We start from the raw sequence: 72,089 nt of genomic DNA on the forward strand, positions 1-72,089 counted from the left end.
GTTGAAATGATTGTGTGTAACGGATTATAATGATGACGTGAAATGCTGATATCCTCAAATTAGCACAGGAGGGGGAGTTTCATTTAGAATTATGCACTGGGCACACAACTGTGGCAACAGTTTGGAGTGATACCTTTTTTTCTTTAAAAAAACTGCAAACCTGAGTGTTTCACTAAAAATAGCTGTTATGTGGCCAAGGCAATATGAGTTTTTGTTTTTTTCTCACAAGGAGGCAGTTATGTCAACACCGCAGGGTATGTTACATGATGCTATATATTGCTTTGCTATGGTGTCACTCATCTGAGCGTAGGTAGCTCAGAGAGGCTTTGACACCGTAAGTCTTCAATACAGGAAAGTTTTCTCTGGGCACAGGGGAGAACGTTGCGTTCCTTCCAGAAGAGTGAAGGCTTTGAAAAGATGGATAACCGATTGCTCTGCGAAGCTTAGGACTGGGAGAGCAGATGTTGAGGGTCAGCTGAGGTGCAGCGAGAGAGCTGCGGAGTGAGAGACCAGGGTCAAAACAGCAAGATGAGCTGTAGCTTAGGACTGAGATCTTTTGCAAGAGTATTTCCAGAGCACAGGAGGGGGGCTCTCCTGAGACCTGCAGCTCAAGGCATTGGTAGAAATTGGTTTGAGTCCAAAAGGAGGAAATAGGTCAAAACTGGGGTGCCTGGACAGAGCTGTGTCAAGACCCAAGACGGCAATAGTGAAAAATAGGGCTGTGCATCAGAACTGAGATATATCAACAGAGCTGCATGGAGGTCAGCTCTGAAATAGCACGGGCTGCTGCAGGACCGGCACGTGCTGAGCGAACAGCCATTAGACAGCCTGGGATTGGAATAGCAAGGGTACTGTGGGTCATGAGTGAGCTTCATTAGCAGAGCTGAATGAGGCCCTGAGGCTGGAAGGAACAAGAGGGAGTGTTGTAGGTCAGGACTGAGCTGTACTGGAAGGGGCATGATGGAGAAAGCCTTCTCATCACTTTCCTTCAGGGCCTATCTCTAGCCAGTGCAGTGGAAAAATCTCACTTCACTGATCAAAAGTAGAATAAAAGGGAAGAATTGTAAAGGAAAAAAAATAAAAGGAAACTGGACATGCATCTTGCAAAGCAAACAAGGCAACTCTATAAGCACAGAGCAGAGGAACTCATGACACAAAGTCTTGTGGAACTTGGGGAAAGTCCTTTAATGTAATGAGAATGTATGGCAATGAGCCTGGGCAATGGCCCAGCCATAGCATAACAATACCTCTGCTTTCCTTATCCCTTGAAATGTTAGCAGTAGAAATCAGGTAGGCAGTTCCTGAAATCATTTGCTTACAAGCGCTGATACCCATCTGGGACCAGGACAGAAATCAGATTAAGCTTGTTTGTATGTTAAATGTTTGGGAAAAAATGGCTTGTTCTAATAAGGTATAAGCAGCAAAGCGTGGTTCCCCAAGCAAGCGACTCCTTGTGCAGGTCTGCAATGAAAGCATGAGTAAATTCTGATCACAGAAGACTCCTTTCCTTAGCCGTGTGACATTTCCATTCCTTTGACTTACCCTCCACCTACCAGCCAACAAAAGAGAAAGGATTAAAAAAAAAAAAACATGCCTAGCAAAATGCCAGGGTTTTAAATTAAATTTAAAACAGTTTAATTGCCTAATTGCTCAGCTATTTTGTGCAGTTTATTAACAGAAGCAATTCTTCGGCAGTCATGCCAGCATAGCAGAAAATTGGCATTTGAGCCAGCGGGAATTAAAGAAGCAGAGTGCGGAACTAAAACAAAAAGAATGCCTCGAACCTAGTGGAACAGACATTTGAGGCTTTCATCTCATTTTTATCTCTTTCCCTAATCTGCTGTAGAAAGATCAAGGCTTGGTTTTGCCTTTTAATGTGGGAATGACAGTTGCTCATCACCGGTATCTTCTCTGCATTCGGAAAAGTACTGGGCTTCCTAAGCAATGAATGTGTACGAGGGAGCAGTGCATTTGCAAAGAAATAAAATGCATTTCTTGCCAATAACATTGGCGTCTTTTAAAAGAGTTAATTTGATGGCATTTTTCATAATAAACCTCGCCATTAAATGTGTGTGTGTGTATTCAAACAAAACTAGCAAATCATCCATATAAATAAATGCGTGCACTGACTGAATAGAAGAGATTAATATTCAGTTATAATATACCACACTCATCATAGGCTTCTTTTCCTACTAGAGAGAGAAAGAGAAGAGAAAAAAAAAAGGGAGGGGGGATTGCAGTTATAATGTAAAATAAATAATACAGTATTTATTGCCTGTAAAGGGAAACAAAACAAAAACAGGTCAGTTAGGGATGCTACTGCAATAATCTTATGGGCCACATCCAATCCTTGTCCTCAGTTCATTCTATAATGTAAAATTGCTGGTAGTCATTGCTATCTGTTCCCTTTCATTCCTTCACTGTGCAATCACTGTGAGCATCCTACAGTGGAGCAGTCTATCAGTGAGGTAAGAAGAAAACACCCTATGCACTATTTGGACATCGGGAAATATTCAATACCTTTGAGTTACTAGGACAGAATCATTTGTCTTCTGTGGGAAGCTATCTCCAGGGCCAATCTACAGTCTGATAGCCCAGCATGCAAAAAAAAAAAAAAAAGGGACACTGGGTGCCTTTTGGCTAATCAATGAGAGTTTTGCCCCATTTCACTGTGCAGTTGTAGTAGGGCCGTGTGTGCATACATGCAACAGCTGTCCAGGTAAACCAGGTTACTTATTGGCATAGTTAGTAATGGTTTGTTTCGGGGAACTGGCTTATTGGTGTATATGCATTAGAATAGTTTTGGATGGGCAGAAGGAGTTAACTGATTTCTAAGGATTTGGGTCACACAGTCGCACAGACTTTGAAGCAGACAGGCTGTCTAACACAACAAGGCCAACAAGGACACATAGTCTGAGAAACTGGGGACATGTACTGTACTGCTCCATAACATGAGATAAGGTGGCACCAGCTAACAAAGCCCCAGAGTGGGGGAGGAGGGGGCTGAATCCTGGTTTTGTGTGCGTACCTCATTATTTACACATGCAGGGACAGTCAGTGTAAGGGAATGACAATTGTAATGGTGTAAGCTTCATGATGCAATTGTAATAATTGTAATAATTGTAAGCTTCATGATGCACTTTCAAAACATCAATTTGAGTTTAATAGAAATATTCTTAGAAGTAACAGCCCCCTCCAGCAGGAAAACACAGCAGCAGAACAGATAATTTGGGAGGAGGTGTTTTGCCCAGGATGCTCTAGCTCAGGAAGTCCTTGTGAAATGAAGTCACAACATCCATCCCATTTCATCTGTGACTCAGAAAAGTCATCACAGTGGTCACTCAATGGCATTTTTACTGTTGGTCTCAGAGAGAAGCTAATAGTGAATGGGCCCAGGGAAATGAACCTCAGGCTGTCTGGACTGAAATACTTTAAGTAGGGGCCAGTGAGAGGGAAGCTGTTGCTGTCATAGCCCACTTAGCAGCAGCAGGTCAGTAAGGGCACTTCCCTTTAGGGTGATCAGTCCACCATCTAGGCTAACATGAAGACAAACACACACACAGCTGGTAAATGAGCAGTGTGATGCTGCACCTGAGGAAATACGAAAGCAACTCTTGCTAAAGTTAGCAAACTGTGTTCATCATTCCCTGAGCCTGACATAAAACTATCACTGCAGTATGCTAAATAGCACTTCTGCGGTCCTTACTGGAGTGGATATGTACCTGGGTTGCCTACACTGGATATGACCTGGGTAGTATACTACCTGCTGTGAGGTCTTAAGCAAGTCCACCCTCACCTCTATGACTCATGTTTCCCATCTGTGAAACGGGAGGATATTTAGCAACACACTTTGGGCTCTGTGGATAGAAGCCATTGTATAGCTAGATATTATTCATTAGTAAAGCAGGCCACAGCATCTTGGCTTTCCATCAAGAAAACCCCTGCAACCCCCTGAAACATGCACACCGAAATTTGTTGTTGTTCAAAATACGTTCGGCCTTTTTCATGTATCGTACAAAGAATTGGGTTTTTCTGTGAAATGCAGACCCTTGCTGAGCAAGGTTTTATGTAGTCAGTAGCCCTGTTTACAACTGAGAAAAACAATGTTGATGGAACATTATAGCCAGCTCTCTTCATTAGTTACTGTTTGAAGCAGTCAGGAAAATGTGCCTCACCAGATTAAATGCTCTAACCCAGCTCTATCCTTATATGATCTAGCAATGCTGACACTTCCGGTTCTTGTCTATAAATGTGCTGCTAAGTAATATAGATAGAAATCAGGTTTTCATATCCTCAGGCCTGGGACTGGGAACCCTCTTCCAGGTACCGTGTCCATGGTAGCTTTCAAAGGAATTGGCAGGGATTCCAAGCAGAAGACAAAGCGCTCATTTCTGTCACCCATCCATTCCTTTTGTATGTGCAAGTGTAGGAGACAAATTTGTTTCTTCCAGGAAAGAATCCAGGTAGTTTCTCCTGGCTTTCTTGCCTCTGGCCTAGAAAAATTGGAAAGCAAGCCATTTGATTGCATATCTGTATCTTCCGACACGCAGCGATGACTGTACATCTGTCTTCTGTAAACCTTTCTGTTAATCTTGCTACACAGAGCCAGTCAATCTTAAAACTTGTCTTCAGTGCTAAAAAAGGTATGGTTTTACCTCCGGGTAATGTGCATGAGCTGTCCTTAGGTAAAACACACAGAAAACCACACAGTTTTCATTTTACTGTGAGGTTAACTTGGCAAGGTCAACCCCAGGCGGTGTTGTAGAGCCGGCCTCACTTGATTTACTTTTCATTGAAACAAGGGGCTTTGTCTTCACTGTGTTTTTACCTCGGGATAGCACATACGCATTAATCACTGCAAGGTAAAAGAGAGCTTATTTAACGATACCTTTGCCATAGCTCCACCGCTCCCAGTGCTATGGGCAAAGACAACCTCCTCTTGCTTTACAATTATCGAGGAATATCCTGATATGTCTACCTAAACCCTTCTGATTACTATTGCTGCTTGAATTCTGAATACAGGAAGATCTTGTTGTGGAGTCTCAAGATTCACAGAAGTGGATACAAGGGAAAATTGATCACCGATGCTCAATGCACTATGGCGTTGTTGCCCTTGGCTCAGTTACATATGAAAGAGTGCTTTGGCACACCGGAGAAGAAAAGAATTTACATTACAATGGGATGTGACCTACTACAATTTTCATTTTTCTTGTGTGGCTCAGGTATCAATCTGGGGATTCATAACTTGGCGCCAGCAGGCACTTTAGCAACTGATGCCCCGAGGGGAGCAAACACAGCCTCGTCAGCACCATGAAGAGCTCCTAGCTATTACATCTAGATCTTGGCTGTCACTGATCTTATGACTGGGAGCCTAAAAGAGCCTATGGGAATTGGGCACCTGGCTGTCACTGAATGTCCATAGGGTCTGGGCACCTACTGCCCTTAGACTTCTTGAAGATCCCTCCATGCAGTTCTTGAAGGTGACAACACAAAGGGACCTGGATTGGACCCAGGTGCTGTACCTCTTTTTTGACCATTCAAAAGATTTCTAGCTTGGCTGAGTCTACACTATTCCCTTTCTGTTTGTTACTTGTGCTACCACATACTTGAATGATCGTCCTTCTCTTCTAACAGGGACCATCCATATCACTCCTGACCAGCCTGCTGCATGGTCTTAGACTGTATTTCTCAGACATTATCTTTCTCAGCAAACAAAACAACCTCTTTCCCTTCTCCCCACACTTTCAAAAAGTGACAAATTCCTTTCATGAAGGTAATGTGTGTCCTGTTTCCCTGGACAGCATGAACTAAACAGGGATAGTATGTTGTCCCTAAACACCCACTTATTTTACCTTTTCCTTTCAAAGCTAAATGTGTCCATCATTCATGCACCCTGCACACAGATGTGTGAATGACTAACGACTCGGTACACTTGCACTTCCAAAAGAAAAATTAAAATAGTATTCTCGATTAAACCTCAAACTACAAATATACGAACAATATTACCAAACTGAAAAGTCTGAATTGATGTGAAGTATCACATTTCATTTCTGAGCCTAATAATTCTTGTTAAATTAAAAGTCAAATCTATTTTGAAAAAAAATCACTTTGGATTAAGAAAACTTGAAAGGTTTTATTTTTAAAAATATCCAGAGCCAATAATTTGAATAAAAATGGAAATGTTTCGTATATAAAAGGTCAAAAATGACCTTTTTTGAGGGGGGGCGTTAAATATATTTTGTTAGGGGTTCTTTTGACAGAAACAAGTTGCTGAAATCTAAAAGAATTTGCCATTTTTGTGGGGGAACAAGTTTTGGGGAAAATATTTCATGCAGGTCAAATTCTGGCTGGAGGGAAAAATGGGTCATAGAGCCACATGCAAAGGAGAAGTTGCACTAACATGCAGTCAGTCGGTAGCTAAGCCAAGTCACAAGGTTGCGAACTTGCCAACAATGGCAGAGTAACAGCAGGAGGAGAAGCACTCACGAGGAGCAAGGTTATTGTGTTTTTTCATGTTGGGCACAGATCAGGGAGAAAGCTTTGCACCTGTGTATTGTGCTGGAGGAAAATTCCTAGTTGTGCACAGTGCAGTGGCAGGGGCACATCAATAAAATAGACGATCTGCACCCTATGTGGAATCCGGTCTAAACTAGTATGATGATATCCTTGCCTGCTAAAGCTCGTGTGATCTGGGGCCCGTGAAATGCCGGAGCCAAGTTTAAGTAGCTGATTCTCCTTGCCTCGGTAGTGCTGTCACGGTCTTTTAGGAAGTCCTACCTTCTGGCTTTTTGTTCCATTGTTGTCTTTGAGCAGACTCAGAGATGGCCTGTCTTGCATGACTATGATGGTTCTTTTTGCACAGATGGTCACAGCAGAGGCTTTGTAAAGGTAGAGGAGATTGGTAAAGATTTATCCCACACCAAGGGCAAGTGAGATGGTATTTTTTACAAGCTTAAACTCTGCAGATACAAAAAGGAAGCACAGAGTAGTCTTATTGCAGGCCCTGCTGGAGCTCTTCAGCCCTAAGTGTGTATGAATTCAGATATGACAGGGAAGTGACATCAGTTTCTGGATTAGAACAGGGGTGGGCAGTTTGCTTTCAAATATGCTTTGAAATTAATCTAGAGTTAAGGGTCTGGTTCAGATTTGATTGTATCAAACTCTTGCCAGCAGACTTGTTGATGCTCCTATCATTTTAGACCACACCCAAACTGCATCTGGAAAGCTAAGCCACTCTTTATTTGAGTTTCATGTTAAAAGCAAAAACTGAAAGGGAGAAATTCAGATCCAGAGGTTCAGATCCATCCTCTCTTCCAGGTTTGTAGCTCAGATTAGAGGTTGCGCTCTCTGATTTTCATTGTACCCATGGGGTGTACAACTGAGAAACTGATTTAATGACTGCAAACTTTAATGGGCATTTAAATTAATTAAGAAAACAGGTCTGAATACATACAGCATTCTCCCCCCCTCCCCCCAACTGAAACTTAAAATTCTAGTCATATCCCAAGAGGAAGTTTCAATATTGAACCAATTTCCTCGATTTTAACATTTATTTCCCTAGTGTTTTTTTTAAATAAAAATCAAAGATAGTTAATATGACAGCCTAGTGATTAAACGTATTTAGTTCCTATTGAAAAGGAAATGGGTTATGACTTTGCATGTAGGCAATGTATCATTTCTTCTAAAAAAAGTAAATGGTAATTTCTTTCAACAGAAATGTTTTCTTTGGCTAATCCCCTTTCTCCAAGCCATTCTGCCCAAATTGTTTTTCCAAAAGGGCTAGGGTAAGATACAGATCTGATAGGAAGCTGTATTTTGCACCAAGTAATTGCATTAATTGGTACAGTCAATGATCAATGTTAATTAAAAAAAAAAAACTACAAAGGCATAGCATTTCAAAGCTATCTAGGAAAACATTTGAATACTGAAGCTGATTTTAGGCATATAGTTAACCCTTCACATCCATACCTTAAACAAACCACAGCTTTTCTTCTCACCGCTTATATACCCAAAGAGCAGCTTTTTTTTATTTCAGCTGGTATTGCCACAGAGCAGAAAGAGAAAATGGAAAGGTAAAAAGGGCTGGAGTTCATTAACTTCTTTCTTTCCTCTCCTTTCACTGCTGACCTTAAAGAGAATGCATCATGTCAGGGTGTGGACAAATAACTAAATCACTTTAAAACTGCAATGCTTCACGTTGATCCACTATAACCGTTTTGATTTTTCTATGTAGACTCTAAACTTCTGTAACTTCAAAGCTGTTTCATTCAGGTCTACAGTTACAGAGTTTTATCTCCAACATAACTAGTTTGATAGTGGGTAGATTAACCAGGCATATTGGTTTATCTGATGTATGTTTCCAAGTAGCAAATTCTACCCTCTCCTGCCCCTGTGTTAAACAGTCTAGTGTTATGACTGTCCATAGCCTGAGAGATGCTTGCTCATTGTACCTTAGCAGACATCAGCGCTTGCAGACAGACTCACATTGTTTCTTGAATCCCAAAAGGTAGATTGTATGCATTTCACTGTGAATCTCAAATATTAGTTACCCAGGGCCAGAATGGGATAGCCTTCCTATATGTCAGATAGCCTCTTAATCCACGAATGGTCTCACTGAAGTCAAATGCCTATTATGTATTTATTCAGTTTCCCTTGAAAGTCTTTCCTAAGACTGATGTCTCACTGTGACAGGGATTCTGTAAACAGCAGAAGAGACACAATGCCTGCCTTAAAGAGCTTACAGCCTAAATGAACGAGGGATTATGGGGAAATGGACATGAGAAGGTGAAGTGACATGCCCAGGGTCACACAAAGTTACCAGCAGAGCCAGGAAGAGAACTGATGCCTAATCTAACCCATGTACTAGACTGTGTTGGGTTATTCATAGACTAGGGTGCTACTTACCATAGTAATTGTAAGTATGTCAGAGCACCTGTGCATATGTACCACAACAACATCTTAGAAATGCTAATACCTAGATCGATCATTATGCGAAGGAGCTTTGCTATCCAAGGGTGATAGTTATAAGGTTAATCTTGCCAAGCATCAGGATTCTGTTGAAAAATATGCATGTGCTCTTTGGAGTCCAGTATTCTGCTTCCACTTTTGTGCCCATTTACAGTGTATAAATCCATTGACTATAACACCACAGAATGAATGAAAAAACTGAGGCCAACTCAGTATCTCATAGACAGCCAGGAGGAGGCATTTAGATTCAGATCCTATTCTGCCCATTAGCATCTAAATGGCACTTAACTATCTAAATGTCTCACTGTGCTCCTACTTTGCCTTGTTCAACTCCCTGAGAAACCATCAGTGTATCTACTTTGGTAAGGTGCCTTCATTTTAGTCTTAAGACTGAGTCACAAAAAGTGCAGGAGGAAGAAGATGATGACTAATCTACCTTTTTGCATTAATAAGTGTTCAGGGGCTTGAGTGGGGAGGAGTGGGATCACACTTTGCTGCCCAAATACCACTCATGTGCCTCTGTGCACATACTCCCTATTACAGCTGGAGCTGCTGTGGTACAGTGCATGTCCCTGTAGACAAGCAAATTAACTGTCTGACCTGGTTCCAAATGCAAAAAGTGTTTGTGGCAAAGGCTCATCATGAAACACTGCCAAAATATCCTGCCAGACAGCAATAAACTCAATTTACATTATAACTTAACACTTCTGTACCCCCCACCTCTCTGCCAAGTATGACAGCCTAACACGCAGTAGCCTGCACTACAATAAAGTGAGAAAGCCAGCGTTTCTAGACAGAACATGCCAACGTGTCTGCCAGGGCTTATGGAAAATGCTGGAAAGTATCAGCTGTGCCAGCACCTCACTTCAGGCTAGCAGAAGGTTGCATTTATCTGGGGATGGTGGTGCCATTGTTGTTTCTTCCTTCCTCTGGTACAGGTAAGCTCAATTATGTGGTTGTGGGGGTCTACCCAAGCACAAGCTCTGCTGGTTCTTTGCTGATTTCAAGATCTTATGGCATCGTATACAAGGGGTATGGGGTAGCCTTGGCTGAAATTACTCTCCCTCATTCATAGCTGTACGATGCACTGGTCACACCTCTTCTCTTCCAGAGTTTCTGTGGTAGATGAAGTTATTGCTGGTGTAGGCATAAAGCGTGCAAACTGGAAAACTGCATTTACGTTATTATTTCATGGTAGCCGGATCGTGGAGACGGGATGAAGAACCTGTTCAGGAATAGTTCAGCCCAGTGAAAACACAGTACACGTGAGTATTCTGCAACAGAAACAAGCAGCCATTTGGAGCTGGTCTCCACAATCTAACTCTGTGGCGAAAGTCTCTTGGATAAGTGCTATTGACATTTTCTTAAAACAATTGATCAGCATCTTAATACCAACATTTTTCTTTCTGCCTTTATTCACAGAGCAGCAAGTGAGATGTCCCTAAACATAGTGACACAATGAAGCCTTTCTCACCTGGATCACAGATTTGGACTCAACCACTAGGGCAGTGAGCGCAAGCAGCCGCCATCTTCGGGGTCCTTTGTAGGATGGGCTAGTTGTTTCAGCTCAGATCCTAATAGTCCACAACTGAGACACTTTCATCAAGTGAAGCATTTATTGGGTCTCTAAATACACCATGAAGAAAGAGCTCCCTTCCTGGCCCTAGAATTAAGACCAAGTTTCAATAGGAGACCAGAATCCAGGTCAGTCATGCTGCTGCCTTCTACCTATGCCCAACCTGCTACGTGGCTCCATAAAGAGTTTCATTCTGTTGGTTTATTCATCTGGTCTCCTTCACTAGCATAAAACTCACTTCTTGCAAATAAATACATTGAAAATAAATCTACACAGCAAACAACATTTCTCTCCCCCATTCTGGTGGCAACAGCAACATAAATTATCAACAAGATTGAAATGAAAATTAAGAATGAAAATAATTAAACCCCTGTCCGACCAGCCATGCTGGGTCTGGGCTTCTGCTCTAGCATTATAACGTTAGAGTCAGCAGGAGCAAAGCTGTACAGAAGGAATCTCAGGGGCACTTTAAATACTCCTAATGCAGCTTATGTTTTGAGCTCCTTCCAAGTGCCAGCAAACAAGAACACAGCTCCATCCTGCCAATTCAGCACAGTCCACATTGAGCACTACACATTGGTACCCCATGCATCTTGTTGACCAAAAAACAGCAATAGAAATGAAATCACTAGAAAGACAGGAAATGCACTGACTCCAGCTGATGGAACATTTTCACTGTATTGTGCCTGAGCACTCAGGCTCTGGCTTTGAAAGGTTTCTTGGATGTGTACAGCTGGTACTTCATGACATTGCAGTGCACTTTGCTATACAAAAAAATTCTCATCTATTTCCTATGCATCTTTTTTCTTGATTATTTTTTGGTTATGAGTGAATTTATACTCATGGAAGCAAGCAAAGAAAAGCACAGATTTGAGCCAGGCATGATGTGGGAAGGTGCTTTTACAGGATTCCTGACAGAACGGTGCCAAGGCATTTTATTCCCAACCTGCAACACCTCTGTAACTCCAGCTCTGGTACCATGATCCAACTCTGACTGAGCTCCAGAGACCTGATTTCACTATCCTTTGTTATTCCAGTCTTGAATCCTCATGCAGCTTTACCAGTTGACTTCAGTCCTGACTCCTGCACCCAAGCCAGTTCTAGTCCTCCTCTCCCCACACAGTTCAATGTTCCTCACACTTGACTTGCCAATAGCCTTGCTATCCCAAGCCTATAGCTAGCCTTCACTGAAAAGAATCAGCTAGCTGGCTGCATTGTTTGGAGGGCCAAGGGCATCATGGACACAAACTTGACGAGATCACTGAACAGGATTTCACATGCCAGCCCAATCATAACAACACGTCCAGGTCTTGAGACTTGTGAGAGACACTTTCATGCTGTAGTTCTGAAAGATGCAGTGGGTGGAAATTTCACAAGACTTTGCTATTGACATAGTTTTGTTCCTACCAAGGTCTATGGGACTACTGAGTGCATGGGAGCCTAATTAAGCCCATTCTAAGTGCTTTGAAACATTTCATTCAATATTTCTGACCTGTGACTCTCAAAGGATTGCATATACGTTTGAAAAACATTTGTGTCTGTCAGGACAAATCCCTTAGCATATTCCCATGCAATGCTTTTTATTACTTTTGCATTTCTTTGTATTACTGACACATGATGCCTCAGAAATATAGTTTAAACATGATTCCTTTTGATGTATATTGAGATGTCATCAAGATGGTGGACCCATTCCTTAGCTAGACTAAAACTGGTGTAGCTCCTCCCCTGAAGTCAGTGAAGCTGTGTTGATTTATATCAGCTTCAGATATTGCCTGATGATTCAAATAGTTGTGTCTTACTGTAATGTAAAACCAGGCCAGTGTTCTTGACAGTCACATACACTTCATTATGCATGGGCACCATATGAATTCCACCTATCACAGCAATGGCTGCATTAGGAATCTGGAAAGGGAGATTGATTGGGGAAAAAGGCAGAAGGGCATGCACTGCAGTGTTAGTACTGGGTGCTTTTATTATTGTTATTTGTGTTATAGTGACTACGTCTACACGTGGTGGACTACACAGTTATTCCTGCTCAGTAACTGGCATTATTGTGCAGTACCATCACTGCACGGTTCTTGCCTGATGATACTATGTAGTAGCAATGAGTTACTGCACAGTAGCTTGTCACTACTGTGCAGTATTATGGCCACGTGGTTAGTGACTGGCAATGCTAGTGCATGTGAGGGGAAGCCAAAGGGGCATGAGGAAAGCCCAGAGGGGCAGGAGCAGTCAGTGCTTATCTCCAGTGCCAGGAAAAGCAGACCTGGTAAGAAGGATCAGCTGCCAAGGTTTTGTAGCACTGGTCCTTCAGGATTCTTGGGAAGAACACAGGTGCTGGTATTTCAGGCCTGGAAGAAGGGCCAAATGGGATAGAGAAACTGCAGAGGACAGTGACAGGAACCAGATGTAGCTGGAGCCAGAAATCTCCTGCAGAGGACAGTGGAGAGGGGCCATGGACTCCAGAGCAGAAGGGGTCAGAAGAGCCTGTCATGGAGGCACTGGGGTGCTCCGTGCCTGAGAAGGAGATAAGGTGAGCTGTCCGTCACCAGGGCAGCTCAAGTGCTGTTTGACAGAGCTGTCAATCAACAGGGCAGTGCAGCTGCGGGTTGCTTGGGCAACCAGCCGGTCAGGTGACCGGAAGGGGGCAGGGCCGGGCCCCTTATAACGGCTCAGGCCTGGGCCCAGTAGCAGTTCCCTTTTGGCAGCTGCAGGAGCAAGAGCTCTGCGGCTGAGCTGAGTGGCCTGAATTGGTAGTGGCAGCATTGTGGTGCTGACTGGCCGCGATGATGCCGGGGATGAGAGCACCTTGACGAGAGGTATGGTTGGAGGCCCTGGGGGTGGGGCTCAGTGTTTATGTTATGAGCAGGAGGCTCTGTGTTTATGCTGAAGCCAGGTGGCTTGCGTTTTGGTTACAGTTTCACTGGAGGACCGGGTGAGGCTGTAGGGGAGTGAGGAGGCCTCAGGGGGGCTCCCCAGCAGCTTGGGGGTTCCCAGTGCCCAGTAGGGGCACGGTGCCAGTGGGGCACTACAGTTTGCACCGGAGAGGCACGGTGTTGGTGCCAGAGAGAGGCGCGGTGTTTGCCCAGTGGGGCAAGGGACCCAGAGAAGGGTCAAGGGGGCCAGGCACAGCTGCGGCCACCTGAGCCTCAAGCGCGAGGAGCACGGTATAGGCCCAGTAGGAGGGCAACTGCCGCGGGGGGTGCGGCGCGGGCCCTAGAAAGGGCAAGGCCCCAGAGGGGGGCAGAGGGCACTTTGCAGGCCCAGAGGCAGGGCAACGGCCGCGGAGAGTGCAGCATGGGCCCTAGAGAGGGCAAGGCCCCAGAGGGGGCAGAGAGCGCATGCGAGGAGCACGGCGTGGTCCCTAGAGAGGGCAAGGCTCCAGAGGGGGTAGAGAGCGCGTGCAAGGAGTGCAGGCATGGGCCCAGAAGGGGGGGGCAACAGCCATGGATAGGGCGGCAGAGACCCGAGAGGGGTGAGAGGCACCGGAGGCATGGTAGAAGCCCTGAGAAGGGCGCAAAAGCCCAGAGGTGGGCGATTTAGGCCCCAGAGTGGGGCAGTGGGCGGAGAGCCAGGCCCAAGGGGTGCCAGTGACAGGGCAGTGGGCGGAGAGCCAGGCCCAAGGGGCGCCAGGCGGGTGATGAGCCCGGGGTGCTAGAGAGAGCACCAGAGGGCAAGGGACCGCAATGTCCCACGCATACCCCTTAAGGGAGGGGTACACAGAGGCACCCCATATGGAGTAGGGGCAGGACCATTACGTACCGTTCACCAGGGAGATAAAGGCAGCCTCCCATTTAAAACTCATTCAAGATAAAAGTCGTGGCAGGCGAGAATCTGAGGGTGCTGAGTACAGCCTTGAGTGATGGTAGGGGGTGCTAGGGAGTTCACGGCCACTCCTAGGCCCCACTCCCTCACAGAGCCCTAAGAGGGCTAGGACAGATGGCTGGGAGGCAGACTGCATCAGTGGAGTCAATGAGACTTAGGGAGAAAGTGAAAATGAGAAAGCAGCTTCTGCCTTAGGACCTTGAGTCTTAAAGGGGTCATACCCCTTTATTTCCAAGCTCAGGTTTTTTTCTTTTCTAATTAATTTTTTTAATCCTTTTTTCTCCTCTGGACTATGTTAAAGGGGGAATAGGAAAAGGGGTGATGCTCTGTTTATTCATGTGATCAAGAGAAGGAATTTTTATGAATTGAGTGATTAATGCTGGAAGAAAAAAATTATTTACGTTTAGCTCAGCACTGGACTGAATTCCCTAAGAATCCATTAGTAGGAGCTGACAGGCCTGTGTGAAAAGACGAACTGACTTTGTGTTCACTGTTTTCTGAGATCCAGGATGGATTGTTCGGCCCATAACTGTACAGGAAATTAATTTATATTCTCCTTTTTGTTATGACTTTGACTCGGCTGATTGAAAGCTAAGTGACTGTTATTATGGAAAGTCAGAAACAAGTTGTCTACAGCTCAGGCTTGCTGGGTTTTCAAATAGAAGGGTGGTCTGGCTAAGCTATAACACTAACAGACTACTAACAGCTTACTCACCTCAGTAAGTCTCAAGACACAGACAATCTCCATCTGATTGGGCATGGTAAGTGTGGGGTGTAAGGGGAGGAGGAGCCCCACAAAGAAGACCTACCAGGGTTAGCAGAGAGAGTTAATATCCAGTCTATGTTAACCTTCCAGGAACACCCAGGCATGGTGGATGAGAGGCAAGCAGCACTGGCTGGGTATTTGCAGAACTTCCTAGATCTCCTTATGGATCACTGAATAAAAGCCTCAGGCCACTGGGGATCATGGCCATAGAGAATCTCCACTCAACACTGTGCAGTAGCATCAAGCTATGGTGCAGTAGCTCATTGCTACTACACCATAGTGTCTCATGTAGACATGCCCAGTAGTGCCTAGGCACTCAGTCATGGACAAAAGAGACATTGTGCTAGGCACTGTACAAACAGAGAATAAAGAGACCACACCTGTCCTGAAGTGCTCACAATCTAAGCATTTAAGCTAGGGACAGAAATTACACATAAACTGATATAGTGATCGGAAAGTGGTTCAAATCTGTAACACAACAGAAGTTCAGTGCACATATAGCACTTTCAAAATGGCCAAAACCAGTTTAAGATAAATCTGGATGAATGTAGTATCAGACTTAACTGATTTAGGTTAAATCAGTTCATTGAACATCTGTTCTAGATTCCATAAATTCATAGATGTTAGGGTCGGAAGGGACCTCAATAGATCATCAAGTCCAATGCCCTGCATAGACAGGAAAGAGTGCTGGGTTCAGATGACTCCAGCCCGATGCCCATCCAGCCTCCTCCTGAAGACCCCCAGGGTAGGGGAAAGCACCACCTCCCTTGGGAGACCATTCCAGACCTTGGCCTCTCTAACTGTGAAGAAGCTCCTCCTAATGTCCAGACTAAATCTGCTCTCTGCTAGCTTATGGCCATTATTTCTTGTGACCCCCAGGGGCGCCTTGGTGAGAAGAGCCTCACCAATTCCCTTCTGTGCCCCCATGATGAATTTATAGGCAGCTACAAGGTCGCCTCTCATTCCGTTGAGATTTAAGTTAACTCACAGTCCCCCAACATCTCAGGATGCTTTGCACCTTCCCTACACTTCCCCCTTTTCACCCCCCTGCCCACAATTGCAGACTGGGTAGGGTAGCTTTGGCCCAAGCTGACTGGTCCAGCCCAGCAGGGAGGTGTGCTTTAGTGACCACCGGCTTCTGACCTGGGCCACTGCAGGCATGTGGCTGCATTGCCAGAATAAAAAGTGAATGTCTGGTCACTTGCTTATCGGTTCAATTTACAGAGTTTGGACTAGGCTGCAAAGATTGAATCAATTCAGCCTTGGGTTTTTTGACTGTCTGTACTTAGCCTCTCTGGCTTTCCTAAAAAAAGAGATGCGCTTCAGAACCAACTCTATTGCCAACCAGTGAAACAGGTCAGAAAGTCAGGTGTTCACAAACTACAGCAAAGAGTGACCTATCAAACAGCAGAGATAATAAATTGAAATTCAGCAAAGATATTTGCAACCTTTCTCCATGAACAAAGGTGATGGTATTAGAGGATGATAATGAACTTTTGTGCTTATTAGCTGGATAACACCACTATTAAATTTGTTCCAATAATTCAGGCAACCATAATAGGGTATACCAAAGAAAATGAACTGTTCAAAGACATTAAGGATCCTAAATTCTATTTGTTAAGCAGAGTTTGATGCCTGTGGCTTCTAATAATATATATGGGAGCTGGGAGAATAAAAGGCCTCTCTAACAAATATGGACTACACATTCTCCATATTATGATACACATATACATGCACTTTCCCTGTTTGATATTAGTAGTATTTGCTGCTTTCAGATGTTATCAGACTGATTGTGCTCTCAGTCAGATTCACACTTCATTTCCCATTGCCCTGTAGATATATTACAATCATATAATGTTTTAATAACTTCACAGGAAAATTAAAAATAAGGCTATGATGACAACTTATGGATATAAATTTCAACAGCCTAGTTTTTTATGACATTATTAAACACTTTGAAATGAACAAGAGGCAGGTTCAGAGCTTCTTTTAGCAAGGTATTGGAAATACACTGAAATCCACAACTCTAGAAGAATAAAGCTTTGTCGACTAATTTGACTTTCATTACACTCCACAATTCAACAGGCACGATACGTTTTTAAGGAGATCACCAGATCCTTGATGAATACCCATACTGAACATGGAAGGTGATTTCATTCCACCTCTTTCATTAACAACTACTTCAGGTAAATAGTCCCCTACCAGCAAGTGCTGGGGCGGGGGGGGACTGCACCTCACCACTTATGCAGGGATGCTAAAAGAAAATAAAACTGCTCCTTGTATTAGTTTTTTATTGCCATTACCCATTTTTAAAGAGTCTGAATTTTTAAGTGGAATCATCATGACTTCTGGGCAACTTCTCTGTAGTACCCTAGCATTCTTCAAGGCACTCCTCAATGGAATCACACCATTCCCTCAACTTTTGTGAATTGAGCAGCACCCAATTTCAAAAACTGATGTATGTATTACCCTGCCTAGCCTACCTCCTTGCAGAGAGGCTGGGCAGTGAGGGAGAAGGACCGGCCAGGCAGGGACAAGCCTGAGCCTGCTCTTATCTGCTCATCTTCTTACATCTCAGGGACTCTTCAAAGGATTTTGTGGCACCTGAGGGTGCCCCAGCGCCCTGGCTGAGAGTCACTGTTTTAGAGTGAATGCTGGCTCACATAGTCAAACAACTATTTCTCTGGCAATATCGGTTGGGAACAGATTCAGGACTGGAACTTTAAGATGAGTCCACAGGTGTGGACTGAGATGCTTTTCTAAGTTGAGTTTGGAGGGCACAGAACAGGAGTAGAAGAGAGTGCTGCAGAACAAGACTTAAAAAAGTGACAACATTATAGAGAGGGTCGTGCATTGGGATTAAGAAGGTGGCATGTAGGTGGTGAGAGAATTCATACCCGGCCCTTCCCATGGGAAGTGATTCTCCTACATTTACTCTGTGATGCAGGGAGGTATTTAAAAGGGCTGGTTCTTTCAGCCACTGACTTGTAATCTGTTGAGCTAACAGATTAAAAAAAAAAAAAAAAAAAAAACCCAGCAAGCATACAATACATTGGAACATCACCAGCCTGATGAAGATTTCCTTGTAGTTATGAGAAGGGAGAAATCCTCTGCTTTCCAATTCAACTCATTTGAACTTGTGCCAGGCACAACAAGGGAATTGTGAAGAAGATCTGGTGCATGTATAATCCATATGGTTACATGTGTACAACAGCTACTGTAAGAGGCACAACATGTGCTTCTCCAAGCAAAGCCTGCAACTAATACAGGTAAACATGCAAATATTAGAGGGGAAAAATCCACAGAGGGAACAGGAACAGGATATTACAAAAGAGTGAGAAATACAAAACGCAATGTGTGTGTGTGTGTGTGTGTGTGTGTGTGTGTGTGTGTGTGTATGTGTGTGTGCTCACGTGCATGTTATGTGTTTAGGGGCATTGTAAAAATTAAATGCATTCAAAATTTGAAGATTATATATGAATAAAACTAAGGCTAAAATTTGGTCAAAGGGTGACTTGTGAAATGTAGCTCATCATGAGTAGCCTACAGAGACAAAGTGCTGCAGAAACATTTCACAATGCGCTGCTCTTTGCATTGGGGAGGAGGCCAAGCAAAACCAAATCCATTCTTTCCCTCTCCTTAGTCTCTATCTGCCTTCTTTGGGAGGGCAATGAACAAGTATGAGGCTTGATCCTACACACTCTGTTGACATATCTGGGGACCAAATGCATTCCTCTCACTCCTCAATCTATTGAATCTAGTTTTGCAAGACAAAAATTGCCAAGCACCTAATTTTACCATTTTACACTCACACTCAGGGCTTGTCTACATTATAGAGTTCCTGCTACGACAGCTATATTGGCAAAATCCCTTAGTAGAGGTATGGTGTCTGCTAGAAGAAGGAATTTTTCTGCCAGGTTAGATCCATCTCTTCCTTGAAAGACACAAGCTGAACTAGCAGAAGAACAGCTGTGCCTGCACCAGCGTAGCTACATGGCTGGGGAGAGGTGGCAAACTTTTCACTGATACCGGCAGAAGTGTGCAATGTAGAGTAGACCAAGCTTTCATGGGACTTTGAATACTCCCAGGGAAATCAGTGGGACCACTTGAAACTGTGGGTACTTTTCCACCTGAATAAGCATGGCTATATCTGATCTTATCTAAATGCTCTCACTAAATTACAGCTCTCTTTTTAGGGAAAATGCAATGAATGTTTAGCAGGAAACTAAAGAACAGTTTTGGACAGAAAGTGAAGAAGATCGAATGATGGGATTGAAATTTCAAGTGAAGGTTATGTAGGGAGAATGCAATTCTGCAAGGAGACAGAATAATACTCTGTGCATGAACATGAAGTACTGTGGAGTCATTACAACTCATGAGTGGTGATGCCATTTGCTTTACATCCGGAAGGCATCACCTCCAATGCCTGTAAACAGCAGGTCAGAGCCTTGCATCAGTTCTAACTCAGGGGAAACTCTACTACTAATTGAACAGCCAGCACCATTCCCTGCAGTCTTGGCTTTCCATGGGGATCTCACATTCAGTTATTCACTCAGTCCAACTCGGCATGGAGGGTTAGATGTGAGGAGATCACAGCTTGAAGCTGCATGCCTAATGTTCTTTCCTCATGTGAATTTGTTTGAAGATATAAACAGGAGGGAGATTACAACTTTATAATGCGCTCAATATACTCATAAAATATTTACCATATTTAACAACATAAAGTGACTTTCTTCCCCAGTCTAACAAATAGTGCATAGATACTAGGCCTGTGCAAAGTGGCTAGTATTCGCTTCGGATTTGGCCAGTTCGGGGATCAGTGGTTCGATTTGGCGATTCAGATCAGTGTCCTGTTTCGATTAAGGAGACGATACTCAGAGCCCAAGGGGTGACGATTCCAACAAGCAGCAAAGGGGGCAAGAGTGCCCAAAAGCCTCCCTGGCTCACCAAGGACATTTGTGAATGCCTGATTGCCAAAAAGGAGGCATACACCCAGTGGAAGGGAGGGGGTATCACCAAAGAGGAGTATATCTCCACCACTCGGGTCTGTAGGGGGGCTGTTAGGAAAGCTAAGGCGAATATGGAACTAGGGCAAGCATCAAGGATCAAGGATAACAAATAGCCCTTTTTTAAATACATAGGGAGAATGAAGAAGGCCCTGGGTAATGTGGGGCCCCAGCAGGATATGTCTGGCAATCTGGTGGTTGCACCAGAAGAGAAAGCAGACCTCTTTAACAATTTCTTCGCCTCTATTTTCTTGTGCAAGGACCGGGACTCCCCTACCGGGATTCAACATGGACTGGGGAGAAACTCCGCCAAGCCTAGGGTCAGAGAGGACTGTGTTAGAGAACTTCTGGAGGGGCTGGGCATGTTCAGATCAGCAGGTCCAGATGCTCTCCACCCTAGGATGTTGAAGGATTTGGCAGGGGTTAATCACGGGGCCCCTGGCATGGCTTTATGAGCACTTGTGGTGCTCTGGCCAGGTGCTGGATGACTGGAAGAGGGCTAATTTGGTCCCATCTTTAAAAAAGGGAAGAGGGAGGACCCAGGCAACTATAGGCCCGTTAGTCTTACTTCAATCCTGGGGAAGCTCTTTGAGAAGATTATCAAGGAGCACATCTGTGATGGACCAGCAGTGGGGATGATGCTCAAGGGCAACCAGCATAGTTTCATTAGGGGCAGGTCATATCAAACCAACCTGATTGCCTTCTACGATCAGGTCGCAAAAATCACTGGATGCAGCTGTCACGGTGGATGTAGTCTCTCTGGCCCTTTAATGAAAAAAAAATCTGAAGAAACCCCAAGAATCACAGCTCCTGCCAGCAGGAGGTGATCCCCGTTGCCCTCGCTGCCTCATGCCAGTTGGGGGCTCTGTATGAGCCCCCGAAGCCCCAGGAGCAGTGAGTCCCGGGGTTTTCTCTGCTGTTTGTTTTTCTTAAAGAGCCAGAGCCCCAGGAGGCAAGGCAGCCATGGGGGGGGGGGGTGTGCAGAGGAGCGAGGGGGGGGGTCAAGAGGGCTCATGCAGAGCCTCTCATGCAGCCTGGGGTAGTGGGGGGCAGCAGAGATTGCCCCCTGCTTGGCAGCACCCAGTGTGCACCAGGGCTTTTTCTTAAAGTTCGGAGCTGGGTCCTCCCATGGTCCCCTCCACCTTATCCCAGTCCCAGCTTCCCCAGCCCTAGTACTTACCAGCTCAGAGTGGCTGTAGTTCCCTGCTGCAGCCACCGGGGATTGCCCAAATCATCAAAGCTCTCCAAATCTTTGCCGAAGATTCAGAGAGCTTTGAATCAATTCAGACCTTTAAATTGGTCCCCTGATTTGATTTGGATTTGGAGATTCGGCCACTGAACCAGGATGAATCTCCTCTGAATCGAATCACCACTTGAAGCTTCACACAGCCCTAATAGATACCACTACTGATAACTTAATTGGACTGTCTCCATTTCTATCCACTTGGGGTGCTTTTTAACACAAGCTGGCATTTGTCAGTGAAATGAACATCATCTTTCTCAAGCTGAAGATGTATTCCAGGTTGTAAGGCCATGTAAATCATCCTAAAGGCCATGGAAATGACACATTTACTCCTTAGCTGAAATCAATAGACATTCAGCATGGGAAAGGAGGAAAATGCATGCACATGCACACAGACGTACAATGCCCCGCAGTACTGGAATTATGTGGCCGGATATCACACAATTATCCATCATCTAGAAATGCAGTGGAAGCTCTTGTTAATCAATAGCTGATCCCTTTAAGCAAATAATTTCTATACTTAGATCCTGTGGAGTTGTACAGGCACATGGGAGACCCAGCTGGGATTGTGCTAACAGTTTTACAGTGTGCAACACTGACAACATGAGTTTAACTGATTGAGTCTATCAGGGCTTGAATTACACTTTGACTCTTCAGTGACAGTGGCAGCTGGAAGAAGCCACCCTTGCCTGGGCTGCTTAGAAAGGCATGGGGTATGCTGGGGGCTTACCTACCTGCAGGGGGGTTCTTGTCTCTTATGGCGAGGGAGCTCTCATCTCTTATGGGGGGGCCTAGCCCCCGAGTTCCTCCATTACTTGAACCCCAGAGTCTTTCATGGAGGAGGCTGAAACTGAACCCATAGTACAAATCTCATTCCTACCAGAAACTTAGTGTGCCAGCCACAAAGACACTTCCAGACAGGCTGCCTAACGCTATAGGCTAGTATTTGTCAGATTGCCCCAGTCCGTAATTTGCCATTTCTGTTTGGCTTAGTGGGAATTAATTGTTAGGATCCTTGGGCTTTCTGTTTTCTTTTTCATGTCAAACACCCAGCTAGCAGGAGCAGCAAATAATACCTTCCTAAGGGTAAATTGTGAGCTTGTTGTTCATTTAAGTCTCATTGAGTGAGAGTACTGCCTAGCTGTGTTCTGTGAATCAAAGGGAGAGTGTAAGCAATCACTAGCAGCAGCAGCAGCGTTTCCCAGAAAGCTTTGGGAAACCTGGCACAATTACCGATCAATACCCTCTCCAGTTAATTGATGGGCCATGGAGCCTCCCGCCCCCAAAAAAGGAGGAGGCCATCAATAAATAATCTCAGTTAGGAAACTGAGGTCTGAGAAGAGGTTCTCTAGGTTTAAGGAAGGATGCCCACGCTCTGGAAGAAAAATGAAGAGTAAAGGGATGAGAAGTGTTCCCAGATAGATGCGTCTTCGGGAGGATAATAGGCACAGAAGTAGCTGAGTAAGAGATGGATGAAGAGCCCTAGAGAGACTTTGAAATATTGGGTTTTAACAGGAAACAGATCGGTATATTATTTCATAGTAATAATTTGGCAGTTCTTAATCTTTTCCATATCTTGGCTCCTTTCCCCATTATTCAGGGGCCTTTCTGGAACTCTCCTCCCATCTCACTAGGATCCCCTTCCTCTTTAGCAGGGACGGGATGGATGGTGAGGCCCTCCCGTCAACCAGCTGTTCATGACCTGTCACAACTGTCCAGCTGAAGCCCCACACGTTAACAAGTCTGAACTCAGAAGGAGCTAAGACTCACCCTAGAGCAACCCCTAACCACTGGTTAAATTATTGTGCTGTGAAGTAGGAGATACATAGGTTGAAGCCCCCCCGGGCATGATGTATTTAGAACCCAGGTCTCCCCCTTTTTCCTAGGCAAGAAAGGTTACTGGGTTAAAACATGGGAGGACTCTACTTCTCCTGCAATATCTAACACCCGCTAGACAAGAGTATTTGTTCAGCTGCATTTTCAGAACTTATTCCCACCCAGAGAGGCACATGTGGAGCCTGGCCAGAGCACATCTCACAGCACACATTCAGGAGCTGTGTGTGCTCTTTTCGTCCCCTCTGTACACGGAATAGGATTTCAAACTCTGCTACAAGTGCAGAAAACAGCAGTTCTACAGCCGGGTAAGTACCATTTAGACATGTAAACTGAAATAGGATTCTGCCCTTGGTGATTAACAGAGAAGTGTTTGATATAACATGAGGGCTGTAGGTCACATGCTTGTTTCTCACTGTTACCAACACAGGACACAATGGTGGACAGAGGTTAGAAGGTAAGATGCCTAAGGGGCTTCTACCGAGGCTGCTTTGGGAGAATTAGGGGATGGGAGTGCCAGTGAAAGGCTAAGGATCATAGTACTTGCTCAGATTTCACAGAATGTCACCCTTTAGACAAAGACCATTTAAATCAGCACTTCTCCAAAACAGCAAAGTTGCCAACCACCCAGTGCGGCAAAAACCAAGCTATAAGAAGCCAGCCACAATGAGAAAAGAAGAGAATATGATCTTCTAAAAGCATAGGTAAATCATTTGTTAGAGAAGAAGTATTATTGTTCAGTTCAGGACCTCCAGAGGAATTCAGAGTCCCATTCCCCCCCTGCAGGGTAGATACACACGCACACACACACACACACACACATGCATGTGCACACACCCACACCCACACCAACCACAAACTTCCTTAAGGGGATGGACTATCCCTTAGCAGGTACTTGCATAGCACTAACCTAGGGCACACCCACACTGCAATTGGAGGTATATAGACACACCTGAACCAATGTCAATCTATCTAGCCTGGGTAACAACAGCTGGGAATCCCCAGGCTTCAGCTGTTGGGTAACTCTTCAGGGTTCCCAGTGGGCTTCAGCAAGGATATCAGGCCTTACTGCTATCAGTACTCAAGCTAGTTATATTAAATTCAGGTTGGTGGGTCTACACACACTGCAATTACACCCACAGACCTGCAGGATAGGCAAAGCCAGAGGAGACCCCAAATCTCAGCTGAGGTCTCTAACTGCTACTATTATATAAATAACCAGGGTTTCAATTATGGGGGAGCTTGGGAAGGCTGACCCCCCCATAAGAGGCAAGAGCCTCCCATAAGATGTGAAAATCATATGACAGGAGTCTCACTTTTGGAGTCTCTCTGCACGTGCAGCTCTGGATTTCTGCAATGGGTCCACCACCCGCCTATTCTCGTCTGCCATGTCTTGATCTTGTTCATAAGTGAAGAATGATGAAACCTGGCAGGAGGCTGCCCATTTCTGTGCGCCTTGATGGTCGGGGGCACTGTCTGTGGCTCCCTTCTTCCTCTGCACCACAGCCCAAGCCTCGCAGTTGTTGCCAGAATGATCCTCTCCCGGGACATAGCATCGGGTCCTGGCCCCTTCTTTCGCCTTTTGGGTCGTCAGCGCCCTTCTCACTCTTGGGCTTTTTACTGCCCCTCGTCTGGGCTTGTCGTGCGCTTCCTGTGCTCGTTGCCCCCTCTAGGGCCTATGCCGCACCTCTCGCGCCCGCTGCCCCCCCCCGTGGGGCCTTCACCATGCCTCTCGTGCCCGTTGTCCCCTCTGGGGCCTTTGCCGCGCCTCTTGGCGCAAACCGCTGTCCCCCACTGGCACCACTCGCTGTGCCCCACTGGGCACCGGGAACCCCCAAGCTACTGGGGAGCCCCCGTGAGGCCTCCTCACACCCCTACAGCCTCACCTGGTCCTCTGGTATAACAGCAACAAAAATCATGAGCCAAGTGGCTACAACATAACCAGAAGCCTACCGGCTTGTAACATAATCATAAGCCCCGAGCCCATAGACCCAGCTCCACTCTATGGAGGCTCCGCCTTACCTCCGTCCAAGTTCCCGTTTCCCCTGCATCATTGCGGCTGGTCAGAGCGGTCAGGCTGCACCCTTGACCCGGGCTGCTCAGCTCACCCGCAGAGCTCCTGCTCTTGCAGTCGCCAGAGGGGAACTGAACTCCTGGCCTTCTGTCTGGGCTTAAGAAGGGCTAAGCTCCGCCCCTTCCTGGCTCCCGGCTTCCCTGGTTGCTAAGGCAACCAGCACCTGCACAATCCTAGTAACTGGCAGTTGTGCTTCCCCTTTTCTGCCCCTAGGGGTCTCTCCCAAGCTATTCCTAGCCTCAGTCGCAGGATGCCTGAGAGCCCTGCGACACCTGCGGGGTCTCCAATTCTTATTAGAGCATTGTGATGGGCAGCCCTTTTTTTTTTGCAGACCCTCCCAAGAGTCAAAGTGTAATTTGAACCCTGTAAATAGCTACTAATAATTAATAACTTGAGGTGTTCAGAGACTACAAGGAGCAACACATACCACCGGCTCCATCTAATTGTACTCTTTAAATAATCCGTGGCTTGAATATTTGTGAGCTTCTATTATTAAACATGTCCCAAGCATTTGTCCTTCCTGAAGCCAGTGAAGAAAAGCCATGTTTGAGTCACCTCAATGCATAAGATGGATATTCCTTTAAATGGGTAAAAAAGATTTTCTATTTTCCTGCTTAGATGTGCCTTAGAGAGAACTATTTTTTCAGTCATGGGAAAATCAGTTCATTCAGAACTGATCATGAAGACTCCTGGGGCCTACTGTCAGCTGGTCTCCTGATCCTTTCTGCCACCATGACCTTAACCACGTCAGTTAACTGCTGTGTGAGTCATTACCCCACTCAGCAAAATGGAGATAAAAATCACCCTCCCTTATATCACAGATATTTTGTGAGGTGCAACATCTGGATACTTCTACGGTGGTTTGGCAGCCACATTAAAGGTGCTGAAGAAGTACAAAGCCTTTTATTTTTTTATTAAGTCCAGATTGTACACATGGGAGACCATTCTTTTTTCAATTGTCACCCTTTGAGAACACAGCCACCAGCTTCCCATTGTCCCAACAGCGAATGTGGTGTTGTTAAAGATCCTGGGACTTTACCTGTCTACTTATGAGGTGATGGTTGCTGTAGCATCCATTGGTCTTGCTAAGGACTTGGTAAGTGGAAGAAATCTGTGCCATAGTTCACCTGTTTAACCCTTCAATGTAGGAGACAACTGCAAAGCTGGAATGAGGGACTGGGCAGTCCATCCAAGCTGCAGAGAGTTTAACATGAGACAAAGCAGCAGAAACACATCGGTAGCTGCGGGAAGATAGAAAAATATGTATGCATATGTGTGTGTAAGGAAGTGTGTGCATGAGGGGAGAGCAAGGTCGCCTCCTTTGAGACTCCTTCTTGCTCTTCTCTTTGATCTAGTGGAACGCTTGGTGCACGTGCGCACATACACACACACATACAAACACACACAGAATATTTCATTGCTTTGATAAAACCCTGCCTCACAGGCATGATTTCAAAGGGAATTTTCAAGTGCCTGCCCTCCCCTCCCTGGCTACTTCTGGGGGAAAAAAAGTCTGTGTCAGCTGTGAAAGATGCAGATGTGATGATAACCAGAGGTTGCTCTTGGCACAGCTGCTGGAGTGAGAAGGGAGGGAGGGTTTGGTTTTTTTTGTTTTTTTTAGAGCTGGAGAGCTCCATGGCAGAGTTGCCAGCTGTATAAATGCATGCTCTTGCAGATGGGATGGATGGTCATCTCTTATGCAGGCATTCGCTAAAGCTGTGAGCAAGTAAAACATGACCCCTGATGAGAACAAGGGGCAGGGGTGGTGCCAGTGTTTTCCAGGTTGGGGGGCAGAAGTGGGCTAGACAGAAAATTGGTGGGGCTGTGCTACACATCATCTGCCCAAACATACTTATTTGTTTTTTAACAATTCCTACTTAAGGTGCTGCACCTCTGCAGGCTGCGGTGGGAGTGGGGTGGGCTCAGCTGCATGGGGCGGGTGGCAGTGGCTTGGGGGGATGCAGGGAGCTTGGACAGGGGTGGCTTCAGGGGGGCCTGAGGTGAATTTTGGGGTAGCTATAGCCCCCCCAAGTGCCTCCCTAGTGCTGTCCCTGACAAGGAGTGCCTTACCACTGGGGCAAGGTACAGACATTACACTTTTGCTGGTACAAGTGATCAGAAACTGGTCTGTACATGTAACAGAACACAAGTTTGGCATGCATAGGCTGGCTTAAAAATGGGAGAACCAGGTCTAAGATTTGCCCCCGCCACCAAGGGGGTGCATGTGTGTTCTGTTTGCTATTGAACTAAACTATGCCGCTTACAGAAAACGAGAAAATGGTATAATTTAGATTGATTCTGCCTTGCGTTTTTTCAATGTCTGTACCTAGGCTGAGAGTCTGCAAATGAGATGGATGTCTCTTTCCTTCCAGTGTGGTCCTGAAACGTGCTATCCTGCATGGGAAGGAACTCCTCAGGAGGGCTGTGTGAAGCTTTGGTAGTCGATTTGATTCAGAGGAGATTCAGCCCAATTTGGCAGCCAAATCTCCAAATTGGAATTGAATCAGGAGACACATTCAAAAGTCTGAATCGATTTGGAAGCCTCCGAATCAATTTGGAGTGATTCAGAGATTCAGCCATAGACTAAACAGGCAGCAGTCCTCAATGACGCTGGACACAGCTGCCTCCAGCTGGTAAGTCTGTTGTGGTGGGCAGAGGGGGGAGCAGATCAACGCCCCCACAGCGAGGGAGGTATTGGGGCTGGGGTGGGGACAAGCTGCCCAGCTGGGGTGGAAGGGCACAGGACTCGGGGAGGGGGGCTCCCGCCACTGTGCACTGCCAGTCCTAGAGCTGCTCTTCTGGTGGCTCCCTTGGGTGGCTCTTGCCGCTGGCCTGGGGGGGCATGGGAGCAGGCGTGTGCCCCTGGATCTGTGTAAAGTATGTTTTAAAAAATATTTTCAAGCTCTTTTTGACAGCAGCTTAGATCTCTTTTACGATAATGCACTTGGCCAGCTGTCTTGTGCTGCAGAGGAGGGCAGAGGGACCAATTTTATCCTTTGCTGCTCATTTCCAGAGATAAGTCACTGGAAGTTTTACCAGCGATCCTTGGAGAAGGAAACTTGGATCCCAAATCCTACCTGCCTTTTAAGAGCTACTCAGCCCAGCTCAGGGGTTGTCAACCAGGGGTACTTGAGAAGGCCCTAGTGGGTACGCGTGGGCAGGCAGGGATGGAGCGCCACCACACATGGTGCCACACAGGCACTGCCTGCCCGAACATGGGGGACACTCGCGTGTGGTGGGTGCCTCCATTCCATGTCTGGCCGTGCACCACCTCACTCTCCCTCTGCGGCTGGAGGTACAGTGCTCCGCATCTGGCTGCCAGGGGGGTATAATGATCCAAAAAGGTTGAAAATCCCTCATCTAGTTGAAGCCAAGAGTGAATAAGCTGAGACGGATTTATCACCATTGCCTGTATTAAGTAACCCCTGTAGTCCACATGGGCTATTTTTCTCAAAGCTGCATAACCATACACAGGAAGATTTTGATGCACTTTTTTGCATCCAAAATTTGAGTTTGCAAGTGGTGGGAAGAGAAGAGAGATAACTTCCAGCCTGTGTGAATGATCTGGGTTTTTGGGACGCGCTCTAGAAGAGAAGTTTTAGCCTGGCTGAGAATCCCATTGTTATGCATGTACCTGCAATGATTTGCACCTGGGTATAGGACGTAACAACATCACAGAAGGTCTTTAGGGTGGGCTTCTATGAGGAATCTCACAGGCTGTTATGTGTGTGCAGCTCTGTCTAATTCCACCGGAGACCGGAGGTCTAGTGCACGGAAGTTGATGTGCTCTCTCTCCCACAAACAATATTTACCTCATCAGGCTAGACAGCTGAGGTTGGCTTAATTGACACCTCATCCAAAGACCCGATGCTTTAATGTGGTGGATTCAGTGCAGGATGCACAGACTGACTGGGTTGTGAGAACCTGGAAAAATGTTCACCAACTTGATTTGTCATGAAATATTCAGGAGTTTCATTTTGCTTGTTTTCGGTTCCCCTATAATTTCATATTTTAATAACACTTGGCAAAAACAATAATTTCCCTTCACAGCATTCTAAAGCATTGTTGCTAGCTTGTTCTTGCTCAGATAGCAATTTACCCAAAAGGATAGTTTTTGCTGAAAATAGATTGAACTAAGCATGAACCTTTTCAGATATTTTTCAGGAATTTGGAACTTGTTAAATTTATAAGGTGCAAATTTTTTCATATTTGGAGCATTTAAATTTTTTACAAAATTTCCTATGACTAGTCCATTCGCCTCTGTACATAATTCTCAGGCAAGGCATTTTTCCTTCATCTATTTTTCATGCAGATGAATAAAAGAGTTCCAGTAACAGGGACCTAATCACACTTATCATATCTCAAACTCCACACTCGGTGGTGGTTCAAAAAACTAGCCATTTTGTTTCCTCTGTGTCCACAATTTATACATCTTGCTTCAAATTTCAAATCTGGATGAATCCACAGTATCAGTGAGTAACTCAACAGAATTAATGTATTTTTTGCCAGGTTTAGAATCAAACCAGCAGAGCCCTGTATTTCAATTTTATGTGAAACCATAAATCAGTTTAGGCTCATCACAAACTCTACAGGTTTGTACTGTAATACATTGCTAGAACACTGTGAAGGAACCTTAGTATAAATGGGGAATGGGAATCAGGCATTATCTATCTATCAGAGCTGCCTGGGAATGACACATTTATTTTATTTCATTTCATTTTTTGAACGTGTGGTTTTCAGACAATTGAAGTCCTTGGGAAAATTCTGATTTTGATTGATTGTTGCGAAAATGGAAATGAAACATCTTGTTTTCGATCAGACTCCCTCTATTCAGAACACCTCAGTTTATTGAACTGAATCAAAATGTATCATATATGTGCTGGCATTTGGTTGGTGTGACAGAGCTGCATCTGTGTGAACTGCCCCAGTGTTTTCTTAGGGTTGAAGTCCAGGTGATTCATATCCATTTTTATGTGGTCCAAGGGCAGGAGTTCAGCTGTCTCCCCTGATCTTTCATGAACTCCCCTCTGTCAGAACCACCCTAATGCTTCATTATTAGGGGGTCAGTGCACCTAGGGACATGTGGTCTAACAGGAATAGGATAGGATAGGATAGGCATCTGGCTAGGGTCATTTGACCCCAGCACTCTTTCCTGCCTATGCAGGGGGTCGGATGTGATGATCTGCTGAGGTCCCTTCTGACCCTAGCATCTATGAATAAGCATCCCGAGCAGAACAAAATGAAACATTCTGACATTTTCTAAGTGAGAGTTTTCAAACTTCCCATTCTACAATAAAAAAGCATGTATTTTGACCTTTTGCCTCAACTCACAGTGAAAGCACTTCCCAAAAACCCAGATCATTCACAAAAGCTGGAAATTCTAATTTTTCATCAGCTCTGTTACCAAGAGACTCACATGGTCCCCATCACTGAACTATCTGTGCGCTTTATGAATATTGATTATTTTACTTTCACAACCTCCCAGCACTCCTGTGAGGTTGTAAAGTACTTGCTAGCCTTTTTTCCATGATTTGATGACTTGCCAGTTGTGACAGCAGGAGTTGGAGGTAAAGCCAGAAACAGAGTCTAGGTATCCTTTGTCTCAAAATGCTCTCTGTCCTCAAATCTCAGACTTGATCAAACCTTGGCCCGTTCACTCAAATTTCATCCCAAATTTCAACCCTTCAACAGTTGGTTCACAATCACTCGGAGCCAAGCTCCAGGGGCACCTTGCATGCAGTAAGCCTGGCTCCCACTGCAGCACAATTTCTAGGCCAGTGCAGTTGAGTGGAGCCTCCTCTGAACCATGCCAAACCTTTGAATTTTTTGAAATTCCCCCACCACTCGTCCTTATTGCTCACTGCTCCAGACAAAAGAAACCAACTGCTCTTCAAATGGAAATGAAAAAAAGGAGTCCTCCCATTCTGCATTTACTAAATCTACTCTGTCTCCATTCCTCTCTCTTTTTTATGTAATTTATAGAGTATAAGTTACATCATAAAATGCTCTGAGATGCAAGTTTGAGCCCAGTTACATGTCACAGCTACATGAACTACCATCCTCCAAAGAGCTATGGCTGAGATAAATTTTGTAGTCTGGGTTTCATGATTTCATATTCTTCAATTCTCACTATGAAGGAGAAGCTTTTTGTGGAGGTACCAAATGCAAATCAGCCTTGCAAATGAAGGCCAGCTACCCATACAGAGCTCAGGCCCAAGTACTGCCAAAGTTTTGTAGTCTATTATGCCCAGGGAAAAACAGCAGCCATGTCTACCCCCTTGTTGGCACTCTTTGGTGTGGTACATCTGTTGCTTCAGCTGTTGTCGAAGCCATTGGCAATTCCTGGTTCTTATTTGGCCTTTGCCAGGCTGATTTCCATGGTGATTTGCATACTGTATCCTTTTCATTTGAAATCATGGCAAACAAAACAGGTGGCTGTCTTTATTAACAATAATTGCTAACCATCTTCCACTTCAGTTCCACATCCCCCACCCAGGAAATCAGCACCGCTTCTTTCCTTTATCTTCTCTTCCATGGGCACAGCCTTCTGATTTCATTATCTCTGCTCTAATCTCCCTGCAACTCTTCCAGGAGGGGGATGTACTGGCAACCATCCACCCAATGTTCACTTCCTGCACGGCCAACTGCCCTCTTACTTCAGTGATTCTGTTCATACCATATTCCCTCCAACTACAGCCTTAGGGGCCCAGACAGATGTACAGCACTGGAAGGGCTGACTGACAGCTAAAGTTTTAGAGAAGAGCTGTTATAGTAGGAATAGGGGCAGGTGACGATACCATTAGCAAAGTGGCACTGAAAAAGGAAGAGAAAGTTCAAACCTGCTTACCATAGCTTAGCTAAAACAGTTCAGTACCTCTCAGCTTTGTCCCCTGAATTAGATTTTGTGGTTGCCTGGCCTTGTCCCAGTGACTAAGGTGAGTGGCAGAAGTTTCTGCTTGACCATGAAGTTGATATGAAAAGTGGAGTGGCTCCTCATACTTCAAGGACAATGTTATCGATGGGGAATGTGGTTGGGATGTCCATTTTCTTGGAGCCATTTGCTTAGCAATTGGGGGGGGGGGGATGGAAGCACCATATGGGGTAACTTCCCAAATTATCAGCAACTGACCCAAAAAACACTGAAACTCATTCCCATCTCTTCATATCCAGTCATTCCATTGGTCTGCTGGACACTTGCCTCGCTAAAAGGCTTCCTGCCACGTCTTTCTCATTATATAGATGAGAACTCTTCACAGTTGGCTCAAAAAAGGCCAGAATTTGACCAAACCAGACATGAATAAAAATTATATATAATAATTTTAATAATTTGTATTCATGTCTTGTTTGGTCAAATTCTGGGTGCTTTTGAGCCAGCTGTGAAGAGACCATTTCAAAGCCTTCTTCTGCCATCTCTAACATCCTTCCCTTCCTATTGGCCACCAGTCAGGTCTAGTATAATTGAGTTTCTATAAAAGAGAAGACACAGCTATCTGAATTAAAATTAGTTCTGAAGGAACAAGAAAGAAATCTAGTAAATGTACTTGTACAAAACATTAAATACTGAAGAGAAAGCTAATTTGGATCCTATTTACCCTGTCCTATGATCCAACAGTGAAGAAGCACTCTGTGAAAGCACACTTATGCTAAAATAAATATTAAATAATGATAATAATAAATAATCATAATTATATTTCTAGGGGCTCTCCCCAGATGAAATTTACTGTCCAACCTTAAAATAACAAGAAAATAAAACTACAGCTTTATCATGAAAAATATCCTTTTTTGTGAAGTATCCCTTACAGAGAAGTACAATACAATTCATTACAAAATGATCCATTTTTCTTGTGTTTTTTAAGGTGTGCAATTTTGAAAATAATATGCATCTACTGGAAATCTATGGGATCCTATTTACCATAGAAACCCAAAGAAAGATTATTGTTCTCAATTCAGTGTACTGGGCTTCTAGAGTTATGTTAGCCAATAGAACACTGTTGGCTTCATTTCCATTAACATTTTGAACTTTCCCTATGAGGTATCCCATTCAGTTCTGACCAGTGGGCTTATGAGAAGATGTCCAATGTATCTTCTTCTCTCCTCTCTCCTTCATCTTCACTTTCCAAAAAGACTTAAGTCTTTTGAGACAGCGCCTATTGAGCATATCCATACACTATCATTTTTACGTCCATGTGCATCCTGCTCTCTCCCCCTTACAGTGATGTTGCAAACCTCTATTGATTGCTCTTGGATAGAAACATATTTGAACAAACTTTGTACAGGTGTCTGAATTCAGCTTTTGCCTTCCCCTTGCTCCCTGGTGTGAGCACTTCATAAGGATGATCATCTTCTGACAGAAGAACACTGCGATCAGACCTGTTTGTGCTTCATGTCACTTGAAAACACAGTACGCGTCTTCATGACCTTGATTTTCTTTTCTATAGATCCTGTACAGCCTCAGATCCTTACAATTCTACCTCGTTCTGCCTGGCAAATTTCACTGGAAAACACTATGGAGTCCTTTAAAAGAGCCAATCCATTCCTGCATGACAGGTAGAATTTAAAGGTTCCAGTAATTTATTTATCCCCCTTCTGTTTACTTTCCTTTTGCTTGTCAGACTGTATTTTAAGCTCCCTACATTATATTGCTATAATAGTTTCATAGTTTTATAGTTTCATAGTTGTTAGGGGCTGGAAGGGACTTTACAGATCGTTGGGTCCAGTCCCACTACACTTGGGCAGGAAAGACTGCTGGGATCTGATGACCCTGGCAAGATGGGCGTCAAGATGTTCTTTGAAGATCACCGGGGGGATGACTGTACCACCTCTGGGGAGAGCCTGTTTCAGACCCTCAGCACTCAGCCTGTACAGAAGTTTTTCCTTATGTCTAGCCTGAAGCAATCCTTAATCAGCTTGTGCATATTATTGCTTGTCTTCCCCTGCGGGACCTTGGTGAACAGATGCTCCCCCAGGCCCTGATGTACGCCCTTGATATATTTACTTATAGGTTGCCACCAAGTCCCCTCTGAGTCTTCTCTTCTCCAGGCTGAACAGGCCCAAGTCTTTCAGCCTCTCCTTGTATGACCTGGTCTCTAGGCCTCTAATCATATGCATGGCCCTCCTTTGGACTCTCTCGAGCTTCTCCACATCCTTCCTAGAGTGCGGCACCCAGAATTGGATGCAGAACTCCAGCTGTGGTCTCACCAAGGCTGAGTAGAGTGGGAGGACAACATCCTTAGCCTTGTTTGAGATGCCTTGGTAGATGCATGCCAGTGCTTAATTAGCTCTGCCAACTACGGCTCATGTTCATTTTGTTGTCTATCACGACACCCAGGTCTTGTTCAGATGTGGTGATTACAAGTGTAACAGTGCTAAGCCTGTAAGTGTGTTGTGAATTATTTCTCCCCAAATGGAGCACTTTACATTTCTCTGTATTAAACGACATCTGGTTGAGGTCAGCCCACCTTGCGAGCCTGTTCAGGTCAGCCCGTATTGCCAGCCTGTCTTCGACCACACTTCCCCATAGTTTGGTGTTGTCAGCGAACTTTGCTAGTTTGCTTTTAATACCTGAATCCAAATTGTTGAAAACCAATCCAACATGTTGAAAAGCACGTGTCCGAGTACTGAACCCTTAGGAATATAATATACCCTTAGGATATAATATATCCTCTCTCAGATGTGTGTACATTCCTCCATGTTTGAAAAGAACTTAAAAATAACTAAAAATGTTCTTAAATCCTTGATGATGGCTCAGTTTTTTTGGTGAAGATTGGAGAAAGTGAGGCAAGATTTGAAGCCAGTATTTCCTACAAGATTTCCGTGGTCACAGGCTTGACACCATGTAGGTGAGAATGCAGACTCACAGAAAAAATTTAAAAATGGCTTGGAATTTGTCAAGAGTTTGCAATATTAACAGATAGACAAAAGGGTCTTGCTACGATCATTGCTGACAGGTCCAGGGCAGTCAAGACATTACCCAGTTCCCCATTGTGAAGTTCTGACTCAAGCTCAGCATTCAGCACCTCACAGAGTCAAATCCATAGACTATAAGCTGGGGGTGGTGTCCAGCTTCAGTGCCTAGATCAGCATTCCCTGGATCCATGGGAGGAAACTGCACCACTTGAAGACTTCATGACCACCTCTGCTGGGTTCACACATCCATTTTGAGCCAGGCCAGTTCTACCCGTAGAATTAAGGCTGGGTTTCTAGTCTACTTGAGACAGGATGATGATGGGAAAGCTTTCAAATGATAGATATAATTAGGAAGTGCTTTGGAAGTGGAAGAGGAAGAAGCATCCAGAAAATCCAAACAAAGTACCTGGTAACAGACGGCAGGAGTTGAACCTCCAAATCTAACATTTCCACTCTCGGCAAGAGCGAATCAATACCGTAGAAAGATTCTCTCCTGTGGGCTGGCTTTATCTTTTCAGATCCCAGCACAGATGGGCATCATTTCCTCCACCTCCCATCCATGGGAAAGGTTAAGATAATCTTAACAAGCCACAGTATACAACAGTCAATCTCTAAAGCTATGATCATTGCCATTTGCAGGAGGGCTAGGAGAGTCACAAAGCTTGCAGCTCTTAGCCACTGACAAACGATTTCACCCAACACACGGTGCTGGTATTAAGCTTTTAAAGGCTGGTAAATCTTCCGCTCTATTAAATCTAAATCCACAGAGCCCATTAATTGGTGTCTTTCTTACAGTGAAGCCCTGGCTCTAATTTGACATATATTTTATGGATCATTCTACCCCTCAGTTCATAAAAACGATCTGACTTCTTCTCGCCTCAGTGGTTGAGGCCACTTTCCAAGTGCCTGTCCATAATCTCAGTTGAAAAATGATAGCCCCTGAAAGGTGATGTGTCAGAGAGACATGAGGCGCAGCACTGACTCTCATGCGCGTGTGCCAGGCAGCAATCTGCAGAATTAAAATGACAGAGATAGGACGATGATGAACTGCCTTGTTAATGTGGCTCGTCACTCTGAAGCCCTCGCTCAAAGTAAATAAATAAATAAATAACTAAAGAGAGCAAAGAATCCCATCGTAAGCTGACAATGGAAGGTGTGGGGCACAAAGGTACGAGGCCATCATCCACTCTGAACAATGCCATAGATGGGATCCTTGTCTGACTGTTGTGCTCCCGATTCCACAAAGTACCGAGTACCTTTTAGTCTGATGACTTTAAAGAGAGCCCAGGGAACACGCTTCAAAGGTTCTCAGAACTTGGAAGAGGAGGACCCGTGCTGATCCCAGAGTATTTTCTCCTCTTGAAAGCTCAGATGGAAACTGCACGTGTACTCAAACTGCATGGTTTTCATTTTAGGGTGCAATAAATTATTAAGGGAGACTTAGCAGCAGGGGGATGTTTCTATTTCCTTTTATTAAGGGAATGAAATAGCTAAACACAGTAGAATAAACTGAAACTTTTGACTGGGAGATTTTGGGGTGACCCTGAAAAGAATGGCTGGGTCATGGGGACAGAGACTTGAAAGGGTAAAGATAAGGATATTTTCTCCAAGCTCCAGGAAGCATCTCCATCCTTTAGTAAAGAGCCAATTGACATGAGGCTGCGGATTCAAGGGGAAGGGTTCAGCATCCCAGCCAGTATTGATCTGATGCTTCAGCATGGTATTAGTGTCGATTGGAAGTGGTCTTGAAGTAGTTCTCTGGATGCCCTGACATCTGTCTGAGAAGTGCTGTGTGGATGGAAGATGAGATGTAAAACTAAGGCTCACTGTTTGCGATCAGGAACAATCATGCATGAAGCAGTTTTCACAGGGGGGATAGAGTTAAGCTGTGCATCTTGTCAAAATGCCAGACTGGTTAACTGAATTCTGTTTTGCTAAACCATCCTGAAATTTAATTGGGATAAAATATGCATAGGAATTTTCTGTCCCAAACTATTCCACAGATTTCTTATGTATTTTGAAACAACTGTGGAGCCACTCTACCATCTATTGCTTTTAGCAGTGGTTGGAATGTTTCCTATCTCTATATATATCTCTATATATTTATAGTGTAAGAAGTTTTGAAGAACTAATGAATCTTGGTCTTTAAGGTTACCTGTGAGCATAGACCTTGTCCACAAGGTAGACAGTGATTTCTGATTGACCTCCTCACACTTTTGTCACCCAACTATAGCTTCAGACTTGACAAAGGTGCTATAGGATACCTCAATTGCCATTCCCAAGCAGTGGGCTGAGTACTCGTGCTCTTCTTCTCCATGGGTATGACCTAAAAAGGGAGACTAACCTGGTTGATAATTGCTTCAGACCTCCAAATAGTGATCTGTTTGGTTCCTCAGAGAGAGGGATACATGGCTTCATAGAGGTCTTTTTTCTACAACCTGAGAGATTCATTCACACGGGGAAAACAACTCAGGTATTTTCTCCCATGCCACATGGCTCAGATGAAATGACCAACACTGACTGTCAAGGTATTTGGGAACAGGAACAGATAGACCCTGGCAGTGACTAATAATACAACACCACTTTTCAAAGTTGATCCAATTGCAGGTTCTTGGCACACAAGCACTGATCTCCTCTAGTGGGAGAAATGTGTCAAACCTCCCAGCAATGATTCAGAGCAGATGAGCAGAGATGCCGGGTGACTATTGAAGAAAAAATGCAGCTAACACCTCAGTCTCCTCACTTCACGTTTTTGACCCAAAGCCTCTCAGATTTCATACAGACCTGAATGTTGCAGGTATCCTTTCTCTATAATGATAAGAGCAAGCCTCCCTCAGTCTCAGTGCCTCGTGACTTCGCATACTGATGAGAACTGAACTTCGTGGCATGGACTTATGCCTACAGTATATTTATATACCACCATGCATTTTATAGAATGGAGATAGAGATTCACACAGGAACTCTATGGGATTGAAGCTGGGTCTGCTATGTCCAGGAGATGGTCCCCACCCACTCTGTCCTCTCAAGATTAAGACTCATCTCTTCAGATGATTTCATAGATTTAATAGATTTCCTAGACATTCGGGCTGGAAGAGACCCTGGAGGATCATCGAGTCCAGCCCCCTGACCCAGGGGCAGAAAGTCAGCAGGGGTCATAGGATCCCAGCAAGAAAAACATCCAAATGTGTCTTGAAGGCGTTTCAAAGTGGGTGCTTGAACCGCCTCTGGCAGCAGTCTGTTCCAAACCTTGGGGGCTCGGACAGTAGAAGTTCTTCCTTATGTCCAGCCTGAATCAATCGCAGTGGAGTTTGTGACCATTCGATCTTGTCAACCCTTGGGGCGCTCTGGTAAACAGACGTTCCCCCAGATCCTGGTGAGCACCCCTGATAAACTTACAGGTGGCCATCGGATCACCCCTGAGCCTGCGCTTTTCCAGGCTGAAGAGTCCCTTGGTTCTCAGCCTCTCGTCCTAAGGTCTGTTTTCCCGACCTCTGATCATGCGCGTGGCTCTCCTCTGCACCCTCTCAAGCTTCTCCACATCCTTTTTGAATTGTGGAGCCCAAAACTGGATGCAGTACTCCAGCTGCGGCCTCACCAAGGCTGAGAACAAGGGAAGAATGATGTCCTGGGATTTGCTTGAGATGCATCTATGGATGCAAGCCAGCGTTTTGCTTGTTTTGCAAGGCTCATGTTCATCTTGTGGTCAATCACGATCCCCAAGTCCCTTTCATCTGTATTGCTAACCAGCATGGCACTGCCGAGCCTATAAGCATGAAATATCAACTGGTGTGACTCCACTGAATTCAACAGAGCCTTGCCAATTTACATCCTAAAAGAGTTGGCTCTGATGCTCTCAGATACTTTCCAAATGAGCATAGTGAACAACTGTGGAAAAATAAAATGGTAAGCTTCTTTCCTTGATCCTCTCCTTTATTTCTATAAATGATCTGACAGGCCACCTTGAGATCTGAGATCTTTCCTTTCATTACCCCCAGTAGCTTCCATTTCTGCACATTTTCCTCTGTGGTTTTGCTCAGAGCTGGCACTGGGCATGCTGAAACCTCACAAGAAAGCCTCATCTCATGGGCTTTTCAGCCCAAGTGGACACTGAAATCTCATTAGCAAGATTGTTCCCAAGTGGTTTGCAGCTGCATTTTGCATACTTAGAAGGTCTCAAAGGTTCAAATTACAGCATAATAATATCTTTCTATTCACCTTCAATTGTTCAGAGTATAATATGGTATCTAGCCATCTACCTGCCTGTATAGGCACTCAAATACTACAATGCACGGTGTAAGAACCCTTTCATCCTTACATTTTTCATTTTCCTTTTTCCATATATCTCATCTACCCATTGCTGTATTACTAAAATGTCCAATAGTATGATACCAGACAGGAAAACATTGGGGTCCTTTTCCATGCAAACCCTTTGAACTACCAACTGTTTGCCCGTCACCAGAAATGTCTGGAGATGGAAGGGACAGGGGTTCAAAACAGCTGAATCCCTGTCAGGGCTGCAAAAGAAGCCGGGGCACAGGGGAGGTTTGCTAACTTGTTTCTCCATGCACATACTTTCTTTTCCATTCAATACTCAATTTGCTTTGGAGAAAATAGGGTAATGTTTGTTGGCAAAGAATCAGACTTCTTTCAAGAAAATGAGATTAGAGGCCAGAAATTGCTTTGCCTGACATATTTATAAGCATCCAACTCGTAAAGGCCTAACAACCCATGTTGCTAACAGGGTTTTCAATGGAATGTGCTTCTAAGTGTCAGCTACAAGGCTTCAATTGAATTGGAGGAACTAAGAGTAGTGCTGTATGTATGTTCATCTGAGCATGCGCTAGAGCTATGCATAATATTCATTTCAAACCATGTTTATTCATCAGAACCATCTTTTTTCTCCCCACTGATTTGCAAACTTTTTCAGCTGTACCCATGAAAGCCAGCCGCACTCCTCTCTCCTCAACCCTGCCATTCAGCGTTGTTGAAATACCACCTCAGGGGCCATGCTTCATGCCCTTCTGAGAACATGGGTGACTCTTGAGGCTAGCTGAGGGGCAGAAATATCTGTTTTCATTCCACCCCCTTCCAACCTCTCCCTATGCAGTTTCTCTACCATGCTTCTCAGCACAGCACAGCAAGGTGGGCTGCATGAAAAGAGCATGAAGAAATAGCACAGACCACTTTGTATTTGCTTATCCACTACTTGTCCCACAGCAGTAGCTACTGTTTGCAGGGAGGCTTAGGCTGGGTGGGAAAGAAACAGGAGAGGAAGAACAGGTAATGATTAAAAGGAGGAATGCAAGGGTTATGAAAGGCAAACTAGACCGTGATGGATATGAGACCTGAAACAATGGATGTAGTGGGACAAAGAGAAATGGCAAGAAGTCTAAGGGAGATGTAAGGAAGGAGAGAGAATAGGAGCAAAATCAGTGAAGGCAGTAAATAGGGAAGGATGTTTGGGGCTAATGCTTCTATTCTGGGCTCACCCTGTGAGCCTCTTTAAGGCATAAAACTCCTCTGTACATCATGTTCGTCTTCTTTCAAATTGAGGGAATTAATAGTTATGCCTACCTCTTCCCATCAGCAGATTTCAAAAGCTTTTCTCCCTCCTCCCCCACCCCATGAGGAAATTATTATTATCCCCAATTTACAGATGGCAAATCTGAGGCACAAGGAGGGGAAGGAACTTGAATCAAGCTACTTAGCAGATCAGTGGCAGAGATGAAAGGAGTCCCTAGGTCTCCTGAGAAGTTGGTGAAAAAATGCTTCCTAATGCCCTGCTAAAGATTCCTAGGCACCAAAGCATTATAGCACCATAGCAGATAGGAAGAGACAGACCAAGACAGATGCTGCTCTTTCACTCATAGGATATGGAAAGGCAGATCATGGGCCTCCTTGCTCTGAAGACACCAGACTTGTGTTACTGGGGCTGTCTAGCACTAGCCTCTAACCACTGGTGAGCATGCTTAACGCCACCCCAACTGGATACGGTATCTCAGAAGCGCGTACTAGCATGCAAGAGAAAAGGGTCACAGAGAAAGAGCGAGCGAATGTGTGTGTGAAAGAGACATTTCCTAGTCTCGTTTCTGTCTCTGTCATGAAAATACATTTTTTTTTCCTCCAGCAGCATTTAATCTAGTCCCTTAACATTCTCCTCGATGTACCGTGGGGGGATAAGACGCCAGCTAAATCCTGAATGCCATTTTGTGACAATTTATGAACAAACAAGCTCCCCATCAAACCAATTCTCAGAAATGTCACTCCAGGCTGGCGCTGAGCAGAGATTAAACGATGGATTGTCAACCTCACCCTTTTATTTGATGTTTTGAATTTCACTGTTCCTCTCTTTCATTAAAAATGAACTAGGGGGGAAAAAGCAGAATAAAATAGAAGCCTTTTACATCTAAAAGTCAAGGTAATTATCTCTTATATCCAGCCCACTCCTCCAAGACTCTGAATGAAGCCATCATTAAAATCCGTGTCCATCTGGTGACTTTTCCACAGCTAATTAGGTGAAGAAGCCAGTTAACAGATATGTTCAGCTGAAATCTATCTTTCTTATACTTTCAAAGATGATCCATGTACAACCTGGATGCTGCTCTCACTCTCTCTTCCGCCCCTCCCTCCCCCCCTACTCAGATGCTTAGCAAACAAGAAAAAAAATCAGGGGAATAGGTTCTCTTTCATGGGTAACAAGGCAAGACCTTTGTACTGGCATAGGATGGGGGAGAAGGAGGAGGGAGAGCTGGTCCTGCAGTTTAGATTGCAGTGGCAATGAAAGAGAACTAGGAACTATAAAAGCAAGTTGCAAAGACACAGCGTGACACGGTACAGCAGGAGAAAAGTTCTCAGCCGTTCGGGCAGCCTTGGCTTTCTTTGCCCAGGAAACCCTTTTGAAGTTGGCCCAATATTCTACTGGCAATACTTCAGCGTGTCTCTCTGTAGGACTTCTCTTTCAGTGCGCCGGCTGTAATCACTGCAGCTTTTCAGAGAACCTGATGCTGTATTCCCTCAGCCTGCGAAAGCCTTTTCCATCTGTTACATGGTTATAAAATATCCATCCCCCTAATACCTAAGTACTGATAAGAGTCCTTCTCCTAAGTTCAGAGCAGCAGGGCTGGAAGCAGTGACTCATGGGATCTGCCCCCCCATATTTATTGCTTTTTCATAGTAGGGTCTCAGAATAGTCCCAGACTGGCAATGGCATCATGAGGCCTACTGCTATGAGAGTGTACTGAGTAAAGGAGGTAAAGGAGGAATGTTTGTGAGGATGTCCTGCTAGGTTGTGGTGGCATTGGAGGGACCTAGGGTATGTGGTGCACTGATCCTCCCTTTATTTCACTCTGATGCTGAACCCCTCCTTTAAAACTATAAGAGAAAGCAGCCTTTTGCAGTGTAGCACTTCTTACAACACTGCATCTCCAGTACATTGCTCAAGGGCAGCTAGCGAGCTTCTGGGTAGAGCCATGTCAAAGGAGACTCTGGTGTAATCATACGCTCTCAAAGCTATGCTGGACAAGGACCCAGAGCTTCTGGCCAAAGCCACAAGGATGATGGAGAATGATGGATGGGTAGGACACTGGTCCAGAAGCTGCTCCCAGCATTGCAACTGGGAATTAGGGCTGTATGAAATTTTGCTGGCAGTTTTATTTTAACGCTGTTTCGAGCTACTCTGTTTTGACTTGTTTCAAGCTTGAAACAGTGAAGTTGAAATGAAACAGAGAGCTTTGAAACAGCCTTGAAATGAAATGAGGCAAGTTGAAACATTTCAAAATTTTCGAAACATTTTGAGTTTCAAAGCTCAAGCTGGGCTTGCCTGCAGGGGAGCAGAAACTAAAGTAAGGAGAGGGAGGGGGAGGCGGGGGGAGGTGTGCTCTCATTAATGACTGTGTAGCTGGCCAGTGACTATCATCCTTCCCTCAGGTCCCTTCCTATCCCAGTGCTCTGGGAGAGGGATGGAAAAATTGCATAAAAGGCAGCACTGTTTGAACTCCCCTGCTTTCTGCCTTGGTGTCAGTGGAGAGAGGGCGCACCTTAACACACACACAGTGTCACCCACCCATGTCACAAGTGTTGTCTGTCAGCACCTAGAGGTGCAGGGCCCCAGAACCCAGACTCCCCCTGCACCAATCTCCTCAACAGCTAGCAGGCTTCCTGGCCGCAGCAGGACCTAGCAGGCCTGCAGTTTTCACCCCCCTGTGCCCCAAGACAGACACAGTTGCACCAGCACCCATGTCACAAGTTTTGCCTGTCAGCAGCCAGAGGTGCAGGGCCCCAGAAAACCAGAAGCCCCTGCTCCAATCTCCTTGACAGCTGGCAGGCTTCATGGCCCCCACAGGGGCTACCATCCCTGCAGCTTTCACCCTGCTGCACCTTAACACACACGCTGTCACCCATGTCGTGAGTTTTGCTTGTCTGCAGTTTGAGATGCAGTTTCCTCCAAACCCCTGCACCTATCTCCTTGAAACTTGGTAGACTTCATGCCCTCAGAAGGGACTACCATTCCTGAAGGTTTCATCCAAATCAGGCCAAAAATGACTGAGTTATAGGCTGTTTTGAGCTTCCCCATTATAGCCTATGGGCAAAACGTCGAAACAGCATCAAAACAGAACAGTTTCAAATTGAAACGAAATTCAAAACAAAGCACTGTTCCGTTGAAACGGCAAAATGGAACGGCCTTACTGGGAAGTATTTTGCACAGCCCTACTGAGAATTATGAGAACAGACATGGATGCAGAGTGGCACATGACAAAGGCCCGGCAAAGGGCTGAGAATGACTAATATTAATTAACTGCCCCTTCTCTGTCCTTCTCCCCAAACTCTTTTCTTGGCCTTTTTCCATAGAGCCTTACTCACCTGCAACCCCTTCTCCCACCCAGACAGGTCTGAACCCCTACTCTTTCCCCATACAAATACTTTCCTAAGTTGTTCCCTGTCAGCCTGGTCTCAACACAGAGAAGAGGTAGCTAATTCAGTGACTCACCTCCTAGACTTAACACTCAAATTAAATTTAAAATCCAGCCCTGTGCTCTGCCTCACTGACAGGCAGGCTGGTTTTCAACACATTTCCATGTACCCATAGCCATAGCCTATCTAGACTGTCAACTATGCAGAGCTGGTATCTTCTCTTTGTATATCCTTGAAAACAACTGGAATGTGGTTTTAGGTTTAGTCACTATATATGAGTCAATTTGCCACAGCCAGGAAAGGGTTTACTAATGTGGCATCGTTGAGACAATCCATTGGTGAAAGTTACTGTGGAGTGACGGATGTCCTAATTTACAGTGGCTGCCAACAGCCCCCATATTCTGATATGGCAGCCTATTACATTCAGCAAAGATATCCTCTGTATCAGGACTGTGATGCAGGAGCTGCTACATTATCTCGCGGTCTCTGTATACAGGTTAAATTTTCTTCTTCGCTTTGAGACCTGAGTAAATTGACATTAAGGCAGCTTTGTCCCTGAAGAACAATGCCACGCAGTGCTGCCCAAGCATACCAGAGAATCTGTCCCAATATTAATGCCATTGGACAGCCCTGTTAGAGAAGGATCTCTTAGCATGAGTTAAGTTCCATTTATGTGGAGAGGAGACAAATGTTGGGAAGGAGAAGGGCACTGGACCTGAAGCAGCAAATTGCTGTGGTAAGAAGACATGGGGAATGCGTGATGAAAGGAGGACAGAGCAAAGAAATGTTTGGGGTCAAAAGCTCAACTGAATAAATGTGTGTAGCTCCACTGAAATAAAAAGGAAATACTGGATTGGCAAAGCCACGCTGATTTCTACCTGAAGATGATCTGGGCCCATGTGTTCAACTGAAAAAGTCAAACAAGGATCAAATCTGGAATGAATCAAAAGCAGCACTTCCCCTCCTTGCCCCCATTTTTTCTAGATGTTATTTTGACTCAAAGGGATTTTTTTAGTGAGGACATTCCCCTTTGGATCAATATTTTTAACCCCCTCCCCCCACCACACACAAACCCTATATGCTTTAACCACCAAACACCACAATAAAACTTTTTTTTGTCATTTTTCAACAAAAATGTGAGATTATCACTGAAAAATGCCTACGAATTTTTTTGGTGGAAAAGCAAGAACAGTCTTCAGCCAGATCTACTAAAAAGCTATGTGCCTATCACAACCCAACTGCTTTGTCTACAAGTTTTATCCGTTTCCTTCCTCCTTGGTTCAGGGATTTTCTCACTCTATGTGTGTGTAAAAAAAGTGACTAACATCTTTTGGCACTGTCACACTAGTTGTGTTAGAATCCTGAAAGTGCAATACAGTGCAATACACTAAGTTCATTAATCTATCCCAAATATCAGTAGAAGTCTCATTGACTTTGACAAAGAGAGAGAGGGAAGTCGTGACCTAAAAAGTTTCTTCCATCTTTAATTTTCTGTGACTGAATTTGTTGCAGATGATAAAAGCACGAGAAAGATTTTCATTTTTGTGTGCCTCTAAAGCCTGGGTCCAAATGTTCAGAGAGCCCAGAAGAGTTAATGCTTATTACTAGAGTTCATCTCCCTGGTCAGCAACTCCCTGCAGCTCTCAGATTTACATCACTCAATTGTCATTATAGATAGAGATGAGAAAATCTGATAAAACAAGCCCTGTGTGGACAATGGATTGAAATATTGCTTGGGCAGGGATTGTAGCCAGATAGAGATTACAGGCCATAAATACATCAAAAGAAAAAGACTCTAAGATCCAATCATAGATCACTGCAGTGCCACCCTTTATAAAGTGCCACATATCCTGTTTTGCACCTCGCCATTCATGGGCAGGTTAGGAAAATCTGCACAGTTCATGCATAGAGAGTGACTGAGCAAAGACTATTTCCCTTTAATGTTATGCCAGCTTTCAGGAGCAGTGGTTTCTTCAAGGCCACCCAAAGAAGCTGCTGTGCCTATTAAGGTATTTTTCATATCTTGTGTTAAGTTCACTGCATTGGAGTTAAGTCTGTATATCTTCATCAACAAAGCGATATCCCTTGTACCAATTTAATTTGACATTGCCAACAAGATAAAGGAAATGTATACGTTTCAAATGAGTACAGTCTGGCTAGGATCCAACCCAATCCAGGGAATGTAAGGTTTTCAGGGGGATTGCTGAAGGCCTCAATGACTGGCATATGGTGTGCTGCTTTCATTTCTGACCTGTGCAGTAAGTCAATGGTGAAAATTACATTAACACACATCTTTATTAATTGTGTTTTACCCTGAGCTGATGATGATGACCTCTAGGCACAGGAATAAAGCAACCATGAGACAAAATGCAGTTAGAGGCAGTGTAGATTTGCCCCCAAAGACTAATTAAATCAGAGATAAATAGCACACACATTCATAAGCAGCAACTTCCTTCATCAAGTGCATCAGTCTATAAGGTGCAACTGCACCCTGCCTTCTGCCTGACTTTAGACTCATACAGTAAACTAGTTCTCTCTTCACTGAATAGTGACACTCAGAAGTTGCGTTGCTTTTCCTGCCATTGATAAACTTGCATTGTGGATTTTATTAAGCATTTGCCCATGACTTGGCAACTATTGAGATCTGGGTGAGTTTGACACATAGCAGGCTCATCTGCACAAGATACTAAATGCACAGCAGACTAATTGTACTGCACATTACCACATCATGGCATGAGCTGTGCCATTGTGCTAATGCACGGTAGAATTACTCTACTGCGCATTAGCATGACTTAAAAGGTATGAACAGCTGCTATTGTGCACTAGCGCCAGTTACTGCTCATTTAGTTAGTACCTGTTATTACAGATACTAAACTTAATGCGCAGTAACCACAGTGCATTAAATCCATGTGTAGATGTGCCCAGTATCCATATTATAAAGAGACATTGGGCACCTATACATGTGATGGAGCGCTGCTGCTAGAGCGTGCTAATTAGCATGCATTGGAGCAAACTCAATTAATCAAGTCTGCTGGAGCATGCTAATTAGTGTATTCCAGCAGCCTCCACATCATGTGTATTCAGCATCCACACTTTTCAAAATGGCAGTGGGGGCTCTTTAACTAACTCTCATTCAATAAGCTTTACTTAAAGTGCCCCTGCCATCATTTTGAAGCTTGGGGTGCTGCATACATCTGATGCCGAGAGCGATTATTTAGAGCGGCTCTCAGAACCACTCTAATTAAAGTGCCCCTCACTCCACCCCGTAGCCCATGTATTGATACCTATCAGTTCCCAATGTGTGGCTCATTTAAGGGGGTCTTTGTTAGGAAGGGAAATTCACTTTCTGAATTGCTCATTTATCTTTTGCTGTTGACTAGTACATTCTTCAGGTGATTTTCCTTCAGATAAGTGACCTCACTAAGGACCAGCTATCTCTTCAACAAGCTTTTCAGCTAGATCTGCCTTGAGTTTTGCAAACTTGAAGAACTAATGGTTTGAGTGTGCAAATCTCTTTTCTTTCTCTAAGCTCTTTTCCCTGGGTGATACAACTGGGGGAAAAAAAGTCTCCATCCTCTAGCTAAAGAGGAATCAGTATTGCATACTAGATAAAACTCCCAACTTCATTAAAATTGAATGAAACAAGTTTACTCAGATTTCCTTATGGGTCTGATCTAAAACCTACTGAAGCCAATGACAGGAATCCCTTTGATTTCAATAAGCTTTGGAAGAGGTTCTGTTCTGTTCCTTATATTGTAGTGATGCCTTGAGGCTCTGAGTATCCTTGCAGAATCACTAATGTCTCTTTGGGACCTTTCCTGCCCAAAAGGAATAGTGACAAGCTACACTGACAGGCCCTTTAAATCACTGCATACTTCGTGCATGCCATCCTTACTGCTTCTGATTGCACTGATTAAACTATGAGCTTGCCTTTTGCCACCCATTTCATGCAGCAATGTCACAAACCAGTGTTTATGGTTCATCCTAAAAACATCCACTGTGACAACACAGAATGAGCCAGAAAAAAAAGATACAGCAGGTTTGAAAGGTCATTCACTGAGCAGAAGCATGGGGGATTATTCTGAGATAACAGGAGGAATGATCAATGATGGAATACAGTGATAGAATAACTATTTAACCTAACTGAATAATAAATTATGGAAATAATATACATCAGGGATTGGCAACCTTCTGCCCCTGTGGGCAGCTGCCTGTGACCCTGCCCCTGTAGTATGCCACACCTCTGCCCCTCCCCAGCAATCAGCAGACCCTGCAAAGGGAATAGAAAGAGGCAGGTGCTAGGACCTCCTCCTCTGCTGTGGCTGGAGCATGCTGTTGAGTCCCCAAGCTGCTGTGGGCCAGATCCTGTCTGTTTGTGGGCTGAATCTGGCCCATAGTCTGTAGATCACTGACCCCCATAGGCAATGCATAGGAGGGCACAGGGGGCCATGTGCTCCCCCCACCCCTGAGACTACTGGTGCTGTCCCTGACAGCAAGCACTTTCACTGGTAGGGTGCACGGAGAGCACCGTGCTGCCAGCATGCTTGGTGGTCCCCCCCAGTCTCCAGTTGGCTGGTGTCCCTGGTTGTGCCACGCTGGTGCCCCCCCAGACTTGGGAGGCACCAGTTGCCCCTAATATGTAGGAAAGACACTGGTACGGAGGAATTCATTCAGATGAGATAAGGAATTTCTGACATGTGAAAAGAACGGTGCCAAGAAACAAGAACAACATCAGAGCACCTAAAGTTTTTATGCAGATGCAGACATGCCTGCTTATTATGAAATAAGGATGAAAGGATATTTATTTGACCTCCCTCCTCCCCCACTGTTTTCCTAAAATTTTTAAACAATTCTATGTTATATTCTACTCAAAAAGAGTCAATTAAAAAAAAAACAAGGTAAAAGTTTCTGTTTAGCCAAATATCACAGTAATCCCCAGCAATAAGAGGAAGAGGAAAGCAGTTTCACTAGAACTGATCAAACCATGGGAAGCAGTTCTAGTAAAGATTTCTGTCAGCAATGTCAGCCCCTTGTTTCATCCACATTCACAGTGTGGATGGGAAATATTGTTGAAATTGAGAATTACAGTGATTTTCTACTCAAAAGAATCAGTTAAGAGTTTCAAGACCATCTACCCTGCTGACTCAAGGCCACTCCATATCGGTTAGTAGTTATTAGTCAGAAGATTATAAATTGGTGGTTTGTGCAAGAGACCAGTCCAGTATCCAAGGAACAAGTGTCCAAATCACACAATGCACATACAATTGTCCCCTTTGCTGATAATCCTCTCAGCAATGATTCAATGTGCCCCAAATTATCCTCTCAGCTCCAGAAGTCATGCTTCCTGTCAGAGTGGATGTTCAATATGAGAGAAACTTGCATCGTGTGACTACTGCATGCATACTACCTTTGTTGAGGATAGAGTATAGTTCAGCCTCCATGCCTTCCACAAATAGAGCACAAACAGTAGATTTAAAAATGGAAGGAGGAATATTTAGGTAGGCAGGAGAAAGTTTTCTGATGCTAAGGATGACCGCTGGAAGAGATGGCTGAGAGACGTTGTGAAATCTTCACAATGAGAGATCTTAGGGGACAGATTAGACAAACATGTCAGGCAGTGGATTTCAACCTTTTTTCATTTCCAGACCCCTTTGGAAATTTTGAATGGAGGTGCAGACTCCTTTGAATTATAAGTGTGGGTATTCACATACTTTTGATTGATCATAATCATCTTTCATAGACCACAGGTTGAAAACCACTGATATAGACATTGCAGCCTTGGGGCAGGACATTGTATTAGATAACCTAGCAAAGTCCCTTCCAGCCCTATTTTCCACGATTCTTTGAACAATCAATCCATGTGGAAAAAAGTGTCATTTTAAACAAACATAGGGCACATGCATCTTGTATATAAGATACATTTAATATCTTTTGTAAAGGATTTATCATTTCACAAGCCTTGAAGGCTGTCAGTTAGATTGCTGAGACACCAGATGAACTAGTAAAAGTTGAAGGTTGATATCCTGGCCCCACCAAAGTCAATGGGAATCTTGCATTTGATTTCAAAGGGGCCAGGATTTTACCCCAGATCTTACTACTGCTTTAAGGTAAAGTTTCCAGCATTGACGGACATTCTTGCATTCTTGCTTTGCAAAAGTAATGAGTGCATTCTTAGTTTGTCATTGAAAAATCCTTTGGGAACTGGCTTTTGGTGCTTAGTTTCCATGAAACGCTCCAAGAACAGGCACCTTGTCTTATAGACACTGGTATTAATACCACTAGCATATTAACCTTTTTGTAGTTCATTCTTTTCACGGAGGAGGTTCAACTTGGAGTAGCTAACCAAATCTCTACATGGATCTTGACAGAGATACTAAGAAAGATCAAATGAGCACCAGAGGGCAATCAGTGGACATAGACACAGAAGGAATGTCTACACATGCAATTAATGTGCCTGAATTTTTTATGCAGAAAAAGTGCTCCCTGGCACATGTGTGCCCCTGTCAGGAACAAATTGAGCCAACAGGACCAGCCCAGTCCAGGGCTGCTTCTGCTATGCCCTGCCCCCCTGCAGCAGATAGGGGGTCCCCCAGGATGCCATGGGTGCCAGGCTGGCAGGGGGCACCAGTGTTTAGCCCCAAGCTCTGGAGTGTGGGGGGAGCTGTCCTGTCTCGGCAGGCAGCTCTGTCCCAGCTAAGGGGAAATCCCTGCTGCCTAGGCTGACCAGGAGCAATTTGCTCCCCATCAGCATCTACACGAGCAGTATGGTGCATTAGTTAAGTACAGCTACTAGAAAATGGCACATTAAATTACTGTGTGGTAACTGCTGCACACTTATAGATGGTGATGCTTTGCTGCATATTAGATTAGTCTAATGTGCAGTAAAGTATCTCATGTAGATGCACCCAGAATAGCTTAAAACCTAGGAACTCTGCTTGTTGAACCTTTGCTATAAAATCAAAAGAGCTCAGATTTCTTTTGCTACTGGAGGTTCTTCACACACATCTTCTCAACCAATCTGGCTAAGAATAGTTGGGAGTAAAATGTTTTTTGTTGCAGCTGTCAGTCTTTTATCAAAACTCATACAAGTCACCTTAGAGAGCTTTTCACTATCAGAGAGATTTTTAATCAATTTGTCCGGCTCTATTTAAAATATGCGTTCATGTATAAAAGGAATAGTAAGCTTTAGTTTCTCTGCCGATCCTGGAAACAACTGGCTTTGCTTTGGTTTCTGTCCCAATACTGGAAACAAGTTACAATGCCTGTAATTTTACTTTAACTGGTTTAAAATAAAACATTGTTTCATTAATATCCTGTAATGCCATAGGCAGCAGTCATGAAAGATACAATTGTCTTTTGCACTGCAAGATCCATGCTCACCATTGTCCATCTCTTTTTGTCCAGGCATTTACACCGTGCTTCTCTGAATGCCAATAACAGCTGTTCAGAAGATGAGGGAATAAAAAGGCATGTTGCTTGGAAGAAGCACAGTCAATGCTGCCATACTGAGACATGGATGTGTGCTGGATTCACATGGATCCCTCATGCACAGCAACCCTGCCAGGAAAAACCACAGCTTCTATTTCAAACACATGTCTTTGCTTCCCCATTCCCCCCGCTTTCTCTGAGGATCTTTACTTCACTTTTTTTTTTAAACTTAATTCCCTTCTAAACATTAGCTGCATGCTATCCTGCTCTTTCACCTCTCTAGTGTGACCTCTTTCTCATTCTGTCTCCCTCATGTACACAGCTCAGGGCTTCTGTTATCCCCGCTACAGGTTTATTTATCACACTCTAATGACTCTTATACCCGTGCTCCACATCTCAAAGACTGGCTCTCAGGGAAGAGGAAGAGAGGCTGCTGTATAGTGATCTTTATTATTTTAATCACAGTAAAATATATGAGCTAGGTATCTGAATGGAGCAGCTCCTTTTTTAAAACAGATACCTTCAGAACAGCCTTCTCAGGAAGGGAACATTCCTAGCTGGATGTCACCTGCCAGAAATAAAAGAATGGGGAATGGCAGTCTGTATTTCATTTGAGTTTTGAGACGTGAACAAGCAACAAGATGAGATCTATGGAAAGAGAGACTGACCGACTGCCTGACAGGTGCTTCAGATGCAAACTTTTGGGCTAAGGGCTGTCTTTTTGTTCTGTGCACATGCAGTGTACAGTGCAATGGGAACCAGGTCCGAGAACAATAATTCAAGGCACCATTGCAATACAAATACTACTACAAGCAATCACCCTTGTGATTAGGAAGCACTTTGACCTTAAGAGGAATTTTTTCCCCCTTCAGATTGCTGCCTTTATCTTTTTGGATCAAATTCAATTTCAGGGTACCTCGGCATACAAGAGTTTCTCCAGCATGGATGAGAACATATGTCAATCCTTTGATTTTAATTTTCCTTCTTCTTCATTAGAAGGCCACGTCCATTAAGCATCTGATTCCTGGCAGGCTCTTTGAGTCACTGCACAGTGTCTATGTTGCAGAAAATTTGGCTGATATAAATGTCAGGATTGAGCTGTAGTGAGAAAGAGAGAGAATATAGGCAGGTGTGCTGTGAGATTTCCCATGTAACTCTATCAACCCACCTCAGACCCGACATGCACCACCTCCTGCTATGCCAGTCTTGGCCCTCCGTTAAACTGTCAGAGAGCCTTAATCTTGACATGCACATGACACCCCCAAGAGACTGGGATGGACTCAGCCAAAACAAACTGACAAACTCATTTCACTTGTGACAAGAAATCCAGTCTTGAAGCTGGCTCTCCAGAGGAGAAGGCTACTATATTAACGTCTTACTATCCTGCAATAGATCTCACTTAATAAAGCCGGGAGGCTTCCTGGTACAAGGTTGAGTTCTTAACTGTTGCTGCTCAGCATAAACCTTATCCGGTGAAAGACTGTTTATTCTTGCACAAATAACGTAAGAAATGGGGGAGAGATTGCAGTGATGAACTGACAATCACTGAAAGCTTAGCAGTATTCGAGGCCTTTAGAATTAGTAGAAGTTTTCAGCCCCCGAAGCTTAAGAGCCCTTCATTTCTCCTCTCAAAGAACTTATGGGCCCATTAAAAATATATATCTATAATCCTCCCCCAAAATCCTTTAATCAGCTGCATCTTTTTAATGCAGTATCAGCAGCATTAGCAATGAGGAATGACCCTATAGAAACAGCCCAGTGAAACAGGAATTTTTTTGCAGATCCAGTTGAGACTCTGAAATATCTCTGAGCAGCTGTAGCTTTGTTTTTTTGCCCCCCCCCCCCGTGTATGTTCCAGGTACAGTAACTGAAAGAGGGGCTTTCATCTTCATTAGGAAGCCATACATTTCTGCTGGTTCATCAAGGCTCTTTTTGCCACTGGCATGCAATTGTCTGCAATAAGAAAAATAGCCTCCAAGATAATTAGTCTGCTAAAGAATTTTTTCAGGCCTCCTTTCAGGGGCTCCTAACACTTGCGTAGAGGACAGAGGATAAACTGCTGCAAAATAAAAGAAAACAATTGGCATAAGGCTTTATCTTTGTTGCATTGTTTGCTTCCTCTTTGCATGCATGTGCTTCGTTCAGCTTTTTACTTCACTGCCTGGACAGCCTCAGTAAGACCCGACACTGTGTTATGGGTAAGGAATGGTCCACGACCTCTGTAAATTCTGCCGTTGTGCATTTTCCTACAGATCCGCCTCTTACTACATAACTGTTCTTCTAAATCTAACCTTTTCTTTAAACAAACTGTAGCTATGCCTGTTATGATTTCAAGCAGCAACAAAGGGTGAATCAAAGCACTGATCACTCTTGGCTGAGGCAGCAAAGTGCTCGAGAAAGGGCAGCCCAGAGAGGTGTCAAACACCTATCCCTCTCTAGAGGGCATTGATGCTGGAGCCTGATCCCATGGCAGGGACCATTCAGTGAATGTATTTATCTCACAATCAGTCCTAACCTACCTCACATGCCTCCCTCCTGCCAGAGCCCTAAGTATCCCGTATTAAGCTGATGCAGCTTTTAGCTTCTTCATTAACACCTGCTATAACAAAGATTGTTGTGGTCAATAAAAAATGTGACATGCTGAAGCCTGAAAAAAGGGAACTTCACCTCAGAGTAAATCATGCAGGGTCTGCTTTACTAATTCTGTAATTCACGGTTGTATTTAATGCAGTATAAATCTCAGCTTATTAAAGCAGATGAAATCACCCCAAGATTTCTAGCGTCAGGCACATACAGTATCCAAGGTCACTTGCTGCAGAATTTCGGTCAAGCATGAGAGAGGGTACAGAGAGTCCTTACTGCTAAATTACAATGGGATGGTTAAAAAATATTTAATCCCACAGCACGGACAATGAATCAGAATGCTAAACCCAGTATTTATGCTGCAATAACTGACTGTGCTCTGACAGATCAGCTTCTTTGAGGCTCTGTTTTAGATGAATGTGGAACTGGGCTTCTGGATTCCTGGGTCCTGTTTGCAGCGATGCTACCTACTTTCTTGTCTGGCTTTTCATAAATTAGTTCAGCTCCCTCTTGTGACTCAGTTTACCAACCTGGATAGGCAACACTTATCTGCTTTGCTCTTGTGAGAGGGTTGTGAGAGGGATCTAATTATACCAGCATAAACTGGGGTCACTCACCTGAAGTCAGTTGAGTTTCATCAGTGTAAACAATGGTAAATGAGGTAAGAATCTGGTGCAGCACTGTGCTGTTTGGGTTTCTCATGAATGTATTAAACAGTACCTGGATAAAAGCATTAAGATTTTCTGGATCCTAGCTAAATGATCTCTGCTGTGCTTTGTCATTGCCGCTGCATATTAAACACAGCTTTCCTTTCAGACGAGTGGATCTTAGCTGACAAATGAAATCTCAGTTGCAAGCAAATCTGAAGACTACTGATGCATGATTTAAAGGCTTGAATTAAAAAAAAAAAAACCCTCAGAAAACAATCAAACAGCAATGTCATAAACATACAGGCATCGCAGCACAATACCCCTCCCTGACTCCGCGCCTGCACCGTACACACACGCGCGCACACACATACAAATGTTTGTCTCCGGGTCAGTGGGAAAGTTAATTGGAAGAATGGAGTTTTTTGTGATAGAAGATGCCACCTTGATAGGATTCTGAGTCCTCTCTGTGCTTCTGATGAATTATAAATGACAGCAACGGAAGAGAAGGACACCAGCAGTGACAGTTTGTCAGTCACACTCGCTGTGTGTATGTTTTTTGGGTGGATAACTTTTTCTCCTCATCTGTTCATTTCATATTGCTTGCTATGGCTTCCCTCCTCCCTTCTCTCCTGCTTTTCCTTTCATTTAATTCTCAATGACTAAAGGGGGACATGGAGGACAGTCTTTTTGTAGGTATTTCATGACTCGTGTACCATAAAGGGCAGAATGGGAGGGGACTAGCCAGTGAGACCTCTGGATACACCTTTAAAATTTTATAACCCATGAGACTAAGCCAGCCACATCTGTGAATTCAAGTGGAGCAGGTGCAAGAGTTTGAGCTGAGTTGTCGTTTGCTTCCAGACAGACAAGTAAAAAGGGACTCTCATTTTGATATTTAACACCAAGAGGATGTGTTTTTTCTTGAATCCGTCCACCACTGATAAGGCAAGCAGGCTGGGGTAGGATCTATCAATTCCCAATTATTTCATTCTCCTATGTGGTTTGGGGATTATACATACAGGGCACATCTATATGTGCCCGTATGGTGATGTTGCTACTGCACCGTGCTTAGTACTTCCTTTGGTCCTTCAGTACTATCTTTTAGTAGATTTCATAGACTTTAGGGGCTAGAAGGGACCTTGCAAGATCATCAGTCCAGCCCCCCCGTCACAGGCAAGAAATCTGCTAGGGTCAAATGATGTACTTCTTGAGTACCCAGATTCTGCTCAGAAGAGATCTGGCCTTGATAGCTTGGACAGTGCTTTTGGGCATGCCTACATGTGAGGGTGCATTGCCATACTTAAGTTCTTTGGAAGTACTGAAGCATGGTGCTGTATGCTGGGCACATGGTTTTTAGCCACTACTTCACTGTAGCGACATGCTATAATAAGGGACCGCACCACTATGGTGAAGGAGCTGCTGGTTACATGCAGATGCCCATGATCGCTACGTCACCATAATGCGTTGCTACAAAAAATAGCGTCACATGTAGATGCGCCCAAAACTACTATCCAAGCTACCAAGGCCAGATCTCTGAGCTGAGTCTGGGTACTCCATAATACAGCACACCATATACCCTGAGAGCAGCCTCCTGCGTGTCTTCACAAGGTTGGGATTTTCCCAGCAACAAGTTTTTGTTTTCCTAAGAAAATGCTGCTTCTGCCAGATCAACTACTGCCTCGAAAAGAGTAGTTTCAATGTATTTTCTAATGCTAAAGACTTTGGAAAGAGGTGTGATACGAGCACATCATTTCAATTTAAATGCCCTTTCCTCCTGTTCAGGTTCCAAAGACATCTTTTCATCCTACCAAGTTTGGATCTAAAAGCTATGTCAAAAGATCAAACATTTTAGCAGGATTGAACACTGATTTCCCACCATGCAGTGGCCAGCTCTAGAGAGCAGCATTCTGGGAAATGCTACTTACCCAGAAACTCAAGCACTGGAAGGGTGATGAAACTGGCAGTTTCTTGTTTTACCCCCTGCTCTTGTGGGGAAAGCAAGTGGGGAGACGGGAAGATGCCAAGACCATTTTAGACAAAGAGGGGAAAAATTAAGGCAACTCTGACTTCCTAGCTACATTCATTGGTCAAGTTGAGGCATCTAAATGAAATGCAGTTTCCATGACAAATGCAATCTGAGCTGCAATATAACGCATCTGGGAGAGGAAGTGGAATACTCTGGATCTGCTAAGAGAATCCAGACGAGGATTTCTGCAGAACAGGTCATTCCAGCAGGTTAAGGAGGAATTTCAGTCTGCAAAGAAGGAAACATCTGCAAACTATGAATGAGTGCTCATTCCAGACTTTGGGCTGGATCCAACAAACTGTTCTGTGCTTGCAGATACTTAAGCTTGTGTAAAGCCCAGTGAATGTCGAGGAATGAAGAAGCTGTATGTGGAGCAGTCTGCAGATTTAAAGGAATGAACATGTCTTCTGGGTAGTTCTTTTCAATTTGGATGCAGCATTAACACCTTTGAGACTCTTTGGAGTCAGGGCAAGAATTCAGGCTTTTAATTTGATGGGTTCCAAATTAAATCAACAGTTACAGAGACTAATACTAAAAAGAAACTCAGGGTTTGTGTTTCAAATGCAGGTGGAACCTGCCTAGGACCATGCCTGGAGCCCAGAGGTGCAGAGAAGATTGGTTGTTAACTCAAGTCCTATTGAAGTTTATGTTTTAAATGACTATGCAGCTGCTAAATAAAAGCTGAAATTGATTTCTATGCTAACTTCAAGGTCATGTTTCTGCAGTATTATGGAAGGCGTTAAGCATTCAATTTATGTTCTGCAACTTACCAAAACTATAAAGGTAGCTTATATTAAGTAAACCTCTTCCAGGATCTCTCCCTCTCTTACTTTATCTTTCTTGCCCTCTATATTTAATAGAAAATGTATTTCAATACAGACAACATTTATTCTGTATTTTCTCTTTACCAGGTGGAAAACAGCATTGTCCAAAGGAAGTGGGGTGGGAGAGAGAAAAAGAAAGAGATTTTATCGTTCAGTCTGAATTAAAAATCAAGGCACGTGATTCTCAAACACTGCTTGAACTCCATTGACTTCAGCCCAGGTAGTCATTTTCACAAGGGTCAATAAAAAAGGAAGTAGATACTGAATTTATTTTACTTGTATGTAGCTTAAACCCAAATGTTTGCCTCATTGGCTTTGCAACTTTTCAGTGACAATTATTACAGTAAATTTGTCACAAGATGAGGATCCAATTGCCTGCCTCCATTAAAATTCCTGTTCTAGGTCAGAGGATGCAAAAACCAAACCAAAACAAACAAACAAATGAAAAAACACCCAAAACCTCTGAGGATGCAGAATTTTTGGAAAATAGACTGCCCAGTTCATATAAGCTATGATTCTAAGACAACAGCTTTAAGTACATGGTGATTTATAACTTGCATATGTGTTAAATTGAGCAATAAGTGACACATTTTTTTGTTGAGTAACTATTCCTGCCTACTGCTGTTGATAGCGGGTGGACTACAAGGCAAGACCATGTGATTAGCAATAAGATGAGGAAAAATCCTCTAGAAATATTTTGACCCAAGTGCCTGCTTGCCTACTTTCCATTGCTGTTTTGCCTGTCAAAACAGGTATGATGGCCCTGAAAATACCCAGCTCCTGAGTTCCCTGCCTACAGCAGTTCCATTGGACCATTGCATTGCAGAGCAAAGTTTGGCTTTTGAGACAGAGCCTTCGAATCCCGGAGCTGATCTAGACGCCGATCACTGCAGTTCTAGCAATGTCTGCCTTATTAATTAGATTTAATTCAATTAATTAAAAGTAATTGATTAATATGACATTCATTTAATAACATTTTGCCTTTTATTATGAAGTCAACCCTGATTAGTGCAGAGCATTCTGGGCCTGGTCTAACAAAAGCACAGTGCTAGGAATTTTGCTTTAAGCAAATGAAGCATCCCAGTTAGCTGTAGGGGTTGGGCCCAAAATGCTCAGAGCCCTGACAAATCTAGCCCTAGGCATGTGTACATCACCCAGAGCAATGGGGCCTCCATGTGGATGGTGTCTCTGAGGAGTTGCAATTATATAAATAATCACAGTCATACATAATACATCATCTTCACCTCTGTTATTGAGTTTTTTAAAGTGGAGCAACAAACCAGCCTTGGAACAATTACTTTGCTGGATGCTTCCTAGACTAAGCTTGAATTTCATGTAACATAAAATATGTTTAGTGCCAGGAACAAAAGTCTCTCTTTGCCCCATTTATAATATCTGTAACGATCTCAGCTCCTGCACACTTGAGAGTTCGAGTAGAGGCACTTCTGCTTGCCTCCCGCTCTCTGCTTTCTCTCTATGGGCTGGTTGTGGGCAGCATGGCCTGATTCTCCTGTGTTGGGCTGTCAGGGTTCTTCCTAATTGATACACATATTGAAGTATGAGAAGAGGCTGCATATTGCAAAGGGATTATAAAATGAAACATTCTCGTTTCCCCGAGCTCCAGTTCACAGCATTTTTAATACAACGGGCTCCAACGTAGCCCTCTGGTGAATCAAAGTCATTTTGTAAAATGGCACCTTAGTGTTGCATATATATTGTCCCTCTATGACTTTCCTAGCATATTTATTCAGTTTACTAGTCAAAACTAGTTTCATGCTACACTAAGCCCAGCAGGGTCAACACCTAACCTATGAAAATCAAGCTGTCTCTTTTCTCTCTGCTTCATACATCATCATCAACCAAAGCTGGATAATGGAAAGCAGGTTTTGATCCTGGAATGATTATTGTTGCTGCTTCTTCAAGAGGCAGCATGAAAAGGACTCGTGGGGGAGGGGGCATAAAGTATATTTTAGAGATCTGATTCTGCAAAATGCATGTCATGGTTCTGATACACGGCATAGACACTGTGCAGACGAGGCAACAGTATCTTCAGTGCTGATGCAGCCACTGTCTGATGAGGTCACAGAAAAGCAAAGCATGGAGAGGAGGCTTCATGCATACAGGAACCATGGCAGGATGAACAAGGAAACGGATATGCTCACAGAGCAATCGTCAGAAAATGGCCAAGCCAGCCCAGCATGCTATGACATTCAAACACTCGCCTGCAATATATCTTACATTTGTTTTGAGAATAGGAAAAATGATTGGTATAAGATGAGAACAGGCTTAATCTTTGCCCTCCAACAAACCACCGCCCTATGTAAATGAACTATCGCTCCAAAGAGGAAAGAATCCCCACACCTCTGACTGTGTACCATGCTCTAGCAGAGTTTAAAGCTTGATGATGCTTGTCTTGCTCAGATAGTAACATATCTTTCATGTTTTGCTTCTGGTTGCAGCCAGAAAGAGAATAGCTATCAGAGTACCACGTGGAAGACAGATCACATCAGACCTGTGGACCAGTGTTGCAGTTCAGTAGCTACTATGCTCCAGTTATTGACCACATCTACCACTTCTACTTAAGTAGAATCCCACTTTATCTGAGTGTGACGTTCTAACTTCTGGGAGCTTCTAGGTACCAAAGCAGCATAGTCACAGATAGATTTTCATAGATTTCATAGACATTAGGGCTGGAAGGGACCTCGGAAGATCATCGAGTCCAGCCCCCTGCCCAAGGGACAGAATGTCAGCTGGAGCCATAGGATCCCAGCAAGATAAACATCCAAATGTCTCTTGAAGGTGTTCAAAGTAGGTGCTTGATCCACCCCCGGCGGCAGTCTATTCCAAACCTGGGGGGCTCAGACAGTAAAGAAGTTCTTCCTTATGTCCATCCAGAAATGGTCATGGAGGAGTTTGTGACCTTTCAATCTTGTCCTCCCTTGGGGCACTCTGGTGAACAGGCATTCCCCCAGATCCTGATGTACGCCCCTGATAAACTTATAGGTGGCCACCAGATCACCCCTGAGCCTGCGCTTTTCCAGGCTAAAGAGTCCCATGGCTCTCAGCCTGTCATCATAAGATCTGTTTTCCTGACCTCTGATCATGCGCGTGGCTCTCTCTGGACTCTCTCAAGCTTCTCCACATCCTTTTTAAATTGTGGAGCCCAAAACTGGACTCCAGTACTCCAGCTGCAGCCTCACCAAGGCCGAGTACAAGGGGAGAATGACGTCCCCGGATTTGCTTGAGAAGTATCTATGGATGCAAGTCAGTGTTTTTCTCACTTTACTAGCTGCAGCATCACACTGAAGGCTCATGTTCATCTTGTGGTCAATTGTGACCTCCAAGTCTCTTTCTTCTGTAGTGCTAGCCAGCATAGCACTGCCGAGCCTATAAGCATGCTGTGGGTTTTTCTTCCCGAGGTGGAGAACCTCGCATTTTTCGGTGTTACACACCATCAGGTTCTCATCTGCCCACTTCCTAAGCCTGTCAAGGTCAGCCTGGATTGCCCTCCTGTCATCAGGTGTGGATGCTTTACCCCTAAGTTTGGTGTTGTCGGTGAACTTGGCCAGTCTGCTTCTGATGGCAATGTCTACATCATTAATGAAGATGTTGAATAGCGTGGGCCCAAGGCCAGAGCCTTGGGGGACCCACTGGTCACAGGGCACCATTACAATTGACTTCCATCAACCACCACCCTCTGGGTCCGACCATGGAGCCAGTTCCCCAGCCAACGGATCGTGGTGGACCCAACGCCGCAGTTGGCCAGTTTTGCTAAGAGATGATTATGGGATACCAGATTGAAGGCTTTTTTAAAGTCAAGATATATGATATCAATCTCATCCTCCTTGTCCAGGTGATAGTTCACTTGGTCATAAAAAGGAAATAAGATTGGTCAAGTGAGACCATCCTGTGACAAACCCGTGTTGGCTATTCCTCAGGATTTTGCCATCGGCCAGTCTGTTGAGGCTGGGCTATGATGCTCACCAGCTTCTTGAGTACCCTGGGGTCTAAGCTGTCAGGGCTGGCTGACTTGATGGTATCCAGCCTCCCAAGGTGTTTCTTCACAAGGTCAACATTGATGGAGGGTAAGGAATCTCCCTCACCCAGGCCTCCCTGTCCCATAATGGGCAGTGGCGTCCCTTGGGACTGGTGAAAAACTGATGCAAAGTACCCATTTAGCAAGTTGGCTTTTTTCTGGGTGTTGGTTGTCAGTTGTCCCATCTGATTTATCGGGGGTCCAATGCTGCCCTTGCTTTTCCTCGGGCTCCCCACGTATCTAAAAAAGGACTTTTTATTGTCCTTGATACTTGAAGCCAGTTGGAGTTCAGTCGCAGCTTTGACTTTCCTGGTTTCCTCTCTGCAGGTTTGGACCAGTGCAGAGTATTACTCCTTGGAGGCGGATCCTGTCCTCCAATCTTTGTAGGTCTATCTTTTTAGATGCAGGAGGTCTGCTAGTTCTCTGCAGAGCCAGAGGCTGCTGTGCCTTTTTGCTGCCTTTCCTCCGAGATGGGATAGACTTTGCTTTTGCATCCAGGATTGCTTCCTTAAGGAGCAACCACTCTTCCCGAACTCCCCTCCCCTTTGGGTTGTGATCCCTTAGGGTCTCACTGACAAGCCTCCTGAGCTTAATAAGTTTAATACTAGCCATACTTCATGCACAATCCCCAGATTAAGGGTGAGATTCAGACAGCCAATTAAATTCTGTGTTGGGAGCTTCTCAGCCCTTCAAAATTTTTCCTCAAGACCACTCTGGACCCTTGCAATAACATCTGTTCTTACCATTTTTTTTACAAAAGTCACAGGTTTCCATTCTCTCTTCTATGTCAGTCATGCAACACCTTTGCTCTTTGTTACATGCGTCTACTGAATTATTTGCTGTAAATACTAGATGCGGATAATCAAAGGGAAAATTCCAATGAGCCCCAGGCATCCTCAACAGTGTTATGGGTCTGCTTTTCTGAGGGGAGGAGACATGGGGAACAGGCTTTCAGAGCAGGTGTAGTATTGTACCTTTCACTGAGAACATGCAGTCTCTCTCTCTCTCTCTAGGTACCATATCCAAAGAGGACGTTGGCGACCATGGTCTTCCACAGATCCCTTCTATTTGAGGCGTAAATCATTTCCAGCATCAATACATTCATCCATGTAGAGAGACTCTTGACATAAGTCAACCTCTGTCTCCCATGATCTCTCCTTCCTTCACTCTTTCCAGTTATTACACCCAGACTTCAATGTCCTTTTTCCTCATAACGTGTCCGAGAAGCTCCAAGTGTCTCTTTCTGATGTTAATCGGCAGCTTCCTCCTGAAGCCTGCTCTTGACAAAACATCTTCATTTGAGGTGTGACATGTCCAACATACTTTCAAGATGTGCCTTAGAGAACCACATCTCAGTTGCTTCAATTCTCTTTTCCATATTTGGCAATATTGTCCAGCGCCCTGATGCATGCATGAGGACTGGTATAACATAGCAATTCAAAACTCTTAGCTTCATCCCCATAGAAATTTTACTACTTGTCAATATCTTTTTCATTTTCAGAAATGCATCTTTTGCCATCCTTATTCTCCATTTTATTTCATGATCACATTTACCATCTGATGTTATCCAGCTTCCCAAGCAGTTAAATGTATTGACCTGCCTTCCCTGCTCCTTATCCACTTTGCATGCAGGAATGATCTTCTTCTTTGTAATTACCATACATTCTGTTTTTCTACAGTTGATACTTAGACCCTTCTTGTCGCTTTCACTAACAATTTGATCTAAAATGAAATATTATCATATATTGTCATAGGCCATAGCATACAATGAGGTCAGCAAGAACCTTATTGCCGGGCTGATCATATCCATTCTGTTCACACATCTCAGCTTCACTTGACAATTGCCCTGTTTGTGTAACCATCCTGGCCACAAACATTGTGGCCTGGCCACAAACATTCACTCATGTCCTCCTTTCCCCTGCATCATGTCTTTCATCCTAGCAATTTTAGCGACATGCTAATCACATAGAACAACTACTTGCAAATCACACACAGAAAGTAAATATGTCTTCTTGAGGCACTGGTAGTCCTCCAGGAGGTATATTCCCAAGGGCACATCATCCAGATGCCACAGGAACATCTGTCAGGTGTAACCTGCTCAGGGCCTTTCAGCTCTGTGACACTGTGAACTTCTGGCCTTGAAGTATGCCAGTCGCCTTGGCATTTTCAAGTCCTCCAGTGCTGGGACAAGCCCTCAGAGGTCCAAGAACTAATGAATCAACCCCACAGTAAAGCACATGTGTAGATATACCCTGAGAGCCTGTTACAGTGAGAGCCAGAATGCTTACAAGGACACTGGGGTTATATTCACTGCTCTTTTAACCACCTCTTAGCTGACAAATAAGGAATAGATTGTGTGGGATGCTCCAGAGCTAAAACCACAAGCTGCCACAGGGAACAAGGGGCTGTAACAACTCATTTCTTCAATGGATTGGACACAGAGGGCAACTTGTAATACACACTGGCCACTGGGTGACTTCCTCATGGTCCTTTAACATCTCCATTAACCCGGCCAGACAGAAGGATCAATCTGTTCTGCTCCTCCCTTCCCGCCCCAAGCCAAAATATGATAAAGCGATTGAAAGTGTAATTGAAAGCATACGTTTCCATTGTGTGGCAGCTGCTGAGCTGCGCTTGCAGAGCTGTGCTCACCCCTGTCTGATACATCTGCCCTGCTGAAAAGCGTAGCTCCGAGAGGCTTCGTCTCGAGTTGTCAGTTTTACATATTGTTATGTTTAGCATGCAGTCGGCAACCCTCACCTGCGTTTCAATGGAACTCAGCATGGCCCCCCTGCTATTGATTAATTTGCACTAATTAAAAACAGCAGTGTTGCCACGGAAAAGAAAGATGTGTAAGTGTCAATAAATTATGGGAAATTTCACAGATTAAAGATTGCCAACTTCTGCTTGAAAATAACTAAACAAATGTTAATGGCTCTTTCCACAGAGCCTGATTCACTCACAATCTTTCTGAATGGGCAGCAGCTCTCTATGGGCAAGGTAGCCATATGGGACCGTGGGAAACCTGGGATGCTGCCCCCCTTCGCTCCCCAAGTCAGTGGTGCTGCTGCAGGCAGAGGCAGAGGTGGAGCGGTATAGTGCCTGGTGCACCATGCAGCTCCGCCTGCCCGCCGGACTGCGCCCCTGCCATTCCCGGACTCTCATTTTAATTTTCGCCAAACAGCCAAGTCCGGTCTACAAAATCCAGGACTGTCCTGGTCAAATTGGGACATATAATCACCCTATCTATGGGGCTCAAATTGAATTGTCCTTCTGGATGAATGTTTAAAATAGGACCACATGTAGGGTGAAAACCCCCGATTGGATCTACATTTTAAAATATGTATATCTGCTTGCAAAGGCAGTTTAATTATTTATATGTTGTGCTGCTTTGCCAGCTCTCCAGACCAAGGACTTGAGGATTTTGATGCCAACAGCACAGCAACCCTACAACAACAAAAGCATCCTGAACCCAGTGTCCATGGCAACCCAACAGTAACAAACCAGCAAGCATCCCAGCACTCATTAGCAACCCTACAATAATGAATGTACCATAAGGCTCATGCAATGAAGAAAAACAAGTTTGATAAGGGAAAAAAAATGGGTTTGGGCCGGATTCAGCTCTGCACCTTGGCTGTGCTTGCAACATTAATTGTGAACAGAGGTTGTTTCGGTCAATGCCATATTTACATCTCCCCTATACTAGGATTTCTGGGGATTGGTTTGGGCCCTATCTTAATTTAAATACGCCCCCGAAGGAAGGTATTCCCCTCCCAACACTGCTGCATCTCTGGGCATTCAACACAGATGTTTTAAGTCTTCCTTCACCATAGTTTTTCCACTGCTGAGTGAATTTAATCTTATTACAGCCTCAGACTAACCCAAATGGAAAACTCATCTGAAAGCACTGAATTTCAAATGGTTGTCAACCAAAACTATAAGGAACTTGCTCACTTCCCTGTCTCACATGTTCTGAGATAGTGGATCTGGAGTTCCAAAACTGCACCTTGAAGGGAAGGACAATTTGCTCACCCTCTGTTCACAACCAAAGCACGTGGGGCAGGGAGACGCTTGGTTTGTATAGGGAGAGTGCTGGAAAAGCCTAAAGATGTGCGTAGGTTTGCAAATAAGTCAATGAATATCAGTCAACCAAAGCCCAGGTTCACAATGAACATGTCTGGATCAGGGCTTTGTCCCAACAGCTCTGTCCTATTCTAAGTTGTTTTAAACAACAGTGAGGGAGAATGCATAATTTTACAAGTGCTTTGCACCAGCATTTCTTTAATTAACTGTATTTCAAAGCCTTTTTTGAGGCAAACAGTTGTGTGCAAAGACTAAAAAGCAATGATCGGTCATAATCCTGTTGGCACAGTGTTTTGTTAATATCTGGCATGTGCTGTTCTGTTGCCTGGCCATGAAAAGTAAGGAATTAATGATCACATTTCCAATCATTTCTTGCTCTATATCAGGCAGACAAGGTTCTTTGGGTAAATCTGATGTCTTCAGATGAGATAAAATAGCTGGAAAAATTCTTTGCAAGCTGTCAGGTACAAAAACCCTTCTTCAGGCAGAGGGACCCCTGCTCTATATCAGGCACTGTGTCATTTCTTCCCTAGCACAAAAAGGATGTTGTAGTCCAGAACGATTATGTTGGTGGAGAGGCAGAGAGGGACATAACCATAACACCAGGAGCAAAGGAAAGAACCCATCTCTCTGATATAAAATTAGAGGAGACAAAGGTAAAGTGCAACTGGGACATTAAGACACACAAGACACCACGTAGAGCTGTGAATAGCCATCCTTGCACATGATGAACAGGGTTAAGCTGCGATATTTCACTTCCATTTCCCTTTCTCCTCTGTGATCTTCATCTCAGGATCATTCCCCTGTACCTTGGCCTTATCCCAGCTGTGTTATATAGCCACAATTCCCTCATGTACCATCTTTTCTATTTTATTAGTGTTTGTTAGAAGAAGATCTGCTATAAATGAACCCTTGGACTAGGTGACTTGTTTGGGGGAACTTGCTTTTTTCTTTCCTAGATGAGGTGGGGTGCCACCAGGTTGGTGCACTACATATAAACTGATAGAGTTTCCTCACAAGAGAATGAGGAACCTGGTGTGATAAAGTGAGAGATGCTGAACGATCTTCCAAAACTTCAACCCAAGGCAAATCCTGACCATTGTGTGAATATAACAAAGCTCCTATTAATTCCCTTATGCTACCATTGTTTTATTCCTCTTTATTCCCAGCGAGGTAAGATGCAGAAATATTGGAGTTTTTGCAGGAAAAATCGAAAGCATGAAGTTTCCAAGAGAAACAGGCACCAAACTGTTAACTTTAAATCCTGGCTGGGATCCAAGACTGAATTTCCACCACGTTCAGAGTACTGAGGTATGGGTTTCTGAGGGCCCATTGTTAGGTATCCAAATCTTGCTCCGAAGAGTTCTGTTGCCTCATGGCACTAAACAGAGAAGCTCATTCAGATAATGCTGGGGGCTACGCTAGCCCAACATTTTCTGCGGATTTCCCTTCCCTTTGTTTTTCTGTTTCTTAGGTTTCATAGTAGAGTAGGATAGTAATCCCCTTTGGACAAGATACTCTCAAGCTGTCATTTTGCCAAAACAGGGAATCTAAGGTTCCCAGCGCCAAAAAAGACAAGTTCTACTGTCGACATAGTCTACTTTTACAGCCGTGTACAAGTACAGAAAGCTCTAAAAGTTTAAAAACAAAACACACAGCTGTATAATGAACTGGGGAGCATTATGTGCTCATTTCCCTCATGGATTGTCCTCCTCGCCGCTGAAACCATCACCATTACAGGCCCCCTTTGCTAGCAGTCTCACTAACGAGGATGAGGAATGAACAAGCTCGGAAGCCAAACGTCCCTGTCGCCCTTCCTTAGAGGCGTTCTGTACGGGAAGTCATCTCACCATCCTCATTCTCTGTCTAAAAAAGGAACCTTATTTCTTCCACTGCTGTCAGTCCAGTGCTCCACTCACTTAAAAATAGATTTAAAAAACTGTGTGCAATGATTCAGGGAAGTCCATTTGCCAAGAGGAGCCTTTCATTCTCTGGAGCTCTTCTCCAATCTCATTGTCTTCTGTGCTAAAGACAGATTGTGGCTAAATGCTTGGGAAGCGAGTGGGGGCAGCCTCCTCCAAAAATCTATAGAAATGAAATCTAAGCGAGTGGCTGGTAATTAACAATGCAAGCATCATCGGCAGCAGGATCCTTCAGAGGTGACAGCACAGTTACTGATTTTCAAGTGGGAAGAATGAATTCCCTGAGAACAAGAATGTGATGATACTTGACACGGTGCCAGCAAATATGAGACACGGGGCTTTGTAGTGAAAGATCTAGTTGTGCCATTCATTACGGGGTTAGGTTTAATGACTGTCTGCTACAGTTGATCTGTAGGATTGTGCAAGGGAGCGTGGAGGAGGAAGAGTTTAAACGTCAGCTCGGTGTCTGAGATGGCCGAGAAGAGAATTTGCTATCTTTAGCCACAGGTTACCAACTTGAAGCCCCAGCATGGCGGCCGTATCTCATCAGATGTGGTAAGAGAGGGGATGATAAATCAGAAAGGACCTGCCTTTGGCGATGGGGAGGGTCTAAGTAACTCCCTTGTTGTTGTATTTAATTCAGTAGCTGTTGTCTGGACCATATCATCTGTTGGCAGTAGGGTGTTGCAATATTTTGCAAAGTCCTGATGTGTCAGTGGAATGGTGGTCTCTCAGAAGGGGTTATACCACTGGCACATGGGACATCACTAGAGCTGTGTTTTGTCTCCACATGCCTAAAGAATGGGCTGCACTGGATATATGGTATGATAGAAATGGGCTAAAATGTATAGTACAAAGGTGTAAGGTCATGCACTGAGGAACTACATGACAAGAATCCCTGCTATTAACTGGGTGAGGGGAATTGCTTGGAAATGAGAGATGAGGAGAAATATTGCAGTGTTTTGAATGATCACCAGGTGACTAAGTCACCATTGTGATACATTTTAGGATTTAGTTTATCTTTTTCACAGCTGTATCAGGTGAGATATTTCCAGAAGAGATAAAGAAGTATTAACACTACACTAGTTAAACCTCATCTGCAATACCATGCATAAATCTAATAACCTGCAGTCAAAGAAAATGAATTCAATCTGGAACAGATTCAGAGAAGGACTACTTCTCAGAAGATCAAGGGAATGGAAAACCTATTCTACAAGGAGACACTAAAAAGAGATTGGCTTGTTGAGCCTAGTGAAATGAAGAATGAGAGAGGCTATGGCAGCTGATTCGAAACACTGAGGGAGGACCAGGAAGGACTAACAGCTAGCTAAGATAAAGGATCACACTGGCATCAGAACTAATGTATATAGACTAGCCATGAATAAATTCAGGCTGGAAATTAGGAAAAAGTTCCTAAATCATAGAAGGGCAAGGGAATAGATTTCTAAAGAGATCAGGCTGGAGAGAAACCAAACTGCTTTTAAGACAGACTGGGATAAATTTATGAAATCCTGTAATAGCAGGATGCTGGTCTCCATGATGCAGGAAGTCCCTTCTTGCCCTGTGTGACTAAGTTCACAAGATCCCATATACTGTATTTTGCCTTCACTTAACAGCTGATCCCGTGCGGCAGCAGCAGAGCTATGGCTGGCTCCTAGAGAACTAGTGCATCGAACATCCCTGGTGGCATCCTTTTCCCTCTTGTGCACAGCACAGTACCATGTACTTGGTACAAGGAGCCATGCTGATTATATATTTTGTCTGATATATCGCATACCCTGTGCTACAATAAATTAATCTCAAAGGGTACAACTTTACTGCCCTGGTTGTGAAACAGCACCTTCCGCCAGGAAAAATCAAGAGACTACTTACAAAATAAAGTTCTATTTAACATATGCAGATGTGAAGAATCGGGCCCTTCCTTAATATCAAACACATCAGAGAGACAGACAAGCTCCAGCTAGTCTTTTAAGGAGCCTGGGAGAAGCCATCACTGATGCGACAATCTTCAGCATTTTTTTCATTTGCGGTTGACTCGTCTGGTTATAAATTCCTGTCTGCACTTCATTCTTCACCCTTTCTGACTCAGTTCATTGGACTCTTTTCATGTCCAATTACTGAGGAAAAATTATACAAACATAGTTTATGCTCCACCATAAGAATTAGTAACTTTGAGCCTAAAAGGGGAGGGACATGTTTTCCTTTTCCTACTAAAGTAATTAGAGAGCCCAGCTGGAAAGATACACAATTCAGGGTTTTTTTTAAAAAACCTATAATAAATGTTATTTTGAATTATTTACCACTTTTCCAGCTGGGTTCCTCTGTCTTTTTCTGTGGTCGTTTAGGACATTCGTCCTGACAGCAGTTCAGTCTATGCCTGACTTCTATAGAATCACAGGGTTGGAAAGAATCTCAAGGGTCATTTAATCCAAACTCCTGCAGAGATGCACACGGGCTGCTCAGCCTCTTCTTGAAAACTTCTGATGAAGGAGGGTTCATAACTTCCCTTTTGCCTTGTGCCATGCCCCTGTAGGTATCCTAGTAGCTCACGCTCCTGTAGCACTGTGCACTCACAGATCTCAAAGCATTTTAAGACTATGTCTTGAAACATTTGCATGATACAAGGTAGGCTGTCTAGAAGCAGACTAGAAGCAGTGTAGCCTTTTCTGTGCGCTGCTGCAGGCGGGCTAATTGGCCACGTCACTCTTGTTTCCTTACTAGCTGCGTCAGCGTGGCTACACAGCTTTTGGTTAAGAAAGCAGCCTCCCCAAAATGGAGGGCCTCACTGCTAAGCATAATAAATGTGCTATGTACATATGGCTTCAGAAGCTGGAAAAAGTAGTATAAGCTGCATCTTAGAGATGGGAGAAGTGAGGCACAGGGAAGTTAAATGGGTTGCCCAAGGTCACGTAGCAAATTAGTGGCAGTTGGGGACCAAAGATCTCCGAGTTTCCATTCTTTAATGCTAACCACTACCATGTACTAGCTCTCTGCATAACATTGGTGATATACCTGCTGCTGGGATGGGACACTGTTGGCTGAAGATCTGGGCCAGGATATTGGCTTTGTGATCAGTGTGAATCCTATAGAAATGCCCTTTGGGCAAGCTGCCAAGCCCTGTGCCCTTCTATTAGCCATCACATCTCAAATTGAGAAGAACAGTAGTAGACTGATACCAGAAACACTCAATGGATAGTGCATTTGTCCTTCTACTGCAGCACCCCAAGTCCTGCTGCTCACCACAAATTAACACTGATTACTTCAGCCTAGATTCCAACGGATGTTGCATCCACATTTCAAAGACTACCCAGGCTTTGGCACAAATAGCAGTGTTGACCTAGGGTAGAAACTGCACAGGAATAGTTATAACTCAGGTTTGAGGTGCAAGAGCAGAGCTGTACATGTCTGTGTGTGCACTAAAGGAAGCACTGGGTCAGGACAGAATAGCAGAGGACAACACAAGTCAGAATTGGCAGATACTGGCAAAAGTGCAGGAGAAGATGAACAGCGGGGTGCTGAGGCTCAGAACCGAGGATGTGGAATAGCTGGGGGCTACTGCAGAGGAGATCTGAAGTACACTGGCTGAGCTGTGTGAAAGGGAAACTTGCCCAGCACCTGCCTTCAGCACTATTAGTCTCCTACGAATACTAAATTTACTCACAAAAATTCTAAAACAGAGAAAACCATGGTAGCTTAAAAACCCAGCTCCATCCTGCCTGGGCCCTCAGCTTCCCTTTATTGCCAGCTCCTCTCCATTCAGTTACAGAACTTTGGGATTCAAAGATCCCTAATGAAAAGTCAAAAATATTAGTTGTTAACCATGAAGTATTAAACTCTTATTTGTTGCAGTAGATTTCAAGGCTCATTTGAGTGAATCTCATGCTGTGAACAAATGCAATGCAGGCAGACAATATTTAAGCAGCACTGGGTTGTAGCAAAGTTGCACCTGATTCGCCTTTCACAGGGTGCATTGTCCTCAGAGCTGCTGATTCACTTTGAGTTTAGAGGCAGCCTCTGTATTCTGGTTTCTGAAGAGACTCAGATTAGCAAGCTAGCTTGGTAGAAAATAATGGAAAAGCTACTAAAAATGATCAGTCTCATGTCATTAAGTGGGTATTTAAACTGTAATGGAGGGTGTTATTTTTTATTCTTCACCCAAGCGATTGTGGCTTTCAAAGACTTTGCAGATGCCCTTGTTTAGGGCAGGAGGCTGTGATATGCAGAGGCTCAGCGCCCATTGCTGAGGACACTTAGCACCTGGCAAAATAAGCTGTCATTTCTTCCCTCCATTCTTTAGAGTGCTCAGGACCCCATACAGCAGGCTCTACTCCTCTCCCTGTAGATGATCAAGCAATGGAGGTGTTTGTTGCCTAAAGCTGCAACAGCTAACTTGGAAGTACTGCCTTCCAGAAGGTGGTACTTTAGGGTAAC

The sequence above is a fragment of the Crocodylus porosus genome, unplaced genomic scaffold (genome assembly GCF_001723895.1).
Source record: "Crocodylus porosus isolate Cpor-Errol unplaced genomic scaffold, CroPor_comp1, whole genome shotgun sequence".
Classification (NCBI taxonomy): Eukaryota; Metazoa; Chordata; order Crocodylia; family Crocodylidae; genus Crocodylus; species Crocodylus porosus.